Source organism: Pelodiscus sinensis, chromosome 6, assembly GCF_052426305.1.
Source record: "Pelodiscus sinensis isolate ZL-2025 chromosome 6, ASM5242630v1, whole genome shotgun sequence".
In the NCBI taxonomy this organism is placed as follows: Eukaryota; Metazoa; Chordata; order Testudines; family Trionychidae; genus Pelodiscus; species Pelodiscus sinensis.
The window spans coordinates 7,009,712-7,081,406 of record NC_143057.1 but is presented as its reverse complement, the minus strand read 5'-3'; the positions used below and the strand labels follow the sequence as shown (position 1 = coordinate 7,081,406).

The window sequence follows — 71,695 nt, the reverse complement described above, 5'->3', positions numbered from 1 at the left end:
GGGTCTGGGTCTGTATTTGTACCTGGCAAGCAGAGTTTGCACAGACCCAAGATCAGGGCAGTTTAATGTGAATTTCTCCTCCCGTCTGCTCTCTCAAGCTCAGGATTGATCTAAATCTAGGACAACCATGGATAAGCAATCAGCCTTCTCCTGCCATACATGCTCCACAGATGCAAGCCCCAGATGTGATGCCCCCAAAATGGAGAAACCACGAATCTACTTCTGACAGGCAAAATCCAGAGAGAAACCCCTGGGGTGAAATCCTGGCTTCATTGAGGTTAATGGAAAAACTCCTTTTGATTTCCATCGTGCCACGTGTTCACCCTGTAGTTCAGGGCTCTTCGTGGCCAGTGGCATCAAAAGATGGCACACACAAAGTCAGACTTGCAGTCAGCGTCAGTGTGCAATTGAAAATGTACACATAACTGGACCTCAGAGGTCTCACAGTTGACCAGAAGTCACAAATATGTGGCTTTAGACTACAAATGCAGACCCATAAAAATGGCCATACCGCATCAGACCAATGATCTAGTATCCTGACTTTCCCAGTGCTTCAGAGAGAATGAACAGAACAGGGCAATTACCAAGTGATACGTCCCCTGTCATCCATCCCCAGCTTCTGGTAATAGAGGGTAGGGACACATGTGGTCGCATCGCTGCCTATCCTGGTTAATAGCCATTAATGGACCCATTGTCCATGAACTTAACTAGTTCTTTTTTTATCCCTCCCCCTTGTAGTTTTGGCCTTTACAATATCCTCTGGCAAGGAGTTCCACAGGTTGACCCTCCATTGCATGGAGAAGTATTTCCTTTTGCTTATTTTAAACAAGCTGTGTAATAATTTCATTGGGTATCCCCCGGCTCTTGTGTGATGTGAAGGAGTAAATAGCACTTCCTTATTTACTTTCATGACACTGCCAAGTTGGAAAATCCTAGTCTTTTTAATCTCTTCTCACAGGGAAGCTATTCCGTACCCTCATAATTTTTACCTTTCTCTGTACCTTTTTCCAATTCCCAAATTATCTGACAACTCATGTACTCTGGCCCCAGTGCCCTGCGGGTATAAAATGGTTCACTTTTACAGACTTTGACAGAATTACAATGTTTTACATCAACCAGTCAGGACCCTGGACTGTATGAAAATACGGTCTGAAATGTCAGTTACACCAAAATGTGCACACGTGCTCCCTTTGGGTACACTCCAATCCCCATGTGAACCTTTCATCTGGGACTCTCATAAAGATTCACAGTGTTGGCTTGTCAGACTGTTCAGTGCTCAAACTTCCACTGAAAATCTAGCTGGTATAAAAGAGAATTCACTCTATTGTCACTCATTTGGTTGAGATCAGTCAAAGTGGGAATGTCCCTTGTTTCCAAAGAGGAGTCCTAAGGAGCTAAGCCAAACGCTCAGATGGATTACTATGAAAGATGGATTTAACACAACCCCCAATCCAAAATCCCCCAAACCTGGAGAGCATATAAAACTCGAAACCCACATTTTGAAATTGTTTACTAACTTTATAATGGACGGAGACCCTTAACTACCCCAGAACGTTGGAACATTTGAAATTGGAATCCAGATTGGAATGTAGCTTTGGGTCCCTCTCATTTCATAGTGATTCCCCTTCTTTCTCTTGATACAAATTGAACAGTATTGCAAAGATTTATGCACATTGCATGGTCCTATGTGCCATACAGTTCCTGAACTACCAATACACTCTGGCATACATTGGTCACACTTTATATTTATTAGAAGATAATAAAAATTACTGATTGTTTTGTACTGAGTAGTTAATCCGTCTATATTGTTAAAGTCCAACAGGTCAATATGTTAATTACTAAGGCTTACAATTATAGCCAACTATAATAATTTCTCCTAATAACTTTATAACCATCAATAATACATACTACTCACATCTGTTTCATACCTACGTTATTCATTTATTAGACTGTTATAAACTATTCCTAAGTGTACCGTTAATATAAAATGGGTCTCAAAATAAGGTGCGTGTGTTAAAATCCTTGAAATGAAGTTGAGACCCAAAATTTGACTAATGTGGTCTTATTTGTTTCAATGGAAGTTTTTTGGGGGCACGGGAGGGAGAGAGGAAGGTTTCAAAAAGGGATGTATCTGTTGCCTTATTTCCCGTCTACGTCAGCTGTCCCGTAACCATGTGCAGCCTTCTAATAACAAACTAGATCATCCATGCCATAGAGAAATTTTTTTAAGAAATATTTCAGATCAACCATGTGGGTTTTAATACATGGGAATCAGAGCCTGCATCATCATTAAAGCCATTTTTATTGTGAATTCCCAGGGAGTAATTTCAATGTCCAGAGTGTGATTCTGACAACTTCGCCACCACAAAACTTCCGTTGGCTCAAATCGGATGTTCGTGCAAGGAAGGGACGCAAGCACAGGCTTGTGCTCTTGCTTGATCCTAGTTTTGTGTATTTAAAAGTACATGTTGTACCTAGAACAGTGCTTCAAGTTTGGACTTCTGCTTGGCATCTGCTGCTGGCTGTGGCAGTGTGATTTTTAGCATCCCTGCCACCACCAGCGGCACCCAAGTAGGGCTGGATTTCCACCACGCTAGTTTTCAGTGTCAGTCTCCTCAGATAGCCCCCTTCCTGGTTGCTGGTGTAAACTGTCCACTACATCTGTGCAGCGTGAGTGCAACTGCTTAGCAGCTGCTTTGCACATACTTCGTGCAGGTGGTACAACAATGATAGTTCTGGCTACGTTGGCCAGGATTCTCAGCTTTGTCAACCGGGATGGGAATAGCATTGCTGTGCCCTGGGCAAGACAAGCAGGGGGCAGCGCTACATTCTTGAAGGGGTGGGGCCTTGAGTGGAAGGGGCGGGGCAAGGGGCAGCCAGCTCTCAGATCCACACACTGCCCCCTAGCGAGTCCTTAGCACCACGTGGAATGCACCACCTGGGATTCTGGCAGCAATTGAAAGGGCTGCCATTGAAGTTGTGGTGGCGGTAGTAGGGGAACCCAGGACGGTTGCCTTCTTTGCCCCCTCTGCCAGTGGGCCTGATTGGATCTGTCCCAGAAGAGTAAGGAAGCTGTCAGACCTGCCCTTTCAGCAATCAGTCCAGCAACGGTCTGCAGTAAGTCAGCTCTAGTGACTGTATAAGGCTTCGTCACAATTGCAACACTGCCGTTGCACTACTGCAGTGCTTGTGTAGCCGTTCCCTCCAGCGACGCAAGAGGCTGTGCCATCGCCACGGTAAAGCCACCTCCCGAAAAGTCGTAGCTAGGTTAACAGAAGAATTCTTCCCTCGCTCTAGCGCTGCCTAGAATTCTTCCATCCCTCTTGCTTACCTATGCCACTCATGGGTGTGGATTTTTCACCCACTGGAGTGTCATAGCTGGGTCAGCCTAGCTTTTTAGTACCTTTGGAGTAACTCTGTTAGCAAGTGCTGGAATGGTCTATGAATCCCCAACTATAAAGCATTGGAATGTCACAAGTTTGGGACCCATCACAAAGGTATGAATAAAGACATCACCTGGCTAGCACACTACCTTCCACAGCCTAATGACTTAACCAACCAAACAATGGGTACTTAAGAACAATTGCACCTTCTCTATCTCTATTTTGTAAATGTTTGAGATCATGCCTTCAAGGTCATCAAGGCATTTTGATTAATAAAGGAAAAGCGGAAATCAGAGGGGATCTCCACGGGCTTCACCCAAGTGGTGAGAAGAGGCAGGCACATCCTGGCAAATATGATCACAAAAGTTTTCAAAGGAGGCCCCCCGGATCAGGTCTCCTTCAGCCTTCCACAACCCTGATATAAAGCTTGATAGAGAAAAAGAGACCTAGATTCGTGGGAATTCAGCTCTCGTGTCTATTCTGTTCCAATGTAGATCGGGACTTGCATGGCACTGAACACCAAGAGAATTAAGGGACATTCCTATGGATTTCTTCTCATGGCATTTTGGGCTCTGGTTACTTTGATAAAAACATGGCAAGAAGGCAAGAGCCCTGAGACCATGTTGGTGGGTGACCTTGTCAAAACAGGACTAAACTGAATTTGCAGGGCTGGCAGCTAGACATGTGTATAAGCTGAGCATACTGGATCCACTGCAGGCCCTCCAAAAGGGAGCATTTGGCCCAAGGCTAGGTGATTCAAAGGCACCTGGTGCTCCATCTGTGGCCACAGTAGCAACAGTGATGGCTGAAGCCCAAGGCCCTTTAAATCACTGCTGGAGCACACCAAGGGCTGGAGGGGAGGGGTGCACCATGCTCTGGGCAGTGCTGAAGGCTGCCTGTGGTCCAGCGTGGTACACTCCAGATGGCGTAGAAGGCTGGTTGCCACCGGCCCCTCCCCTTCTGTGCTTGACCCCGCCCCTTCTGGGAGTATGGAACCACCCTCCTCCCCACCTTGCCCAGGGCCCTGTGGAGACTCCCCTGATGCAATATCCACCTTTTTACAGATTCACCTTCCAAAGAAGAGAGAACTTGTAAGAGCAATTTTTCTAAAACTATAGAAATGAACTTTTTCTGTTGTATTCTGAGGTGGCTCAACTCATTAGAATCCCACTGCTAAAGGCTAGTCCATGAAACAAAACTGAGCCCCCTTGATTTGTCCTAGTTTGAGGCTAGGACAGATAGATGTTAGTAGACCCCTTTACAGGTGGTGTGTATCAGGAATTCAGTACGGTAACATTAACGCCCTGTCGTTGGGTCTAACAATTTCCCGAGCTGAGGTTTGATCCAAAAATCATTGACGTCAATGGAAAGTTTCCCAGTGATTTCAGTGGACTTTTGGTCTTGATCTGTTGTCCCCTTGGCAAGCACACGTGGGCTGAAGATATTTTTTTCAAGTGGGACTGTTTTTTCAGCGGCTGTTATGTGACTTATCGGCTCAATTTAGCACTTGCTTTGAGCAGAGAACTAATCAGAAATGACGCTTCCTAGTCCCCAAAAGCCTCCCCGTTGCAGCAGCCACCCTGGGCACTGTAGCGTCTCTGACGCCCTGGGCACTGTAGCGTCTGACGGAAAAGGACCGTCTATATGGTTATGGGTATTGCGCAATAGCAGTGCACTGTTGTGCTATGAAAGAGAATGTTGATTGGCTGAACTAGGGTCAATAATTTTCACAGAATCGTAGAACACTAGAACTGGAAGGGACCTCAAGAGATCAAGACCAGTCCCCTGCCCTCACGGCAGAACCAAGCACCATTTAAATCATCCTTGATAGGTGTCTATCTAACCTGTGCTTAAATATTTCCAGAGATGGAGATTCTACAATCTCCCCAGGCAATTTATTCCAGTGTTTAACCACCCTGACAGGAAGTTTTTCCTAATGTCCAACCTAAACCTCCTTGCTGAAATTTAAGCCCATTGCTTCTTGTCCTATCCTCAAAGGTTAAGGAGAACAATTTTTCTCCCTCCTCCTTGCAACCTCCTTTTAGATACTTGAAAGCTGCTATTACGACCCCTCTCAGTCTTCTCTTTTCCAAATTAGGCCAACCTAATTCTTCCAGTCTTCCCTCACAGGTCAGGTTTTCTAGACCTTTAATCATTTCTGTTGCTCTTCTCTGGACCTTCTCCAATTTCTCCACATTGTTCCTGAAATGTGATGTCCAGAAAGATATTGACTTGTTCCTCGGGAATTTCCAGAGACCTTGTCTTCAATCTCCTGTAAGGTCATTTTGCAGCAAAATTTGGTCTTAAAGCTGGTCCACAAGGACGTCTGAGGTCTCCACCAATGCAGAGGAACTTATTAACACAACCTTCAGGCTACCCACCCCCCCAGCTATGGCACAGGAGGAAGTGGGGGAGGACAGAGGGGCACAGAAATCTGGCCAGTCTCTAGCTGATGGTCTGATGTATAAGGATGAATTTATGTCCTTCTCAAAGCCAGGCAAGTCCCACTTGTGGACTGAGGTCGTTGTGTAACGCAAGGCCTTCATTACTAAATAAAACTCCCTGCTATGGGTATAAAGAATGGCTTTTGCTTCTGACACAGGATTTACATCCCCATACAAAACCTCTTGGCACGCTCTTGTAGTAATTACAGTCAATGTTGTAAAATGGCATGCATGGTTATCTGCAAAAGGCTATTAGCAATTGTAGGAGATTTGCAACCTGCATTATTCTTATGCTTTTATGGTGCTAGCATGCAAAGGTCCCAGGTGAAAGCAAGGACCCATGGTGCTAGATACTGCAGAGATACAGAGTAAGAGACAGTCCCTGAGCCAGAGAGCTTGCAGGCTAAACAGAGAAGCCAAAAACTAGAAGAGGAAATGAAAGCACAAAGCAGGCGAGTGACTTGCCCAGGGCTACAGAGTAGGTTGGTGGCAGTGTCAGGACTCCTCCATCCTAGTCCAAGGAGCTGGAGTGGATCGAAAGAGAGAGAGTGGTGTTCATCCTCTGGTCAAGGGAGTGAGACCCCATCAGGAAGACACTGTTCTTTCCAGCCCTACATTTCTATGCCTCTGTGATTGCTCCTTAAATTAGGGGGCTTGCAGATTCTGAGCCTAAGCGGATCCTGCTTGTATTTGTCCTCATAACAAATAGAGATTTACTCCAGCCAGATAGTAAAGGTTCCCAGGTTGCTTCTGATCCTAAGGTTTCCACAGTGCACGGGGGATGCTGCTAAGCCACCTTAAAATTCACTTCACACGGCAGTTGCCACGGGACTTGTAGACAACTAAATGCTCTTTTTCAACTTGTTTTAATTTAAACCAACCCCCTCTGTGCTCCCGGGGCTAAGCCTTGCATTTTCCACTTCCCCCACCCAGATTTCTCTTTCAGTCTCTCTCTCACCATCTGACGCATTTGACCAGACATGGCATCAGACACCCCAGCCCGAGGGAGGAGAAGCACCATCCCCGACTGCTTCTCACAGGCGTATCCCACCCGTCTTCGGGGAAATGGAGCTGACAGATTTGGCAGGCCTCGACACTGAAGGACGACATCGCCAGTTTGCGATGGAATGTGTGCATGTGATAGAGAGAAATCAAGAAAGAGCATGCACATGTGTGTGGATACCCAGACAGACACTAGGAACCTAAAGATTTTAGCTGGCCTTCCTGTCCAAACAATGTTGTTTCAGACACCAATGTTACTTTAACAAGCTTACTGTAAAAGAGGCAGCTGTAAAAAAATGAGGAGTCCTGTGTCACCTTACAGACCAACAGACTTATTCGGACATAAACTTTCGTGGGTAAAACCCACTTCATCAGATGCACTGGAATGGAAGTTACAGAGGCAGGGGGTATGTGACGGGACGGACAGGCCCTGCACTGAAGGGTGGGAAGTAGCCCAGGCCCAGCTGGCTGAAAAGGCTCCGCCCATCCAGCCCTGCTGGGCATGCTCCCAGCAGAGCAGGGCTGGATGGGCGGGGCCTTTTCAGCCAGAGCCCGAGTATAAAAGCAGAGCGAGCCCGGCAGTGCAGGGGGCAGACGGGGAAGGTGGAGGTCAGGCCGCTGTTTCTGCAGCAGCTGATAGCCGAGCCATCACCCGCAACTGATCCCAGAACAGGACCAGCTGCCGCCACCGCCTGGGAGACAGGAGCACCCGCAGCCACAGCTGCAGCCCTGACAAGGATGGGTCCGGGAGGCCAGCAGGCTACAGGGGAACCAGGGGGTGGTAGGAATCAGCCCAGGGCACAGGACTAAAAGAGCGGCTCGGCGTGTAGCGGCCGGATTCCCCGCCGAGCGGGCAGGAGCGGGCAGGAGTCTCTACCTAAAGGGCTCTGGGCTGGGAGGGGCTTTTCTTGTGACGAGACCACAAGGGCCGTATAGACCCTGATGGAGGGACCTGAACTTTGTGACGAGGCCGCAAGGGCCGTATAGACCCTGATGGAGGGACCTGAACTTTGTGACGAGGCCGCAAGGGCCGTATAGACCCTGATAGAGGGACCTGAACTTTGTGACGAGGCCGCAAGGGCCGTATAGACCCTGATGGAGGGACCTGAACTTTGTGACGAGGCCGCAAGGGCCGTATAGACCCTGATAGAGGGACCTGAACTTTGTGACGAGGCCGCAAGGGCCGTATAGACCCTGATAGAGGGACCTGAACTTTGTGACGAGGCCGCAAGGGCCGTATAGACCCTGATAGAGGGACCTGAACTTTGTGACAAGGCCGCAAGGGCCGTATAGACCCTGATAGAGGGACCTGAACTTTGTGACGAGGCCGCAAGGGCCGTATAGACCCTGATAGAGGGACCTGAACTTTGTGACGAGGCCACAAGGACTGTATATGCCTGGATAGGGGGACATGCACTTTGGAGCTAGGCCTTAATGGACGTATGTAGCTTAACATGGGAGAAGGGTGGGTTTGGATTGGGCCACAAGGCTCGTGCATACCCTAGGGGCAGGTCATAGAGCCCGGACAGGCGGCCTCAAAGCTGAGGGGGGAGCGCCCCTCAACAGGGTATATATATTATGAAAGGAGGCTAATCAAGTCAGGGTTGAAGTGGCTCCTTCACAGCATTTGGTGTGGAGACGTGACTATCAAGCGAGGGAACATTGCCTTTGTAGTGTGGTAACCAGCTAAGAAGCTTTTTCAGTCATTTGCAAATCCAAATGCAAAAGTTGTCTATTCAGATTATTAATTCTTCAGAGCAGGGATTGTCTCCTGCTATGGAATTGTGTTCTGCTGAAGCCTCCGGATGTTACAGTCACATTACATTCCCTTTTTCTCCTGCGCTACAGACAGAGAGCTTGTGGCTTTGTTATCATCACATCTTGCTTTGTAAGTTGTTCTTTGCCCAAAACTCTGTTTAGCCCCAAAGGGTTCAACTGAGCCTCCACCACCAAATACTTTGAAGTTTGCTCATCCATCACCCTGACACGCCCATTCTTACCACCAATTTTTAACCAGTGTACCGAAGACTGTGTCAGTGGCTTCTGGAACGCGCACGGGCTCTCTTGCCAAGCACTCGGATATTGTTGAGCGAGAGGTTCACAGCCAAGAGTCGAAAATGCAGGCAGCAAAGCCTCTGTCAGTAGCAAGCGCTCTGCAAAGGAGCGGGAAGGACAAGTACACACACTCGGTTGGCTCACCGCACTTGCAAAACGAGGTGGTCAGAGGTTTTCTAAACACGAGACAGCAGCGAAAAATTGGCACAGGATCAAATGAAAAATCTGTTTGTTTTCTCTCAGCTCCATAGTCCCTAACCCTTGGAAAACCTACAAAGAAATCCTTACCCACAATGAAAAGACTTGTAGCACTAATATACAGATCAATAGGAGCCAGATTCTGTATTGAACATCTTGCAGCTATTTTAACCAGCTGAAGATCTAGGTGTTTTCCTATAATATATTCCTGGCATAGTCAGCAAAATAAAAAAATAAAAAGGCTACTTTGTGCTTGTGGACAGCCAGACACATAAGAATGGCCACACTAGGTCAGACCAAAGATCCATCTAGCCCAGTATCCTGTCTGCCGACAGTGGCCAATGACAGGTACTCCAGAGGTGGTGGACAAACAGGGAATCATCAAGTGATCCCTTTCCTGTCACCCATTCCCAACCTCTGGCAAACAGAGGCTAGGGACATCATTCCTATCCATCCTGGCTAATAAAAATTGATGGACCTAACCTCCATGAATTTACCTAGCTCTTCTTTAAACCCTATTAAAGTCCTGGTCTCCACAATATCCTCTGGCAAGGAGTTCCACAGGTTGACTGTGAGCTGCATGAAGAAAAACTTCCTGTTGTTTGGTTTAAACCTGCTACCTATTCATTTCATGTGGTGACACCCTCTTGTGCTATGTCAGGGGTGAGACATTATTTACAGCAGCCTGCAAAAAGTGCCGTTTACATCCTCCCACAAACTCGGACCACTCTGGTGCCTAGAGAGGCAGAGCCATGAATCTGCGTAATCCCAGTCTCACTACCACCACCCGCCACACCAACCTGCCCAGGGTGGGAGTAGCAGTGGTCACTCGACCTGTTCCACGCAGGATCTATATTCTGGATGCAGATAACCCATCTGGAGTGGCGGGAGTAAAAGTCTTTCCTCTTCTGCACAGCCGGGCGAGGCCTCATCCCAATCTAGTGCATTTTGCTTTGTGCACAAACGCCTAAGATGCTTCCCTTTCTTGCCTGGTTTGCATTGACCAGTTGTACTTTAGCTAACGGTTGCAGAATAGTCCAGTTTGGGGCGTGGCTTTGCTGTCAGGAGTCCAAACCCTCTCCCTCCTCATGCTATTTTGTTTTCGGCAGCAGGGGTGGGGGATGGGCTAGCCTCTCTTCCGTCCATGCACTCTGTTCTGCAGAAAACGTCTACATCCTTTCAGAACGGGGAGGGCCCTGCTTCTGCGATCCCGTGCTCATGTGAGTCATGTCAGAGGCAGTAGTCCCATTTCAACCTGTGGGCCTGACCAAAAGCCTACTGAAGACAATGAGAATCTTTCAGTTGAAGGCAATGGGGAGATTTTTGTTGACTTCTGGGGACTTTGTATAAGGCCCCCTGTAAATAAGGATGTGTGGAACAATCACTGTTCTTCAGAGAGACTGCTGGAGATGGCTTAATTGCCACATAAGAACTCGCCATGCATCATAACTGTTGAAAATAGAGCAACGTGCATCAGCAAGATAAGAACCTAGGCCAGGATCTTCAAATATGCGTAACGGAGTTGGGCACTTGGCACTATGGCACCTAACCCCTTTGGAATTTCTTTAAATTCCAGCCCAAGTCTGTGTTTGAGATTTGAAAAAGTTGACAAATCAGGATGTGGGGGTTGTAGAAAATAATAGCAATAATAAAGCTAATTTTCCCTCCAATAATGGTTACACATCCAATAATGATAAACTAAGGTTTCATAGCCTGTGTAATGCAGGAGATCAGACTACTGTAAAATCTCGAATATAATGCGTACTTTTTTTTGGAGTGTTTTTGGATCAAAGTCGGGGTGCGCGTTATATATAGGAGTTATTGTTTAAAGTTTATTGTGGCAGTTCCGTGTCAGAAGATGACAAACCTCCACTATGCCGACGCCACACTAAGACAGCAGTAAACATGAAATCAAAATCAACTGAAATGGCAAGATTCCTAGAATGCTTTAAAAGATTTTAAAACAATAAATAATATGAAATTTATGTCTCACTTGTATGAAATATTTTATAGTTAATTAATTGCTGATATTTATGAAAATAAGTTATAAACATGGACACCGGATGTGAAGTTGAATTTTATTCCCATGGACTAGCAATCATATAGACTTTCAAAAAAGTAAGTAAATTAATAGTTGGGGTGCATATTATATCGATTTTTTCATTATGATAAAATTCAAAAGTCAGGGTGCGCATTATACATCGGTGTGCATTATATTTGAGATTTTACGGTAGATGTTGATAACAGTCCCTTAGGCTTTGTTTACACTAAAAGGAAGATCGCCAATGCTGTGATCAATCTTTCAGAGTTCGATTTAGTGAGTCTAGTTAAAACTCCCTAAATCAAACTCAGAGGGTGCCCCCGCTGGTGGCCAGTACTCCTCCTTTTGCAAAGAGTAAGGAAAGCCAACTGGAGTGTTTGCTCCCATTGTCTTCCTACTGTGGGGATGCTGCCAAGCTTGATTTAACATAAGCTGACTCCAGATACATATTCTAAGTAGCTGGAGTTGCATACCTTAAGCCAGGGGTGCCCAAACTTTTTTCAAAGAGGGCCAGATTTTATGAAGTGAACAGGCATGAGGGCCGACCATTTTGCCTGACATTCTTTGAACCATTAAAATTAAACGCAAATTAACTATTTTATGCAAAGTTTATTGCAAACGGCATACTTTTCATTTCGTCACATGGATGACAAATCTAAACAGGTGTTAAATCACTCTGCCTTTCATATCTGAAGGCCAGATGAAAAAAAAATCCAGGAAGCTGAAATATATGTCAGGAACATTGTAAAGTACATTACATATTATTGGTAATAAAGGTTGTCTGTCAACTTTTAAGTTCAAAAAATATGAACAGGAACATAACACCAAGTATACATGTTGTGTCCAAAATATTTATAACTGATTTAGACCAACTGACATTAACTGAGATTTTACAATGTATTCATCTCAATACATATGGATTCGTTGGGGGCCATAAAAGATAGATATTGCCAAATTACCTGTGGGGCCGTATTAAACCGGAACACGGGCCGCAATTGGCCCGCGGGCCGGACTTTGGACATGCCTTCCTTAAGCCGAGCTGCAAGGTCTAGTGTAGACCTGGCCTTACAAACAATGACTGAATCTGTGAAGAAATATCTGTTATATATAGGGCATAAGGGCCCTTTTACAAGTACAGGCCCTGACTCAGAAACATGTCCCAATTCAGCAAAACCCATAAAGTGCATACTTAAGATTAAGGAGACAAGGCGGGTGAGGTAATATCTTTTACTGTACCAAGTTCTCGCCATCAGCTTTTGAGCTACACAAAGCTCTGCTATGGGGATGGGGAAAATAATCTGATTTCCACGCACATATTTAATTTCCAGTGAAGTCAGTAGGACTAACAAACATACTTAATGTTAAGCCCTTGCTCGAGGGCTTTTCTGAATACGGGTAGACAACGCGTGCTTGACTGAGTTTCTGAATCTGAACCACAAGAAGTTACAGCAAAAGCACTCCTTTACATTCGCAAAACATTGACATTTGGCTTCCAAAAAGTGACTCCAATAGCAGTTTCAAAAAGAACTCCTCTTATGAAGAGGCCAAAGCCTGTCGCTGTGACCACATTGGAAGACTTTGCAGGAATCTGCCTTTGGGGGAAGCAGTCTGGCTTGACCAGTGGAAGAGAGAGTTCAAACAGCAACAAAAAAAAGGAAAGAAGCAAAAAGGACAAAAGAATAAGAGAGAGAGAAGAACGAACAATGTTCACTGCTGCTTGACTCATTACAAGGCCTGGCTTGCTTTCTCACTCCCAGAAAGCCCCATAACTTTCCAGTTGTATCTTCTTATCCATCCGTAACACCCTTCCTCACAGATTGCTACAGAAGACCCACTCTGTCCTCACAGAAATGCCATTGGGCCCTTTTTAACCAATGTACAGCCCCACCCCATTAATTAACTGGGAGCACTACTTGGCCCAGGGGCACTGGTCTTATTTTAATCCAGGGATGGGGAACCTTTTTTGGGGTGGGGGCCACTGACACACAGAAAATCAGTCGGGGGCTGCACACAAGTGAAAAGCCCCTGACTGAGAAGGGAAAAAACCCCAAATCCTCACGACGTGGCCCCTGACTGAGAAGCAGAAAGACATTCCCCATATTTCCCTCACACACCAGAGCCTCGGGGTAGGGGGCCTGGCCTAGCAGATTTAGCATTCTTCAGTCCCACAGGGGGATGGCAGTGGGTCTGGAGCTTCAGCACAGGATCCCCAATGCTGGGGGGGAGGCCTGAGCCCCAGGGGCGGGATCCAAACAAGTCGAGGGTTGAATTCGACTCTGAAGTGTTAGCTTCCCCACCTCTGAAGGGCCAGCCATGGTGTGATCAAGAGAAATAGGATTAACAGGACAACAATCAGAAACAGTGAAATAACAGTGGTAGGTGAGAAAAATATATGGGAGAGAAATACCTACCAAGCTGTAAGGGGAAAAAACAGACAAGTAGGCAAGCTTTGTGGTCATGATACTGAAGAGGAGCTCAGATGATGAGTTCCATTTCTGGCTTTGCCACAGATTTTTTTCTGTAACCTAGGGCAGATCATGTAATTTCTCATCGCCTCGGTGCATCTTCTATAAAGAATAAGGGGAAATAATACTTCCCTTTTTCACCAGGCTGGTGTAAAGATAAAGCCATGACTACATAGGAGATCCTCAGATAGTGGGTGATAGCACATGGAGAGGGTGATAGAAATATGTTGGCAGATAGCTTAAAAAAAAACCTAATGACAAATCTAGGACAAAACGTTGTGGTCGTTGAGAGAGTTGTAGAAGTTTTCTGTGCCACCCGTGAACATAAGAGCAAACATTAGCTAAGGAGGTTATACAATCATTCGGAACTGAAGTGTTCCAGTATGAAAAAAAGCCTAGGTTTGTGTAACCAAACCTTTTGTGCACTTTTGTAATCATTAAAACACCCACTGATGTTTATCTTTTATTTGCAAGTAGAACCCTTAATTTCTTGGAACGTGCTCTCTTTCACAATTACTATCCATCTGGAGACCTTTAGCTTTGATTTAAATCAAAAGCTTCACTAGGTTTGTCAAAGAAATGTGTCAATCCTTATCCAAGAAACTCACAGGCTTGTAGAGGAACCTTGGAAAAAATATGTTTCATTATTTTCAACCAACATTTATTTTTACCCTTTTCTGGCCATTTTTAAAGCAATTTTTAAGCAGCAAAATTCAAGAATGTCACCAAAAATGCTCTATTTCTTATCATTTCTGGCCTGACCAGTGGGAACTCTATGATAGATAGAGCAGCCCTGAGCCTATAATTCCTACTCCCCTGGTGGAGCACCATTCATAGGACTTCCTGGGAGCACAACGGTCCTTCTGGGTAGCTCTGGTTATAGGTTCAGTGTCATCAGGGGATAAACTACCTCTTTAGAACTGGCAAACTAGAAAAATAAGAGTTGCCCTCTGCCTGGGCTGTTCCCCACTCTGGCTAAGTCTACACTGCAAAGAGTTAAATCAGAAAAAGGTACACAATTTTCCGCTTTACCGTCAAAGGACGTTTTTCCGAAATTTGGCATGTCTACACGGCGCCACATTTTGGAAAAAAATCCTCTTTCGACACATCCCTTCTTCCTCATAAAATGAGGTGTACAAAGATGTTGAAAGAGCACATCCGCTTTTTCGAAAATTTTTCCAAAAAGGCTAACATATTCCTTGAACACGGCATTGCTTTTCTGGAATAGCTCCGGGTGCTGGCCAGCACTCCTCCTATCCATCACAGTCCCAGTAGCCCAGAATTCGGGAATTGAGTGAATAAATTCTACAGCCTGGAGTTCTTGAGCATTGTGACTCTCCATACCAATTTCCCAGGTAGGGAAGGTTCTTCAAAGAGCTATTTCTTTCTATAAGCCAATCCTTTCCTCCGTAACATTTGTTCTCGAATTCCATTCAACAATGACCTGACACATAGGTGCGGTTAAAGATGAGCAAATTATTTAGCCTTTTGCTCAGCTGGTGTCTATTGTGTTCTTCAGAATCATTCTCAAATCAGTTTCAACTTCCCCTTCTTCCTCCATTTCAGAAGCAAATACTGAGCCTAGTTAGTTGTTCAGAGGCATTTTTGAGCCGCTGGAAGACCCGTTGTGGCCTCATACGCAGAGCATTGCTCTGGGATTTGGGAAGACCTAGATTTCACACCGGCAAGTCACTTCACTTCTTTGTGTTTCTCTAATCTCTTCCCACCTTGTATCTATCACATCTGTGTGTTACTCTTCAGGGTAGGAATTGTGTGTTTATATAACACCATGCACAGTTAGGCCTTGATATTGGTTAGGGCTTGTCGGTCCCTCTCTCTTGATATTTGCTCCAAGAAAGAGATAAGTCAGTAAAATAATGTTTCAGACAAGTTAGGTATATGAAGTTAGTAAAATTGGATCATTAGTAGTAGTCGTGGTGGTGTTTAAGAAATCTACAATAAGGTTATAAGAAGGCACCGGCCCATTTAAAGGCCTTAGACCAATCAACTATCTTCAATTAACCCCACCCCATGGGCCTTAAAAGGAAGAAAGTCCAGCAGTTGAGACCTGCTGTATTTAATCAACCAAATAATATTTCCCAGAATAAAGATCAATAACCATTCTCAAAAGAGCGGTGGAAAAATATTCCGTAATTATAGTAAACCTGTTGCATAGCCTCTCTTGTACCCTGTCCAAGGATGAAATATGCCCTTGGAGACAGAGTTCCCACCAGTGTTTGTTCAGAGGTATACAATAATCCAGTAGCAATAGTCAGGAACTTCACATTATAACATCACAACTATGCATGATGACACTGTGTCATTAAGTCATGAAGCAACCTCATCACACATCAACACAATGTCACAAAACAAAGCTGCGGTGTTGTCATATTGTGATGCTATGGCATTACTCTTGAAGTAAATGCAGGATAGTTTGTCCTACAAACCAATGGACAGGGATAGATCTGTGTTCAACAGAATTGTCTCAATCGTGCCAAGGAATTGGCAATTTTTTCTTTGCCGTTCTCTTTAGAGAGCGATATAATGTTGTCAGACAACTGTAGTTTATGCTTTGTGCTTGAATGTGAGACTGAATTTACAGACACACGTAATTAAGTACAGCAAATGTAATTTTAACTGTGAGCTGCATTACTGAATGCAATGATCTATAGGTGGAAATATTTGATTTTTTTTTAATTCCAGACATTTTTCTCTCAATAAACCCATTCACTTTCCTGTCGCTATGTTCATTTTAAGCCTGTTTCTGTCATAATTAGAGATGAACCCGCCTCACAAAATACAGATCCAGCTCTCGAGTTAAATTGTCCCAATTGTTCGAGGATGTGCCGTTTCAGGATTTCCCATCCCCGATAGCAAAATAGAGGCCAGACGTGATGCTTGGCTCTAGATCTAAGCACTCCAAAAGACTGTTTCGGCCCATAGTTTGTTTGGTTTACCTCAAGTAGAATGTTCGAGTGTTTGGAAACAAATGCTTGCTAAGCGATTTGAATAATTGCTAGTGAGGCAGCCAGTCAAGTCTCATGAAATCTGGTGTCTGTTTCACATGTAGAGCCTTACAACTAATTGAAAAATTGTTGCATGGAGGCATTCAAAAACTGTTGAATCTATGCTGTTCTTCCTGGTTCGTATGTTGCATTCTTTTGTGTTGCATAGAATTTCTTCTAGGACATTTTGTCCCCCAGGCTTCATTAGTTCGGGTGGTTTTTTCTTTTCCCCAGTTGCGTAACTTTGGCCAGGAAGTTAACTCTCTTTCGGTCTAGTTCCACATAATCCTGTTTGCTCTCATAATGCCTCTGCTACTCTGCAAATATGCTGCTTATCTGCATAATTTAGGTATTTTATCTTTCCTCACAGCCAAACCGTTTATTTTAGGCTTTTTAGAGGGTGATTCACTTCTTTAAAGACACTGTAGGCAGTAATGTTTTTGGATAAACTGCTAAATGCTCCACTTTAGCTGGATGTGTGCAGTAATAGCAGAAGAGTGCATTGCATAGCTGGGTTGTTTGGGTTTTTGGGTTTTTTTTTCAAAAAGTCCTGAAGGTACTTACGTGCTCCGTCCCATTGATTTTTGATGGCATTTAGGCCCCTCGCTCCCTTAGACATGTTTGATGATCCTACCCTGTGTTTTTTACAGTGTGAAGCAAACCTTAATCCACTTCCATGGACAGTAAATAGGATTGTGCAATAAAACACGTTCACTCCATGCTGCAGGGCCGGCGTGAGGCATGTGCACTCGGTTCCCCTATGTAGATCCATGGTTTATTATTGGCCCCGCTTGCCTGGGTGGCACACCCTTCCTGAGGTGTATCCCAAAGCTGCGGGCTGCGCATGGTAGCAGTGGGCCTCCTGCCCAGCGGAGCTCCCAGCCCAAGGGAGAAAAGGAGGACGCCTTGGGTGCTAGGGGTGACGGTTGTTGCCCGGCCCTTGTGCTGCCAGCTTTTCACAGCACTGGGCGTGCAGCCACCACAGCCCCACGTGGCCAGAGCTGGAGCCTCGGGCCCTGTGTGCAGCCGCCAGAGGCCCAGGCCACAGTGCCCCATTCAAAACAGGGCCCCACAAATTATCACGCTGGCTCTGGCATGCTGGTTAGCTCTGCATTCAGCAATTCACGTACTCTCCTGACATAAAAAAAAAAAAAATGCTGAGACCTCATCTACACTGGGAGTTCAGCTTCAGTGAACAGCCACCAGAGTTTGGATTAGGAAGCAAACCTCAAAAATGGGGACCAGGCATAAGCAATGGAAAGATGAAGCTGTCGAGAGCCTGGGACAATAATTCCTCTTCACTAGGGGCCAGATGAACAGGGCAGCAATCGACCCAGAGGGGATCAATTTATTGGGTCTACTATAGACACAATACATCAACTGCCGATCATTCTCTCAGTGACCCCAGAACTCCACCTCAATGAGACGCACAAGGGGAGTTGACGCGAGACAGGCTCGTGTCTGTGGTGAAGACAATGCGGTAAACAGATCTAAGTACGTCGCCTTCAGCTACGTTATTCATGGACCTGAAGTTGCGTAACTGAGGTCGATCTCCCGGGGTACTGTAGACCAGCCTTGAGAGAGGGATGAATTGCCCTAAGGGATTATTAACTCAGGGTATGTCTACACTACCCCGCTAGTTCGAACTAGCGGGGTAATGTATGCATACCGAACTTGCTAATGAAGCCCGGGATTTGAATTTCCCGGGCTTCATTAGCATAAAGCCGGCGCCGCCATTTTTAAAAGCCGGCTAGTGCGAACCCCGTGCCGCGCGGCTACGTTCCACGAGGAGTACAGATAGTTCAGAATGGCTACGTAGTTCGAACTATCTAGCCCGTGCCGCGTGTAGCCGTGCGGCACGGGGTTCGCACTAGCCGGCTTTTAAAAATGGCGGCGCCGGCTTTATGCTAATGAAGCCCGGGAAATTCAAATCCCAGGCTTCATTAGCAAGTTCGGTATGCATACATTACCCCGCTAGTTCGAACTAGCGGGGTAGTGTAGACATACCCCCCGAGGCCAGCAGATGATTCTTTAGACTTCTGCCACCTTGTTAACTATCCCACGCCTTTGGAGAGGAAAGAGAAGGAGGGTCATAAATCTGCACAGGTCATTGTGAGAGATGTCTCCCTTGATACCACAAGGGGTAACGTTTGGGAGATGCCGCTTCTTGTATCTCCCCCCAGACAAGAAGGATCCAATCCCCCAGGGACATATTCAAGCCCCAGAGTGGGGAAGTCCAGTGGAGACAAGTGGCAACATGACTATATTTTAAACATCTGGACAATCTCCTATGAGCAATTGCTCATTGTGGAGAATCACATGGATGAAACGTATTGAATGGATGTAGCTTGGAAGAGTAGCAATGCACATTTTTTCCATTCTGACCCTTGCATGATGGATGGGATGTAGCAGCTCCTTAGAGATGCTCTTCTCCATCCCCCAAAACAGCTACAACTACGCTCAAGATAGACTCCCCATAGCAAGGGGTGACTTTCATTCCCCAGAGTCCCTGGGCAGCAATGCAAGATGAGTGAGCCATGCAAGATGACTCATCATAACCCAGACAGGCATAGGAAGGATTATTAGCCTCATTTTACAGCTGGGGAACCACATACAGAGAAATTCAATGACTTGCTCAGGGTGACATAGGAAATCGTTAGCAGAGCCAAGAACTGACTCCAAATCTCCTGCCTCCCAGTCTAAAGTCTGCAAGCCATGAACCATCCTTCCTCGTGCATTTGACAAAGCTTTCCAGTCATCATCGCCATCTTAGGGTGCATTAGGAAGAGCACTGCCAGCAGATCTAGGGAAGTGATTATTCCCCTTTATTTGGCTCTAATGAGGCCACATCTGGAGTATTGTGTCCAGTTCTGGAGCCTCCACTATAGAAAGGATGTGGACACATTGGAGAGGGTCCAGTGGAGGGCAACCAAAAAAATTAGGGGGCTGGAGCACATGACCTATGAGGAGAAGATGAGGGATCTGGGTTTGTTTAGTCTGCAGAAGAGAAGCGTGAGGGGGGATTTAATAGCCGCCTTCAACTTCCTGAAGGGAGGTTCCAAAGAGGATGGAGGGAGGCTGTTCTCAGTAGTGACAGATGGCAGAACAAGGAGCAGTGGTTTCCTGTTGCAGTGGGGGAGGTCTAGGTTGGATATCAGGAAAAACTATTTCCCTAGGCGGGTGGTGAAGCACTGGGATGGGTTTTCTAGGGAGGGGGTGGAATCTCCATCCCTAGAGGTTTTAAGTCCCAGCTTGACAAAGGCCTGGCTGAGATGATTTAGTTGGGGTTGGTCCTGCTTTGGGCAGTGAATTAGACTTGATGACGTCCTGAGGTCTCTTCCCGCCCTACGATTCTATGATTCTATCTTCATCCTCATCCTCATTGTAAGTGAAAAATATATGATGGGAGGAGAAAAGAAACTTAAACAATATGTTTTAAAATGTATAAAATTCTTAGTTACCAAAGAGATGAGCGCAACATGGAAACGGTGGATAGACAGAAAAAGATTCGGGCTCCTTTGAAAATCCTAGCCAAAGCAAGAGAGGTGATCATGCTCTCTGAAATACTGGGTATGAGACTTGAACCTTTCCTGTGCGTACCATTAAGATAACCAGCACCAGGAGTCTGGGAACTGAAAAGCATGGGTCTTGAGTTTTCATCAGCTGCTCTCTCATAGACAAGAAATTCCAAGCGAGAGATGGTAATTATCAGAGGGCACTTCTGGGTAATTGAAATGTGTGACTTGATTTTCAAAGGTTTTAGTTAGATCCAGAAGCGAGCAAAAAGCCCGGGTCAAAATACTCCTCTACTTTGGGAGAGTTCAACTCCACACATTTCAAATTTGCTCTTCTCTTTCTAATGAGTGAGCCACAAAATTCAAAATATGCACGTGCCTGAATTCTGGAGTAGTATCAAAGCATTGTGTCTTCCACTTACCTGTAGTTACACTGTAGCAGAGTAGATCCTGCGTTGGTAAGAGTTCACATTGACAGAGCATGATGGTGCTTTCTAATTACAGTGAGAACCCCTCCTGTGAGGTAGATGGATAAGTATTAATAGCTGAGCACACAGAGACTGAAAGGAGCTTTTCAGAAGGCACATACTGAGTCAGCAGTGGAGCTGTGTTTAACACTCAAGCCCTCCTGGTGCCTACCCCTATAACCAGTCTTCCAGACCATACTCTCTCTCTAAGCCAGCTTAGCCATTTTCAGTCATATGAAGATTTAGCCACCAAAACCACACTGGAGTCAATGGAGCTATGGTGCCTTCCACCAGTTAAGGATCTAGCCCTGAGACTTAAATGGAATTTAAGGCATTACAATCCATGGGGTCACCAACTAGGGGTCACCAAATGAAAGTAATGTGTGGCAAGTTTAAAGCAAACAAAAGGAAGTTTTCTTTATGCGGCATACAGTCAACCTGTGGAACTCCTTGCTAGAGGATGTTGTGAAGACCAGGAATTTAACAGGGTTCCTAAAATAACTAAATACATTCACGGAGGATAGGTCCATCAAGATGGGTAGGCATGGTGTTCCTGTTTGCCAGAGGTTGGGAATGGGTGACAGGAGAGGGATTACTTGATTATTCCCTGTTCTGTTCACTCCCTCTGGGGCACCTGGTATTGGCCACTTTGGGCAGACAGGATACTGGGCTAGATGGACCTTTGGTCTGACCCAGTCTGGCCATTCTTATGTTCTTATGGAATTCTTTGAAAATTAAGGAGTAAAGTCCTTTTTTAAACATTTTAAACACTCATCACTTTGTGACCAATAAGTGCTAAGAAATAATTATGTGGGGCCTAAACAGAACCAATGCTTTTGTTTCCATATTAGTCTGGGCAAGCAAAGGCAACAGCCTTACCCATCAATATAGACATGAGCACTTTTAAATGGCTCACTTCCCTGACAAGGCAGTTGTGGAAACAAAAATGATGATCTGATGGTTTCACACACATTTTAAACAGAGGGAGGATTTGCAGTGGGGTCCATGGAGAGGAGCAACAGCCAATGCAACTAGGGAGAGGGACACAGGAGAGAAGCAACTGCTCTTCTCTTTCTCCTCTCTTGTTTTTTTTCCCTGGCAGAAAAATAATAGTGCCATAGAAGCCATTGCCAAGCCAGGAGCCAAGTCCTCAGCTAAGGCAAATCACTGCAGCTCTGCTGACTTAAATGGAGTTGTGTCTCTTTACAGAAGTTTGCAGAAAGAGAGGTTTAAGTTGGACATTAGGAAAAACTGCCTCACTGTCAGGATGGTTAAACACTGGAATAAATTGCCTAGGGAGGTTGTGGAATCTCCATCACTGGAGATATTGAAGAGCAGGTTAGACAGACACCTGTCAGGGATGGTCTAGACCAGGGGTCTCCAAACTACGGCCCGCGGGCCGGATGCGGCCCGCGAGGCCCTCTCATCCGGCCCGTGGAGACCGTCCCTGGGGCGCCGCCGAACGGGCCCTTCTTGCCGCGGGGGGGGGCCCTGTCAGGGGTGTGCGGCGTGTACTCACGCCGCGCCGGGGCAGGAGAAGCGGGCCGCTCTGCTGACAAGCGGCCGCGCGGCGGCAAACGGCGCAGGGGGCGGGGGTTAGCACGGGCGGCGTTCCCCCGCCCAGACTGACAGGGCAGCCGGCCAATCAGGGGGCAGGATGAACGGTGGTGGTAACGCCCGCCCGGCGACGTGCGGGGGAACGTGAACCCCGGCGGGAACTTTAAAAAGGTGACCCCTTCCGCCCAGGGGGGGGGAAGGAGTGAGCGGTGGCAAGCAGGAGGGGAGGACAGCGTGCAGAGGAAGGGGAGAGCAGGGGGAAAAGCCCCCCCCCCTTCCGGGAGAAACGGATTCGCAAAGCCAGAAATGTCTGCTATTTTGGCATCCAGGAAACAATTTCACCATTCACACTAATACAGGTGTTCATGTGTAGTGTATCAATGTGTTATTAAATAATAACTGAATAAAATAATATTAAATAAATAATTAAAAACAACATCCATGTTTTGATTGTTTTTTATTTGGACCTCAAGTGTGTAGTCGGCCCCCGAATTGCTGTTTGATAGTTAATGCGGCCCTCGGGCTGAAAAGTTTGGAGACCCCTGGTCTAGACGGTGCTTGGTCCTGCCGTGAGGGCAGAGGACTGGACTTGATGACCTCTCGAGGTCCCTTCCAGTTCTAGTGTTCTATGGTTCTAAGATTCTAAGTCCCAGCGATGCCATTTTGAGCCCCATTAAAAGATTGCACACTGAGACCTTTGAGGTATGACGTTCAGAGGGGACTTCCACAGAAGGACAAATGGGGGTGGCAAAAGAAAACAGTCGTACAAAGCTTGTCTGAAGTCATTTTCCACTCTTTCCTCAGCTATTGCCGGAGCATGGGGGTCTGAGTAAGATTCTCCTCTCGCATGCGGCTCGATGTTGCAGTGAAGTCATAGTGCTGGGCTTACTCCATCTGTCTATTGACCTGGAGATGATCATGAGTCACGAGTCAACATGGGGACTTGACTGCTGATGTGCTATGCTGCAAAGCTGTCTCTTTTCCCCAAGCCTCCCAGAAAGAGGTTGACTCTCATACCAATGCTTATGATACAGCGTACCTCTTTACGTACTTCACTCTTGCATCTGCTGCATGTAAATTGGCTAAAGGTTAATAGTATTATTACAGTATAGATACCCACATTACCAAAGTGCCCTGTGCTCACTGTGCAAGCCATTCCTACCATCTCCATCAAAGAACTACTTGCCTGTTCAGCAAACGATTTTCTTCTGTCTCAAACAGGTAGATCCATTAATGGTGATTGGCCAACATGGTCAGGAATACAGCCCCATGCTCTGAGAGTCCCTAAACCTCTGACTGGCAGAAGATGGGAGGGGACAGCAAGGGGTGGGTCATTCAATGATTGTTCTGTTCTGTTCGTGCCATCTGAAACACCTGGCCACTGAAACCATGGTCAGAAGGTACTACTGGAGCAGATGGACTATTGGTCTGACCCATAATGGCCGTTCTTCTGGTACATCTGACACACAGGATCCTAAAAAACTTGCTTCAGTGTTTTGGTATATTTGGTATATTTTGGTATAAAGGTTTTCTGGTATATTTTGCCATACCAGTATACCAGGAAAAAACACTTTTATTCCAGTCTATCTCTACTAGGATAGGTCGGCTGCATGACTGTTCTAAGCAATGAGCTATGCCAGTATTAGTCCCTTTTACTGATTCCTCCAGCAAAATAAGCTATCTCCCTAAAAGAACATCCAACCCAGTATAATTACGTCAACACTAGGGCTTTTGCCAGTTTGAAAATGGTGAAAAAAAATCACACCCCTCATGGACGTGACTACACTGGCAAACATTTCTGTCGTCCAACACTAAGCATTTGAATTTCTTTTTTGACCATTGTAAACCATTGAAACTATAAGTTTCCAGAGCTTTTGCCTCAGCAGGGCTCTGATACTGGCACATGTCTGGCCTTGATAACTGTTTTCAGGAGACTTTGAAATGAATGACAGAAAAATTGGAATTAATTAAGAACAACATTTACTAGATTCTGAAAGTCTTCCAGTACTCAGACTAGAACTGGGTGAAATTTTTATACACCTTTTTTTCAGTGAAAAATGTGGATTGGATGGCACCAAAATATTTCAAAATACCTAGTGATGTCATCTAATATTTTGTTTATAAAACTGAAAAAATCAAAACTTGATCATTTGGCTAGCTTAAAAGAAAAACATACTGATTTTTTCCATGTGAAACAACTTTTCATCTTGAAATTTCCTTTCAATGTATTTTTTTATTCAAAATCATTAGTGTTTGATGTTGAAACAAAATGTTTCATTCGACTTGAAACACCATTTTTGACTTTTTTTCAACATGCCAACATTTTCAGAAATAAAATGGTTTCGGTCCAGCCTGAAACTTTTTTTGGTGTTGTTTTGGCTTTTTGAAATGGGCACAAAGCAAAAAAGTCCTTTTTTTTTTTTTTTTTTTTTTTTTCCCAGCTCTGGCTGCAAACTCCATCTTTTGAATCAATTAAAGCAAGTTCTGCCTGCAGGCTCAGCCTTGAACCTGGCAGTTTAAATTCATAGAGTTTAAGGCCAGAAGGGAGTGTTATGAACGTTCAAACCGACCTCCTGCCTACCACTGACCAGAAACATGAACCAAGCAGGTCAGTGAGCCCATAACTTCTGTTTCAGCTACAGCAGCAATTTCAGAAAGACACCCCCCACCACCACCACCTTGCTTTAAAGACACCCCACCCAGTAGTCAATTGTTCCAATTGTCTCCCTGTTCAAAATGTCTTGTTTCTAGCTAGAATGTGCCTAGCTTTAGGTTCCAGCTATTGGATGTTATTAGCCCTTTGTCTGCTAGATTAAAGACTTCTCTACTATCAGAAATTTCCTTTTGTAGGGATTTAGACTGTGATCAAGTCACCTCTTAACATCCTCTTTGTTAATACATTAAGCTCCTTAATCTCTAAGGATATCTCTACACGTGCTACAGCAGTATGCATACCTATGTCTACAGTGAAAGCTAGTTCATCTTAATTCTTAGGTTTAAAACCAGGTCTTGGACAGGTTTCCTAGACTTCAAATTAGCACTCTTTCTGGATTGTGCATCACCAGTAAAGTTTCCATGATAGGAATTTAAACCATTCTGCAGATGATGCAGAGGATTGAAAAAAAAATACCCTCTCTCTCCCACAGTGGTGTTAGCTCTGCAATGCTAACAGACATAAAAAGTAATACTAACTTATTTTTGTCAAAGAAGCTCATAGATACAACACTGAATACATCCCAGGCGCAAAGCCGTGGTGTTAAGACAGGGCCGTTGTCCAATGATAAATACACTTTGAAGTTTTTCAGTCCTAGTAAAACTTTAACCATTCACGCCGACTTCTTGACCAAAATACAGGAGCTGACAATTTTGTGACACGTGGCGACGTCCTGAGAAGTTGACACATTGTGCAACACAATAGATTGTCACAGAATGCAGAAGAATTTATCTATGGAGGCATTCTTGGGCAATCTGGATTCAGTCTAAGGATAAAGTCACAGATTCAGCTGACAATGAGTGTTTTGTTTGCTCATGGGAGTCTGATTGGCTTCTGAAATTATTAACTGATGTGAGTGAAGTCTTAGTGGGTATGTCCTTGTAATGATATGTGCTACGAAGATGCGAGAGGTAACTGATACAATACTATTTTAAAAAAATATAGCAACAGATTAATACATGGTTTAAAGATCAGCTATATAGAGCTCTACAAACCCACTATATGTATTTCACACATCAAAACCTATGGTTAAAAACTATATTTGAAAGTACTCAAAAGTTCATCCTTTGTCAATGTTGCATTGCAAAAATGAAACCGTCGTGCCACCTTAATTTGGTCTCACTGTGCACGTGCACCATGCTACCATCTATAATTACATGATCACACACGATTGTTTTCAAAAAACCCTATTTCTTTTGGTGCACATGAGGAACAGTGTTCGCTGACGCAGCAGTTATCCAATGTCTTTTTTTCCCCAATGTGTGACCCCGGGGTTTTATTTACTACACGCTCTTCAAACCCACTCTGAAGACAAAATTATTAATTTCCTCATGGGTGTTTCTAGGACACTCATATTATCAGAATGCTTCACACACGTTAATGAATTTATTGACACAATGCCCACGTGAGGGTGAATTTATTTAATAGAAATTACTGTCAAAAGTATGCCTGATTCTTGGTGCAAGGCCTGATTTTTCCAGGAGCATTTCTGGTGAACGGGATTTGCATTCTCGAGTGTCCTGTTGACTAGGCATCCTGGGAGAAATTGGCTCCATAATAGTCAGTGGCAAAAATACCATAAACGTCAATTAGGCCATGGTTTCCCCCCATCATATCAAAATTCATCGTTAGCGATAATATCAAGGAATCGGTATGCAGGATCTATGTCAAGCCTCCCAACGTCGTCGTTTCCATGTTGCTCTAATTAGGAAATTATGTCCCTGCTGGAGAATGTTATCTTAGGATAATGGTCTTCCACTACTGAAGCATTTCTGAAACAAATGTTGAATTATGAAATGTATTTCCAAAGCAGAAGGCATTGATCCTCTCTCGATGTTCTAGCACCATAACTTTGTTTCTTTTCAAATGATCGGCGTGTATAGCTAATAATTTTCTCTGCTGGATGCTGGTGCAATTAAGTAACAAATGTTTCCCCACACGGTCATTGATCCACAGTGTCGTGATTCACTTAGAACATTTTGTGTCAATCAGCCAATCAGATCCGTTTATCCATAAAAGCTCATGAAGAGAAACGTGAGGACAATGATGGGGAGGGGTAGCTGAGAGGAGTAGGGCTGTTGGCGTAAGTATTTTTTATGCCTCTGCCTAATTCACACAGGTTTAATTTAGTGGGCTCCTGTTTTAAAACTGGAAAGAACTTCATTGTTTCCTCTTTCTGTTCTCTTCATGTAAATTCACGCACTGCACTGTGCTGGGGCAGCGAGCTGGCTGCTTTGTTTGTTTTCTCAAATGATTTAATCAGTACAAACTGTGTGACTTGAAAACATCCCTGGCACCGAACAAAATAAAACTGTCAAGACTGAGCCAAACAGGCAGAGTAGGAAAAGTGTGATCAGCCAGGCCCGTCTGGTGAATGGGACGCAGCCCAGGTTGGGTGTGGGGACTTAAAGCAATAATTTGCACTGATTTAAGATTAAGTTGGGCGGGGGGCTTGTATTTGGGGGAGGTCCAGGGCAGCATGGGGAGGTCGGTGGGCAGCCTAATGTTGGAAATAGTGAGTGACTGGCCCTGGTCCACCCCACTCAGCTCTGCCCAGCCCCCCACTCCACTACTTCTCCCAAGCCTCTGCCCCCCCCTTCCTGACATTGCTCTGCCCCGCCCTGCCCTCATTCCTCCCCTTCCCCCAAACTCCCCCCACACCTCTTTCCGCCCTTGCTCTGTCCTGTCCTGCCTCTCCCCACCCTTGCTCTGCCTCTGCCCTACTCACATGCCACCCCTTCCCTCAAGCCCCCACCCCAACTTTTCCTACGCCTGCCCTGCCCTCATTCCAAGCTTCCCCCCCCCCCACCTCTTTCTAGCTTCCGACCCTCCCCCAGTGACACTGGGAGCCAGCGGGGTGGGAAACCGGGGCAGGCTGGAACAGGGTTGCTCGCTACTGCTGGCACCAGGCCCCCTGCTAGCCCCCCAGCCCACACTGGAACCCGTTGCCCCAAAAGCACGGAGCCCCAGTTAGCTGCCCTGATCCATCCAAGGGATAGATCCACTTGGGCCTGTTCCAGGCACACCAAAAATTATACAGACTTGGCACCCATGGTCCATTGTTCTCCTCCCTGAGTCCACCACATACCCCATTGCCTCGCCTATTCCTCTGCCCCTCTTTGTGCTCAGATGTCAGGCTGGATGCTCAGCAGAGGGACCTGTGGCGGTCCTAGTGCATCTTCGAGAGCCCGAGTGCTGCTGCCCACTCCCACTGCAAAGTGATCTGGGGCCTTCCCCAAAAATCAAAGGGCTTCTGGTTGTGGTTTGTCAGCCCACCACGGCCAGCGAGGCAGCTGTAAATAACTCACAATCATTAGGAAAAATCAGTGCCAAGAGTCCAGCCCTCCCAATCAGACAACACTGGTTCCATTTTCAACAGATTACCTCTTCTGTTCCCCCCCTCCCCCAAAATTAGGAAGGGCCTGTGACCACAGACATTGTGAGGTACAAAGAGCAGCTCCACATCCCTTTTCTATTTGTGCCTACTCCTGCCTGCCACCTTTTCAGTTGCAGTTCTGCTATCAGCAAACTGTTTGGCACGTTTTTTGGAGGCAGAGGGAAGGGCAGGCACGCTCACACAAAGACCTGTCAAATGCACCGGGCAAAGAAATCAAAACAAGTGACAAACATAGTATTTTTGTTTCTTTTAATCCCTTTCTGCGACAGCAACCTTCGTGGCTGTTAACAATAGGAGATGCAGTGTTTTCTGGTTTGTAAGTTGTGGGTACCCCTTTAAGAACAGTAATTTGCTGGATCTGCGATCTGTGGTACAATTCCATGAAGCCTGAATTGCTCAATTACATATGATATCTTGGAATTTTTCTGGCATCCTCAGCATCACATACATCACCTACAAGACTCCTGCCATTACAAGGGGCTCTCTAGAGGGGTTTGCAATTATTAAAATGACCAAGCATTCTTCAATTGAAACAGCTCAGGACTAAGTAGAGCTCCCAGATCCAGATTACGGCCAATTTTAGTGTAACCGTGTTTTAAGATGACCTGACTTCGACTCTGGCATGTTTTAATTTAAACACGTGCAAAGATCTGGGTGCATCTACACAGTACCCCACACTTGAAATAAGATATGCAATTTGCACTATGCAAATTGCATATCTTATTTCAATTGAATTTCGAAACAGGCTATTTCAAATTTTGGCGCATCTACACAGCACCAAATTTCGAAATAACGTGCTATTCGAGACATCGCTTAACCCTCAGGGGATGAGGGTTACCAGGATGCTGAAATCATGTGCCCATTATTTTAAAAATATTTTGAAATAACAGGCGGATTGTTAAGACGTGGGGTAGCTATTTCAAGATACCTCTGGTATCCCAAAATACCCATGCAGTGTAGACATATCCTTTGTGAGCCCTAACAAATGCACGCCCGTGGCTGTAATTCTGAATACACCCCCTGTGCATCCATCTGCTAGTGCCTGAAACATGCACATGCTTCCATTGGCATGAAAACTTCGACATGAATGAACAGAGGAGGATCGTTTGAAAATGTGACCCTTTAATTATATTTCACTAGCACATTTACCTGGCATTGCTTGGGTCCTTCACTCAATTAAGTTTTTGCACTTTCCCCTCACTCCCTAATAATGACAAAGGGGAACAGCCAGTAACATCCTCATTCAAATCTGGACATAGGGGAGCTTCACCCCTCTTCTCCCCTCCCCCACACACTCCTACCCCACCTCCTTAAAGGGTGTCATAAGGGTGGGAGTAGTCTGGGGCTAAACCAATCCCGGATTTAGAGAGGCATGCCCCCAGCCATCCTTTTTTACCTGCCTGGTGCATCTGCCTCTTTTCTGTATAGGGTTGCCAGATGGTTTAACCAAAAATACCGAACACCCTCCACCCTAAAAAAAAATCCATCGGGAAAAAATTCTGTTGAGGAAAGGGGAGACCAAAGCTGCTGAGCCAAAAAAAAAAAAAAAAAAAAAAAAAAAACAGCATGGCCCCTTTAAGAAATGCCTTTGAGGCTTTTTGGTCCTAACAGGCTGCCAGCGGCCGTCTACTCTTGTCTTCCTGCACCAGGCCAGACAGTTCCCCTGCAGAACCAAGTAAACACCCAGTATTTTCGCCTCCTGGCCGGGAAAAAATCAGAAAATACTAGACATTTTGGCTGTGTCTAGACTGGCCAGTTTTTCCGGAAAATCAGCCGCTTTTCCGGAAAAACTTGCCAGCTGTCTACACTGGCCGCTTGAATTTCCGCAAAAGCACTGATGATCTCATGTAAGATTGTCAGTGTTCTAGCGGAAATACTATGCTGCTCCCGTTCAGGCAAAAATCCTTTTGCGCAAAACTTTTGCGCAAAAGGGCCAATGTAGACAGCTGAGATTTGTTTTCTGCAAAAAAGCCCCGATCGCGAAAATGGCGATCGGGGCTTTTTTGTGGAAAAGCGCGTCTAGATTGGCCACGGACACTTTTCTGCAAAAAGTGCTTTTGTGGAAAAGTGTCTGTGCCAATCTAGACGCTCTCTTCCGAAAATGCTTTTAACGGAAAACTTCTCCATTAAAAGCATTTCCGGAAAATCATGCCAGTCGAGACATAGCTTTTAGGTGTCCAGTATTTTCAGAATTCTTTTACCTGACAGGAGGTGAAAATACCGGACTGTCTGGGTCAATACCGGACACCTGGCAACCCAATTTCTGTATGGTGTTATGAGAAGCAATTCCATTCCAGGCACATCCAAACCCTGACCTGGATTTGAGTTATGATATACCGAATTTGGCAGTCCTAGCTCTTACTGTTTAGGAGTTCTCGAATAAACAGACAAACAACAGACAGACAAACTCTCTCAAATATATAGTAGCTACTCGGCAATATCATAAATCCCTGGAATCAAATAAAGAAGGGACACTATACAAATTCAGCAGCACTTTATAAAGAGAACAGGAACAAAATACACAGTAACCATAAAACGCAATAGACAAATCCAAACCCAGATTTCCCCATATGCAACCTATAACTCTAGCTATCCTCTCCTCCACTTCAACATGTAATGATCCCGTGTAAGGTATTCAGGAGACAAGGAGCTTGGGTCCCAGAGCTTTCATGTGTTCTTAAATCTCTTCCTCTGCCTTTGCTTCTGTATAGCTCATTTCATGCTGGCTCTGTAGGGTGTATGATCCCAAAAGCCACTTGTCCTTATGTAAACCTAGGCCAGCCATGTCCCTCCTCCAGCTGCCTCCTTGTGTGCTCGATTCTGTTCCACAGAAGTCAATGGGAAGCAGTCCATTGATTGATTCATTCAGAGCAAGAATGGGTCCTCCAACAAATTTCTTTCCTTCCGTAATGACTAGTAACTTGGATTATTAGAAGCAGAAGAACTGAAAACATTCACCTTACCTGTGACTAATTACGCTACTTGTTTAATTTTTTGTGTTTCTCTTTTGCATTAGACAATGAAATCATTGTGTTTCTAGACAACTTTGTTTCAAGTTCTCATTAGGTTGCAAACACTGCAGGCTGACATTCTTTAAAAAAAATTTTTTTAATTTGTTTTAATTCGTGGAAAATCCACCCTTAGACTTTAGGGACGGCATTTTCAAAATTGATGTCAACGGCAGCTTTAGGCCAGTAATGAGTCCTTTTGAAACTTGAACTCTTAGACCTTATCTACACTAGGAGATTATTTTGAACTAAGTTTGAATTCTGGGCATCTGATTGTACAAATTCAAACTTGTGTGTCCTCACTACAGGGAAAGATCAAATGTGATCCTAATGTGGATGCACTACCTTAGACTCAGAGCCCCAGGAAGCACACTGGGGATCTGCAGGAGGCCTCCCAGAGGCCAATTAGTTTGAATTAGCAGCACCGGAGCATCCACTCTATCATTATTTCAGACTTACAAGTTCAAGAATAGCATTATTCCTCATGAAAAGCATGAGGACAGAGTTTGAATTCTGCAGCCCCTTATTCCAGAATAAGGAATAGTGTGGACACATTGCTTAAAAATTTAACCTTGGTGAGGCGGGGGGATTTATTTTGCAGCAAATTTAAAATGGGTCAGAGAATCTATTTTTATTTCAAACTGCTCTATTTCTGGGCCCAGTCCTGCTGCTCCTGAAATCCACAGAGTTTTGCCACAGACTTCATCAACGGGAGAGGAAGCGTTCTTGATGCTGTACTTCTAATAAAGGGTTGATTCTAAATTTTGCTTGGAGTGACTCTGAATTTCAAATTATATTTAAATATGGGAATTTATGGAATGGTTTAGAAATAAAAATTAACGGATACAGAAATATGATTTAAAAAACAAATATGATCATTTCACTGCTCCACATGGGAAAAACCCACACTGAGTATTTAATCTCATGAACTTTTCCTTGCAGACTATATTATGGGGGGAGGGCGGAGGAAGGGTTTCTGTAAATTCTTTTAAAACATGGATGAAAAAAATCTAACATGACAGGTAGAGAGAGAACCCTGAGCCATGAACATAAATAAGTTTTCATAAGAATCTAAAGAATCAGAGTCGCTAAACAACAGAGGCCACTGATCCTGGAGCTAGTATTCTAAGTAGACATGTACCTCTCGATGTGAAATATTTAGATGACATCCTTAATGCTTCATTATTCTTCCTGTCTCCACATTAATCCTTTTTATACTGATAGTTTTCAACACATCCTCTGCCAAGAAATGGACAGTGTGCAAAGAAAAATCCATTTTCTAGCGCCACAGATATTAATAATTAACATTTCTATCATGAAACTTGTAATACCAGTTTGCTAAAATAAAGGTAAGCTTTTTATTGTCATTTTAGAATTTAATTTAGTCATCAAAGGTTACTCAGCTTCATGTTTATAAATTATACAGGGCAGGGATGTATCGCCTCTTGATCAACCTGTTTTAGAATTATGACTGTACAAGTAAGGAGGTTCATAACCTTGTTTGAATATCTGACCCAGCCTTGAAAGAACGTGATTTACGGGATTGACAAACCCTCCTCATTTTAAGAATCCGCATCTGAAAACAAGATTTTCCTCTGTAACACAAAGAGCAGTACAACTCTTCAAGAAGTTACAACTTTGTTTATGCAAGAGTCATACAAGGTTACAAGGTTTGAGAATAGTCTGCCAAAAAAAGAGTGTGGATGTTAGAACAAACAAATAGCTACATACTGCATAAAATGCTGCAAGTTTTGAAACTATGTGTTTCATAATTTAGCACTAGTTATGCTATAGTATGCTCTAATTTACCATTTGATAATTGCTGTTTGGGAAATACTAAAATATTACCAGAAGTCACCTAAATCATACAAAGGTCAAGCTCTATTTTCCATGCTGGATGAGATACTAAAATCTGCATGACTTAACCATGCCAGTCCCATTAAAAGTTAACGAGACTCAGATACTCTCTTCTGAAAATCTCACCCATTTTCTTTTCTAGGACTGCTGGTGCCAATCATCAATATTTTTACAACAGTATTGTAACTATCTGGCATTATAAAAGTAGCAAAATTGTTTCCTGGAGAAGAACGAATACAAAACTCCAAAATACTGCCACACTTCTGTTTAATTTTCTGTACAAATGATGAGAAGATTCTGTGAAGGCAGACTTTTTTATAGGGTCTGCAAAATGTCTATTGTAATCAAACATCTGCCCATATTAAGCACTGTAGAATGCCAAATTCCAGAGAAGTAGGGGGGAAAACACTCTATAGTTGTGCATAGAATCACTTTTATGTGTTCGTTCCACTGCCCTTTCTACAATTTTTGTGATGATCTGCAGGGGAAAGAATTCTGAAGGCAAAAGTAAATTCCAGTGCCATTTCTATGATTGCAGAATCATGAAAAGCAAAGGGATTGGACTATATCACAGTATTTATATTATTGTTATAAATCCAAATGTTTATGGGCACTCATCATCACCTATTTTCTACAAACACAAAATGAACAGGTGACCTATCGCCAGGTGACCTCTGGCAAACAGAGGCTAGAGACACCATCCTCGCCCATTCCAGCAAATAGCTATTGATGGACCTGTCCTCCATGAATGTATCTAGTTCTCTTTGGAACACTGTTATAGTTTTCAACATCACAGTATTGTATGGCAAGGCGTTCCACATGTTGACAGTGTGTTGTGTGAAGAAAAACTTCCTTTTGTTTGTTTTAAACCTGCTGTCCATTAATTTCATGTAGTGACTCCTAGCTCTTGTGTAAATAGCACTTCCTTATCTCCTGTCTCTACACCCGTTATGATTTTATAGACCTCAATCATACCCCCTTTTCTCCTTTCTTTTCTAAGCTGAAAAGTCCCAGTCTTCCTCATATGGCAGCTGTTTCACACCCCTAATCATTTTTGTTGCCCTTTTCTGCATCTTTCCCAATATATCATTTTGTGAGATGAGGTGACCACATCTGCACACAGTACTCAGGCATAACATGGATTTATACAGAGGCAATATGGTATTGCGCACCTTATCTGCCCCCTTTCTTATAGAAACCCAAACTTCTTTGTTTGTTTGACTGTGACTGCGCACTGAGGGGATGTTTTCAGAGAACTATCCATAGTAACTCCCAGATCTCCCGCTTGACCGGTAACAGGTGTACATTGATGGTGTCTAAATTTGCTATCATTGGGATCTCTCTCCCTCCCCCACTTCCTTACATCCCTCCCCCTCCCTGCCCCTTCTGCCCTCCCCTGCATCCCCCCACCCCTTTTCCCTTCATCCCTCCCCCTCCCTGCCCCTTCTGCCCTCCCCTGCACCCCCCCCCCCTTTTCCCTTCATCCCTCCCCCTCCCTGCCCCTTCTGCCCTCCCCTGCACCCCCCACCTCTTTTCCCTTCATCCCTCCCCCTCCCTGCCCCTTCTGCCCTCCCCTGCATCCCCCCACCCCTTTTCCCTTCATCCCTCCCCCTCCCTGCCCCTTCTGCCCTCCCCTGCATCCCCCCACCCCTTTTCCCTTCATCCCTCCCCCTCCCTGCCCCTTCTGCCCTCCCCTGCATCCCCCCACCCCTTTTCCCTTCATCCCTCCCCCTCCCTGCCCCTTCTGCCCTCCCCTGCATCCCCCCACCCCTTTTCCCTTCATCCCTCCCCCTCCCTGCCCCTTCTGCCCTCCCCTGCATCCCCCCACCCCTTTTCCCTTCATCCCTCCCCCTCCCTGCCCCTTCTGCCCTCCCCTGCATCCCCCCACCCCTTTTCCCTTCATCCCTCCCCCTCCCTGCCCCTTCTGCCCTCCCCTGCATCCCCCCACCCCTTTTCCCTTCATCCCTTCCCTGCATCCCCCCACCCCTTTTCCCTTCATCCCTCCCCCTCCCTGCCCCTTCTGCCCTCCCCTGCATCCCCCCACCCCTTTTCCCTTCATCCCTCCCCCTCCCTGCCCCTTCTGCCCTCCCCTGCATCCCCCCCACCCCTTTTCCCTTCATCCCTCCCCCTCCCTGCCCCCTTCCCCTGCATCCCCCCACCCCTCCCTTCATCCCTTCCCTGCATCCCCCCACCCCTTTTCCCTTCATCCCTCCCCCTCCCTGCCCCTTCTGCCCTCCCCTGCATCCCCCCACCCCTTTTCCCTTCATCCCTTCCCTGCATCCCCCCACCCCTTTTGCTTCCCCTGCATCCCCCCCACCCAGTTTCCCTTCCTCCCTGCACCCTTCTCCTTGCACCCCCTTCACCCTGCCCCCTCCCACATCCTCCCCCCCAGCCCCTCCCCTGCCAGGTGCGCGAGGCCCGCGGCGCTGGCCCCCGGGGCAGCCGCTGCCTGGCGGACACCTCCTTGCTGGCGTCAACGCCGCGCGCTGCCAGCCAGCTGCTTTGCTTGCGTCACGGCCCATCCCTTCCCCCTCCTCCCCCCCCCTCCCCTTCCACTCCCCCACGTGTTCCCAGTCCGTTTGTTTTCCTGGTTGCCGCGGCGACGGGGAGGGGGCGGAGCCGGGCGGCAGGAGGGAGCCGCGCGCGGGTGGGGCGGGGGGCGGGGAGCCCGCGGGAGGATGAAGTTATAAGTGGGGCGGCCGGGCCGCGCGCCGTGACAGTTCCGAACGGCGCGAGTGCCCAGCGCTCTGGGGCGCGAGCTCACCCCACCCTCCCCCCGCCCGCGAGGACACGGCGGCGGCGGCTCCTGCAACCCTCCCCTCCTCCCCCCTCCCGCGGATCCCCCATGGCAGCGGCGCGAGCAGGGAATCCCCGGGAACCGTCTCGCGCCGCCTCGCGCCTGCTGCTGCTGCTGCTGCTGCCGCGCTGCTCCTGCTGCCGGGCGGCGGCGGCGGCTGCTGCTGCTGAGCCGCGGCGGGACCGCTGCTAGCCGGGGGTCGCCGGGGGGGGGCAGCCCGGCCCCCCGCTGCCGTTGACGGATCCCGGCCTTGCAGCGGCTGCGTGGCTCTGGTTTTTTGGGGGCGCCACTTTTTTTTTTCTTCCCTGTTTTGCTCCCCCGACACCCGCCGTTGACGCCGCTCCCGGAGCTGGACCCACTTCATGAGGTGCGTTGCTGCCGCCTCGCTCCCCCCCCCCCCCGTGCCCGGGCGGGCTGCGCCCCGCCGCTCCGCGCCCCTCACCGCTGTCCGCTTCTCTTCCCCCCTCCCAGGCAGCCCCCCGGCGAGTTTGACATGGCGCTCAGCGGCACGCTGCTCCCCTCCATCGCCACCTTCGCCGCCGGCCCGGGCCGGGAGAAAGCCCTGCGGCAGGCCGGGGCCAGCAATGTGAGTAGCCCCCTTTGCACGCCCCGTGCACGGGCGCCGCTGTGGTGCAAGTGCCGGGCACGGCGCGTGGCCGCGGGGACGGGCCAGCTGCACGCCCTGCCCGCCGCGCGGGGAGCGGGGCAGCGGCTGCGGGTGGAGGAGACGCGCCTCGCCGGGGCGCCCCCTGCTCTCGGGCAGGCACCGATCCGCCCCCCCCCCCCCCACGCTGGAGTTGCCTAATCGTGGGGTGGCCCCACTCGCGTGTCCGAGCCGTGCTGTGACCCTGCTGGGAGTGGGGGGGTCTCGCGAGGGGGGTGACGCGTGGGGGCCCGTGCAGTGGCTGGGGGGGGGGCCCGTGCAGTGGCTGGGGGGGGCCCGTGCAGTGGCTGGGGGGGCCGTGCAGTGGCTGGGGGGGCCGTGCAATGACTGGGGGGGGGCCCGTGCAGTGGCTGGGGGGGCCGTGCAGTGGCTGGGGGGGGCCCGTGCAATGACTGGGGGGGGCCGTGCAGTGGCTGGGGGGCCGTGCAATGACTGGGGGGGGGCCCGTGCAGTGGCTGGGGGGGGGCCCGTGCAGTGGCTGGGGGTGCTGCCCGGCGGTGCTGATCGGTGCGTGTCTGTTCCTGCCCGCAGCGCTGGAGGGAGGAGCTGTCCCAGCTCAAGCGGCTCCCGCCCGTGACGGGGCGGCCCTACGAGCTGCCGGCCGAGCTGGAGAGCCCCGCGGGCGGCCCGCCGCTCATGGCCCGCCGGGAGACGGACGAGCTCCACGAGCTGCTGGACTTCGACTTCATCCTCTCCAACTCGCTCATCCACCAGGAGTCGGCGGCCGCCGCGGCCGTCGTGGTGTCGGCCGCCTCGCCCCCAGCCAGCGCCTGCCCCCCGGCCACCGCTGGCCCCTTCCCCTACCCGCTGCCCCGGGGGGAGACCGGCCTCCTGTACGGCGGCGCCCGGGAGCCCGCCCCGGCCGCCCCCTTCAACCTGGCCGACATCACCGACGTGTCGCCGTCGGGGGGCTTCGTGGCCGAGCTGATGCGGCCGGACTTGGACCCGGTCTACATGCAGCAGCCGCCGCCGCCGCTGGGCAGCCTGCACGGGAAATTCGTTGTCAAGGCCACGGTGAACGTGGGGGACTATAACCACGTCGGGGGAGGCAAGAACAACCCGTCCGCCTCGCCCGCCTGCACGGACAGCCCCGGGGCCCCCTACGGCTCCCTGCCCAGGGGGTGCCCCAAAATCAAGCAGGAGGCGCCTCCCTCGTGCACCATCGCCACGCCACAGCACGAGTTCCCCTTGGGGAGGCCGCTGCCCTCTAGGACTAACCCTTCCTTGGCGCCAGAGGAGATGCTGAACAGCAGGGACTGCCATCCTTCCGCCCAGGGGCTCAGTCACCTGCAGCTGCCCCCCGGCTACCACCCTGCTCCAAACTACCCTCCTTTCCTGCCCGAGCAGCTCCCGCCTAGTGCACTACAGTATCAAGGTCAGTCTCGGTATCTCAGTGGGTCGGGGGACCCCTTACTCCAGCCTCCCTTACTAGCAGGGGGGATGATGCTGACTCCGCCCTCTTCACCTTTAGAGCTGATGCCACCGGGGAGCTGCCTGCCTGAAGAAACCAAGCCAAAGAGGGGACGCCGGTCGTGGCCCAGGAAAAGGACCGCCACGCACACCTGCGACTATGCCGGCTGTGGGAAAACCTACACCAAAAGCTCTCATCTCAAGGCACATCTTAGGACCCACACGGGTAAGGCCCATTCAGGCAGGCTTTGATGGCATGGCCAGCTAAGTCTTAGCAAAGGGTGGGAAAGAGAGGAATCCCTTTCTGGGGTCTTATTAGGGAGGTAAGGGTGTATCCTCCAACTTTTTGTCCAAATGGATGTGTTGGGGGGGGGGGGGGGAAGGGATATAATCTCGCTTTTTAACACAGTTTTAAAACCCAGGTGATTTATGGTTTACCTACTGGATTGGAGGTTATTTCACAGCACAAAATGGCTCACCCATGCTGGGTGTCCGGGTAGTCACAGGGTTTGTTTGCATGTCTATTGCTATACGGCTAATTAATTGGCAGGTAGATGGAAGTTGAGCTGAATTGTGTTGATCTAGATAGCACTGGTGCAGCTATGTGACCGGAGTCTGTGTGCAGGCATCTCTTTAGATTCTACTTCCTTTTCTCCTGACTTAAAACGTTTCCCCTGGTTTTCACTTCCAACTCCAGAGAGTCTATTAACGTGGCTAGGGACATGCCCATTCCAGTGAAATCAATGAAAGATATAGTGCAGTTGCTTGCGAGGGAAACGAGATACTCCCAGAATATTGTTATAATTCCGTGTCGATGACAAGATTGTTAGTCTCCTTTTAAGTTATTTTTCTGATTAATTAGCACTGCGAGAAATCTAGTTTAAGGTTCTTCGACTACCATAGGAATTGAAGTAAAATAATCAATCCATTAACATTCATATTTGAGCTTGATCTCAAAGGTCTGGTTTAATGTGGCCACTAATGAGCCTTTACTGCTGTAGTGGAATTGGTGAAAGTGTTTCTGTTAAATAATTGTTACTTTAGACATGCTCTAAAAGCAGCATATCACGTAGATTTGAATTGAATTATTCAGAATCCCTGAATGAGATACAGCAGTAGGAATTGAATTGAAATGTATTTTGCGAGCTGGGGAGGTAGGGAAGAACCAAGGGATGTCTCAGAGTTTAGAGTGTGAGCTATGGTGCTTATCAAGTCCCAGCTAATGTCATTTTCTCCAGAGATAAATGGTTAAAAGGTTGGGGTTTTTTTTTCCTGGTGTTTTCAGAGTTGGTGGATGCTTTCCAGATTGCTAATGTGCTGAGTCTATAATCTTTAAAATTCCCACTGAAGTCAATATGAGCTTTGCTTTAAAAGGCCATGGGACTGAGCCCTCTAATTTCTTAACATTGCTATTACGAAGTTTCCAGCAGGTTCTTTATTCCTGAAATCTATCATCTAAATCCATTTCATCTGAGCAGTTTCTGGTAGAAATTTGTTTAACACTGTCCTCAAATAGCAAAATGCGCATATATATATATATATATATTCAGGATACTGTTATTTGAGCTTTGTATTCTAAATTCCTGCATGAAAGTCTGGAAATTGTGAGTGTAGTAGTTAAAAGGTTTCAATAAAATGAGCCATATAATCATACTGTCATGCAAAGAATAGATTCTTTGCCCTTTGTCTGATTTTAGCATTTTTGTTGATAGATATCAATAAGGCTTTTTCCAGTAACTTTTATATCTTATTTTCTTTAACAAAAACATTAATTTTTCCATAAGTTACCAAATGTAAATTAAACATTGAAGGAAGATGTTACTAGAAGGCTGGAATGTTAAACGTACTGGAACATACTAACGTACATGTCTGCAGAGAAACATGTACTTAATTGATGTGGTTTGTTTTTGGTTTTTTTAAGGAGAAAAACCATACCACTGTGACTGGGAGGGCTGTGGATGGAAATTTGCCCGCTCTGATGAACTTACCCGTCACTACAGGAAACACACGGGCCACCGCCCTTTCCAGTGTCAGAGATGTGACAGAGCATTTTCCAGGTCAGATCACCTAGCCTTACATATGAAGAGGCACTTTTAATCAGAAGTAGTGGATCTTTCCCGTACTGCCATAAGAGATTCAGTATTCACAGCACAGACTGTCTTCCACAAGAGGGAGGAGCCCAGTTAAAGCACTACAAGGAATCATGGTGAAGTCTTCCAAAGAGTGGAAATAATCAAATGCAAATGTTGGAACTCTTCTTCTTCTTCTTTTTTTTTTTAATTATAAATTAAAGAAAAACATTGGGGTCAATGACTGGATCTTCTATCATTCCATTTCTAAATCCAACTTGAATATTTCTGGACTACAAAATGCCAAGGAGTGACTGGAAGTCAAGGATATCAGGGTTAAATAGACTGCTTGTCGGGTGGGGAGGGGAGATTTACATTCCCTTAAATCTTGTTTCAATGCAATATGAGATGTAAAAGTCATCTTGTCTTTTTTTTCCTTCTAAAAGCCATTATTATGTTAAAAGAGGAGGAAGAAATTCAGGTACAGAATTATGTTTAAAAGCCTATTTCATGGTGCTTAGTGACTGTTGGTTCTAAAGGTACCAAAAACAGGAAGCCAAAGTTCTCAAACTGCTGCATATCTGACAAGGAAATACTTTTGTCTTCCGATCTACGATTATGACCTAAGTCAGGTAATTAAACCTGATTTATTTCTTTTCTTTTTTCTTAAGAAAAAAATTTATGCAGACAGTCTATAATGCACTGTGGTTTCGATGTGCAATAAATTGTACAATGGTTTATTCCCAAATATGCCTTAAGCAGAACAAATGTTTTCTATATAGTTCTTTACATAATAAATATGTAATATAAATTTAAACAAACTTCTATTTTGTATATTTGTAAACTACGAAGTAAAAATGAACATTTTGTTGGAGTTTGTATTTTGCATATTCAAGTTGAAAATAAGTTTTAAATAAACCTATAATATTTTATCTGAATGGCTTTTCCACTTTTTTTCTTCTATGCATTTGTGTCTAAAGACACCTTGCTTTTAAATGTGCATGAATGGCTCCGTGCTGCAATACCTTACTTGTACAAAAGTGTATAGGGCCAGACCACAAGATTAGGCTCATGCATTTCCAGTACCATTATGAAGCTTTGTCTTAAAAAAAATGCACTGAAAACTGCTTGTTCTGAATATCGAGTCCTTGTTCACCTCTCTCCTCTGCACATGGGAAGCACACGTCTCAGTTTTAAACTATGGTTCTTTGAATTACTCATGGTTAGAGCATAACCAACTAAAGTGTCTCAGATTGGTGGATTACAATCAAAACCCCTTAATCTTCAGCTACCAGATGTCTTTCCGTGTTTTGGTACTGAGCAAATACATAGTATTTATGTCTTGAGTGCAACACCCATATGAATACCTGATCTGCGATTTTTACAGTTTATTTCAGCTTCTGTTCCTGTAAAGTTATGTAGAGAAGCTGGTATGCTAACTTTTTCATACTGCTGAAAAATCAGCCATATGTTAGTAATAAACTTGGGGCATTGTGTATGTAGTTTTTTGGCATTACATGGAGTAGTGTAATTTCACATGCATGGAAAACTCATGATTTGAGAACTTTGAGTGTTCAGGGAACACAGGTGTGCATGGCTCAAGTCAGTTCCCAAAAGCTCAGTTAAGCCATATTGATTCTTCTGCACTGAACTCAATGAGCTGTGAATGCTAGGCATTAATATTAAACTCCACTTCAGAATCTACAAGGTCAGTGGTTACAACTAAAGTGCTTAACCCTGAAAATACTTTAACATCCCTTTTTCACTGCTATTGCAGTAAATAGAACTAGTTGCATGAATAAGCTATTTTTATTGCAGGGCGAAGGCCCCCTTTGTGGTTGGTGCCATATAAATACATAACAATAAGACGCACTTGTGATCGGTGTTGGCAAGACCAGGCCCAAAATTGGGACTTTCTGCAAAAAGAAGAAACAATGTCTTACTCTGGTTTTAAAATGTAATTTAGGTATAAAGTAGGACATGGAAAATAAGTACAGGCTGAACCTCTCTAGTCTGGCATTCTCTGGTCTGGCAACATCCGTGATCCGGCATGATTTTAGTTAGCAGGATGTTCACTTACCATGGGTGTGGTCAAGTTGCCTATAGTCTCATACAGTTTGTTTACAGCCATCAGTCTCGGCGCTCAGTGTTCTGTGCTGTTATTTAGCTCTAATTTACCTTTTAAGAGCCCAGGAAGTAGTGGAAGTGTTGGTAATGCTGCTAGACAATATTGACCTCCTGTGGTTCAGCAAATTCTCTGGTTCAGCCCCAGTCAGGTCCCGAGGGTGCCGGACTAGAGAGGTTCAATCTGTATTAGTGTTAATGTCAGTTTATATTTTGTAGTTTGTCTAAACTAGTAATATCAACTTGGTTTTTTTTCTTTCCAGTCTGTCTCAAGAATGCTATTGGATTTCACATTTGGAGGTGTTCTTTCTTTGTGTGACTGCTCACATCTTTTACTAAGTCTGTACTTTATTGATTATGTGCATTCTTGTTCAATTGAAAGGTGCCTGGACTGATTTGGCTTACAGGTAAAAGGGCAGTGAAAGGACGAGTGTGTCCTCTTTGATTTGCAAATTACCAAATAGACCAAGGTAAACTAAAGCTTGGAGTTGCATTTTGGTCTGCAGGATTTTTAAAGTTTAAAATACTTAACATAGTAATTGTTTCTGATCTCAAATATTCATGCTGCCGTGGGGGGATTATCAAATGTCAAACTGTTCAACATGTATGAACCTGGGAAGTGTTCCTGCATTGTTCATGTGCACTTACCAATGTAGCCTCTTGCAACTCTGTAGATAACATGGATGTACAGATAACTTGACTGTGAATCAGAATGTTCCACTTCTGAATCAAGTACATCTACCTTCAGTCGCTCTCAAAATCAAACTCCAGGAAAACATTCATAGATAAGTCTTAAGTGTTTTGAATGTTATGAACACTTTCTTGAAAAAGTCTATGCACTTCATAAAAATAGTAAAGGTGCCCTATCATTTGGAGACACGGAGTTCTTAAAGTGAACTTTATTTTTCCTTTGCTTTGAACTTTATAGTTGCTCAAAAAATAACATTCCAAAAATGGGGCTTTGTTCTCTCCCTCCCCCATGCAAACATTTTCCCTATAGGGCCCTGCTTCTCGCATCTATTATGACTTTCTCTCAAAAGCTAAATGCAAATGAAAGCTGCTCACTGAAATATTCTTAAATACCTTTTTAAACTGCTCCAAAACAGTACTGCGTATATGTCTGGGGATGCTGCCAACTCGCAAGTTTTCGCTGGATGTGACACAGCCTGTGCTTCTCATCCTTGGTTTTTGGGGGGGTTTGTTGGGGTTTTTTGGGGGGAGGTTGTTTATTTTGGAGAGCTCCAGGGAAATACTGAACTAGCAATTCTGCCAGTTGTATTTTGATAGACAGGTGTAGCTCAAAATAGCATGCGGAGTTAGCCACCTTCCTGCCTGAAGGTGCATTTCACTGAGAACACAAAGGGATCTGGAGGAATAATCAGGCCTACAATAAATACCTCACATAAGGGCTATGCTAAAAGCTCCAAATAATTTTACTGTACAGTACCTTGGAAATAAATCGTATTTAGTCTCCTCTTCAATGTACATCTCTAAGGCTGTAAACAGGGTACTTATGTGGTTAGGCACCTTAAATGTAGGCATCTTAAAAATTGGCCTTTTTTTTTTCTGACGGGAGCTGAGTACCCCATAGCTACCATTCAGTCAAGGCAATTCTTATAAATGCCTAGAGAAAGCACCCAAGTAAAAATTGTGCATAGTCAAATACCAATACAGCTCCTATCAATCCTTGCAGCCCATTGCCCTAAGTGTTCCCTGTACGTCCGTTTGGGGTGTGAAGATGGCAAGATGGCATGTGTGTGTGTCTTAAAGGTGCCATGTGTTCAGAAGTGTCATTTGCATACGAATCTATTCAAGGCGATAGACAGCATTATTTCTCGTGCATCCTGTGTGTGTGTCTCTGTTATGGAGTTCAGTGTGGAAATTTGACGACTTCAAACTACTTCATTACTTGTAATCCAGTGTGAGTGCTTCCAGCTCTTCCCATTCACGCTTCCTTAGGCTTTGGCTACGCTTAAAAGTGTAAAGCGCAGCCGTTGCAGCGCTTTAAACTAAAAGCATGGCTATGGCATACATGATGGGAGAGAGCTCTCCTGGCGCTCCATGTAAACCACCTCCATGATGGGAGTAGTTCACGGCATGATAGCCTGGTTCACACTGGAGCTTTACAGTGATTCAGCTTGCACATTCCTGGGCCAGAAAGTTACAGCGCTATAAAGTGCCCATATAAATTTAGCCTTACTCTAACAAGAGTGTCATTCTTAATGCTGCTGTGTAGACGTACCCTGTTTCGGAATAATTGATGTTATTCTGAAATAACATGGCTTTCTGTGTAGACGCACACTGTTATTTCAAAATAACGTTGAGCTGGAGGACTTCTCACTCCCCTCATTTCACAAGGAGTAAGGGAAGTCAAAGGAAGAGTGTTCTTCCTTCGACTTCTTGCAGTGTAGACAGCTTAATTAGGCTTTTGGCGCTAGTTCAACTTCAGCTACACATAACTTCAGCTATTGCATCTTAATTTGACTTCTGCCCTGCACTATAGATGTGCCCTTAGTGGATTTACTAGTCCTCTTGGGACCAAATTCTGTTTCCACTAAAGTCAGTCAACTCTGAGACTAATTAAAATCATCCAACGAATCTCTTCCGCCTTTGCTTTAAGAAGGTGAGGGCAGAGAGAACTGTAGATTATCACCTCTAGGGTGTGTCTAGCCTACAGGGTTTTTTCGAAAAAAAGTGGCCTTTTTTCAAAATAAACTTCCCCTGTGTCTAGACTGCTGCTGTGTTCTTTCGAAAGTAAATCGAAAGAACGCGGCAGTTTTTTCGACTGTGGAAAACCTCGTTTTACAAGGAACGCCTCTTTTCGAAAGTGCTCTTTCGAAAAAAGGCGCTATGTAATGCAAACTCTGCTTTTTCAAAAGAGAGCATCCAGACTGCCTGGGTTCATTTGATAAAACAAACCGCTTTTTCGAAAAGTACTGGTTGTAGTCTAGACGCTCTTTTTTGAAAGAGGCTTTTTCAAAAGTATCTTTTTTCAAAAGCCTCTTTTGAAAGAGCTTGCAGTCTAGATGTAGACCTAGTGTTTCAAGGATCCATTGACTACATTTACCTCACATTCCTATAAGTGTATCTAAGCCCTTGGAGGGGTTCCTTTTAATGGTGTAAGGAAGAAAGCTCCTACTGGCAACAATGGGATCAAGAACATGTACTTATGCATTTATGCCTTTAACAGGAATTTCAGATAAAGAGGCTAAAACAGGCAAATAACTTGAGGTAAATTATATTCGTGAGGGGCCTTACCTCTCCTTGTTCTGCATCGCTGCAGCTGCTGTTGCACAACAAGGGAACTCGAATGCATTGTACCATGGTAACTTTTGCTGGGGTGCTCTCCAGAAAGTCCAAGCACTATGAGCCTCTGTCTGAGACAGCCTTGGGGGGTGCGAAACACCCACAAAACTGAATGATCCTTTGATCTGGGGACTTTCAAGGCTTGGCTTCATCTGGGAACATTTCCTCCTTTGCAGTGCCTAGATGGGGAGGGGAAAGTGGGACTTGAGGTTTAAGATTGAGATCTCATTCACTCTCATGGGGGATTATAGCGGGAAAATTTATTATAGTCAAGGCCCTAGAAGCTAACTGCAGAGGTATTTTCTGGGGTATGCATGCAGCGTGTGCTGTTTCCAGTGCTTTTGTTCTCCCTATACTTTGGATAAACGTTTTCTGAGTTGCAAACAGAAAACCTATGTATGAATCATGCTTATTGCAAAGGGGAGGAGGGGACAACCTTGTTTTACTAATGTCCCCTCTATGTTTGGAGTAAGTGGTCCAGAAGACTAGTAGCTGATCACAGCAGATGTACCCCAGGAGGTAGATTTTCGGTGGTGATACCCTCCCTGGCTCGTGGATGCGGCTGCATCCCCTGCCTTGAAGTAATTTCCATCCCCTACAGGGTTTCCTGGCTCAACACCCTTCCTATACAAATTGCCCCCTAGCCGTTCCTCTGATTTTCCCCATAGTAGAACTTGTACAGGATTCTGTGCTGAGGTTCACAATGTGAATGGTTCCTAATCAAGTCAAGTGCAAATGAGAAGCTCGTGTCTCTGCTGCACTTGTCGCCGCTTCAGAGGCGGGTTCTCACCGCCTTCGCCACGCAGCTGTCTAGCTGCAACTTGAAACAGGTTTGCATAATTTTGTTTTGGGTACAGTCGGCTTATTTACGTGGTGCAAGCCATGTCTTGCTAAATCTTGTCTGTCAAGTTCTGGGCTATGAAGACACCCACCTTCTTCAACCAAAACGACGCCATGTCTTCTTATTGGCTGATTGCAGCACTTGAACAATCACAGCAAACAGGTATCAGGCCGCTCTTCAAAGCAACCTCCACCACAGTTTGGGACTGATAAGATAGGTGGGTTGATATTTAAGCTCTCTGCCACCAGAAATGGTGGCATCTACTTGAAATTAATTATGTATCACTTGATGGCTCATCCTGCACTCGGTACAGTCAATAGGGCTCTGTCTTGACTGGCAAGTTTTTCCGCAAAAAAACTTGCCAGCTGTCTACACTGGCCGCTTGAATTTCCGCAAGAACACTGACGATCTCATGTAAGAAATCAGTGCTTCTTGCGGAAACACTATGCTGCTCCCGTTCGGGCAAAAGTCCTTTTGCGCAAAAGCTTTTGTGCAAAAGGGCCAGTGTAAACAGCTCAGATTTGTTTTGTGCAAAAAAGCCCCAATGGCAAAAATGGCAATCGGGGCTTTCTTGCGCAAAACCGCATCTAGATTGGCACGGATGCTTTTCCGCAACAAGTGCTTTTGCGGAAAAGCATCTGTGCCAATCTAGACGCTCTTTTCCGCAAATGCTTTTAACGGAAAACTTTTCCGTTAAAAGCAGCTGCGGAAAATCATGCCAATCTAGACGTAGCCTAGGAGTTTTGCCATTGTCCTTAGCATGAGCAGGAGTAGGTCTTAATATCTGATCTCTTACTCATTGGAAAGACTACCATTGACTTCAGATCAGGCCCACAGGGACCCACAGTAAAAACCTAGTATCAGAGGGAGTTGGGCTCTTGACTTAAATGGGTCTAGGATTTAACTCCTACCATTGGTGCTTGTGGAAACACCGAGGGAGGTTTTGCCCCAGTAAGCCCCATATTATAGATGTCTGTTGGTCATCTTCCTTTCCAAGTGCTAACTAATGGTTCTTATCAGCCTCTTTTAACTATTTAGCCTTTGAGATGTTACTAGACTAATTACTGTTTTTAAAATTTTTCCTGTTACAGAATCACTCAACTATCCCTCTGAAGCTTATCTACTCACTGTCTTTTTTTCTTCCTCCCCTTCAATTTTTTTTCCTTCTCTTCCCCTTCCATTCCCCACCCTCTCCTGTCCTTATTTTTTCTTGAATCTGGACTTCCAGCACTCCTGTCATCTGAAGAAGTGGGTTGTGCTCATGAAAGCTCATTTTATTAGTCTTTAAAGTGTTACTGGACTATTTGTTGTTTTTTAAGTTTTTTAAGTTTTTCCTGTTATGGCTACCCCTCTGAAGACGTTATAGACTTTGTTAGTCAAAGCTGCCTTGACGTATGAGTCTGATTTGCAATGTGAGGCTTTGTGAAGGGATTAGCAGGTCTCTCTTGTTTGATGCCTGGGTCTCAAATTTGCATCTGGTGAAAAGCATGATTTCATCTAGCCTTATGTAATGCATCCCCTTTATGTTCCCAGTCTGGTTGAATTGATATTGTATGTTAATAAATTGCTAAACTATTATGCTGCATGTTTGCATTGAGTAAAGAAGTGTAACGGGGGGTTAGTTTCTAAACTGTCAAGATTTTATACCAGACTTATGCTCCTAACATATTGAATCGGTGATCATTGCCTGTCAAAAGTTTTAAAAAATTCCATATTCTCCTTGCACTGGAGTGGACAGTTCTCTCAGCCAATCTAAATCCCTGCATTTGCATATGTTAAGAGCAGACGTTTCCACTGCTCAGTAAAGACTAGCTGGAAGGACCAGCTAAGAAATAATTTATTGTAGAGTGCAATATCAAAAAGTTTGCTCCCCTGCGTAGCAAAGAGAGTCTTCTCAATCATTGTTCATGCCTGGGTGTTCACAGCTGCCTTTCCACAGTATTGCCATATGCTATTGATCTCTATCACAATGTGATGTTTAACTACCTTGCCTTTGGTAAACACTTTTCACTAACATTTGCTTTGACAAAGCTCCCACATAGGTAATGTAAAACCGACTAAAGAAGCTTTGTATGCAAAGAAGCTGCCTAATTGGTAGTTATAGTTCAGATAATTGGGCTTCCTTTTAACTCTTCTGTTTTGGAACATAAGAATACAGATCAGCCATGTAGTTCACTACTCTTGTCTTTGACAGTGGCACCTCTCAGCTGCTTTAAAGGACAACACAGATCCCCAGTTGACTTTAATGGCTGTTGGATGAAAACCACAGCTACTCAAGGGCTACGTCTACACTGGCCCCTTTTCCGGAAGGGGCATGTTAATTTCAGCTATCGTAGTAGGGAAATCTGCGAGGGATTTAAATATCCCCCGCGGCATTTAAATAAAAATGTCCGCCGCTTTTTTCCGGCTTTTAGAAAAGCCGGAAAAGAGCGTCTACACTGGCCCCGATCCTCCGGAAAAAGCGCCCTTTGAAGTAGGAATAAGAGCCTCCGGAAAAGGGCGCTTTTTCCGGAGGATCGGGGCCAGTGTAGACGCTCTTTTCCGGCTTTTCTAAAAGCTGGAAAAAGCGGCGGACATTTTTATTTAAATGTCGCGGGGGGATATTTAAATCCCCCGCAGATTTCCCTACTACGATAGCTGAAATTAACATGCCCCTTCCGGAAAAGGGGCCAGTGTAGACGAGCCCAAGCAGTGATAGATAATTCTGGGGTAATCTCCCCTCCTCCCTCCCCCCGAGAAAGTTTCCTTCCAATTTCCCAGGAATTGAAGGTTCACTGAGGTGCTGAAATTTGAAGATTTATATCGTTTCCAAAATTCTTGTTTATTTTATAATATTTACTATTATCATTCTGGGTAGTTCCTTTGTCCAACAAATATTTGATCTCCTTTGAAACCCTGCTAAACTTCTGGCTCCCAATATATCCAGTGGCAATGAGTTCCGCATGTTAATCTTGTGCTATGTTTAGATTAAAAAATCAAAGTTTAATTTGGCACCTTTCTGCTTCATTGAATGTCCTCCCTTTTTTATTGTATTATGGATGGATAGACGGTCCCAATCTATCTTCTCTAAATGATTCCATTTTTTTTCTGTTTTAGCGCCAGGATTAGAAGAAGTCGACTCTGATTATTTTTAAGTTGATTTGGATAGAATCCACATCTCAAAAGTTTGTACACATAAACATCATTTTTACTGATGTGGCTGCCGCTGCATCCTGCTCTCATGGATAAGTCCAGCAGGATTTGGGATAATGTACATTTTAGAAGGCATTTTACAAATGCTTTATCTTGAGTTTTGAAATTGCCAGACCTTTTTAAAAGGGCACATATTAATTGCTATTGGTTCAAAATTCTATGACTGTACACAGATTAATAACGAATTCCAAGACAGAAGTGTTTGAAAATTATATCGTATAACCCTTTATTTAGGTTCATCAGGCATTGTAAAATACTGAATTATTGACTAGAACCATTAATTTGCCAGCTACACAAAATGATCCTTACAATTTGTCAAGCAATATAGTCTACGTGGTTTAAATAAGTGATTGAATATTTACCTGGCTATTTGATTACATCATTAGAAAACCATATTGGCTGTGTCTAGCCTACAAAGTTCTATCAGAAAAAGATACACAAATTGCAAACCGCAATATGCATATCTTTTCCCACTTTTCTTCTGAAAGGGGCTTTTCCAACACTTGGCCCATCTATCCTGGGCCAAATGTTGGAGAAAAAAGCCTCTTTCAGAACATCCCTTCCTCGTAGAATGAGGTTTACAAGGATGCCGAAAAAACACGTCTGCTTTTCTGAATTTTTTTTCGGAAAAGCAGACACATTCCTTGGACATGGCAGAGCTTTTCCAGGTATCCCAGAAAAACTCTGCAGGCTAGACGTACCCATTACGGTGGTCCCAGGTAAAGTCCTTTTCTGAAATGAATTATGCTGATTTGGGACTGAGCCAATGAGCCATGTGGAGCAAGTCCAAACTCTCAGAACAATCGATTGAGTTTGAAAAATCTAAATTCTGAAGCTTCCAGATCCAAATTTGGAAGCTGTGTGTGTATGGGAGCAGGAAGAGGAAGCTGCAGGGGCCAGGTGATGGAGTACGATAGGATGGTAGTCAGGGAAAATTATTCAGAGAACTGTGCACAGCTGACAATTTCTGTTCCCAGCTTTGCCCAGCATTTTACCCTTTACTAAAACAAGATGCCAGAGTTTACGTCCATTGTTCTGCCATAGTTAGTTATTAAAAATAGTGACTGTCCAAAGATGCAACTCCTTGAGAAGAAAATGAACAGAAAACAGAAAAAAACCCTCTGTTTTTCAGAGCTGTGCTTTATACAACTAGATAGTTAAATTTGCTGTAAGCCAAGAAAGGCACTTTAATGATTTGTGCTTTGGCTTTGTGAACAAAAGAAATGGCATTAAAAAGTCACGTCTACTAGGCTAAAGGCAGTGACGTTACATACAGGATTCCCGTCTTTCTTTTCCAAGACAGGAGTAATGATGAACAATGATCCAACACGGTTACTTGGAACAGTAATTTGAAACAGTATGTTCAACATTAGTGAGGTACAAGTTACCATGGGTGCATTCTGTTGACTTGAACATGAACTTTTTTTTCAAAGACGGGGACTGAAAAAGCTGGGACGACATTTTTAGCAGCGGCTGTACAGTCAAAGTTGATTAAAAAATGAGACAGCAATAACACACTGACAGTTGTTCTGATTTTAATTCCTCTTAATAAACAAATAAAAAACTAAGTAGGTCTGAGTGAAATCAGATTATCGACTCGTTCAGTGTATTTGCTGCTTTGTTGCCGTTCCAGCCTTTTTCTCTCTGATATGCTGCCTATACACAGTCATAAATATGGAATCACACCAGGGTGCAGTTGCGTACTAGTGAGCCTTGCAGTAGGGTGAGCTCAGATTCAACCCAAAGGCTTGTCTGCATTAAGGAAATTTGCCAGGAAAAATCACATTGAAACACTTCCCTCTTGCACCCGTTCAGCACGTCTAGATGCGGGGTTTGTGTCAGTCAGCCCGGGGTAAAAGTCTGGTAAATGTAGTTACACTAAGCCACGCTCATGCAGACCTGCACTAGTGCAGTGTTTGCCCCAATAAGAATCCCCTAATGTGGTCCTATCTATACTGGGTTTCAGCCTCTGGCAGAATTGCACCGTGCCAACCCATAATCAGGTGCTATTCAGAAAACGGCAGCACAATAAGACTCCATGATGCGAGGCAGTGGAATAACCCACATCTGCCCTCTCACGTTGTCAGGCCAACCAATTCATAATTTTATCAGGAGTCTTGGGACAGTGTTTTTCTTCGAGTCCCAGCTCCTGGAGTCATGTGATTGAGTGACACGTCTCAGCTTTCATTTACTTTAAAACTGTGTTGCTAGCCTCCATGCTCAGAACAAGCCGCTTGACAATCTTTAGCATGGGGCTCTAAGGGCTCAGAGGCTAGAAGACTGCTTGATTGAAAAGGATGAAAATGCATTGGTGCTTTCTCTGAGGGTGTGCCACTGAACAGCCACCAGCAACCTCCCAATGCTTCCCCCTCCGTTCCAGTGCCTCCTGCCTGCCACGGCTCAGCTTTTCCATCACATGCAGGGGAAGAAAGAAGGAGGCGGCGGGGGTGGGGGGGAGCATGCTCGGGGGAAATAGGGGGTTGGAAGAGACAGAGCAGGTGTGATGGGGTGGAATTAGGCAGAAAATGGGTGGGAACTGGGGGCAAAACAGGAGGGGAGCAGTCCTGGCACAATAGAATGTGCCTATGAGAAACTATAGTCCAGGTTGAATCTCTCTCGTGCGGTACCCTCAAGCCCTGACCAGTGCTGAACCAGAGAATTTACCAGACCAGGGGGTGATCAAAATTGTCCAGCAGCCTTACCCACACTTCCATTGCTTCCCAGACCTTGCCAGACCAGAGAGGTTTGTATTTTAAAAGCCAATGTCATTATTGGGGAGTGGGAGGGACAGTAGCATATGACTTGTGAACCGTGAGGTTGACAACACCGCACTCTGCCAGTGGCTGAAATCCCTGCTCTGAGCGCTTATGTGTCTCCTTGAGGAGGGACCCTGGAGGCCATGCCAAGCCGTGATTATTAGTGCTGTTCATACATCGACAACGTCTGGTGCTGTGCTGTGTATTTATTTATATACAGGCATTTCTATGGCATTCATCACCATAGTGTCTGGGCGATCCTCCTCGCCTTGCTCACAGCATGTAATTAAATCTATGCAAAATACATACATTCTTGGCAAGAGGGGCAAAAGCAAGCACTCCTTTTGCAAGGAATGTACTCCCTGCGATTAACTGTTTGCTGGTATCGCTTGCGTGTGTGGCATCACAGTTCATTTCACATTTATTTGGGAGGAAAAAAATATTTTTAGTCTACTTAGCATTTCACACACACACACACACACTCATGCTCCTCCCCATCCCCACGGGAGCTGACAGTTGCCAAACCACTGGCCAAAGTAGGGGGCTGGGTTCTGCACTCCCAAAGGGGCGTGGCATTGGAGGAAGGGGCAGGGCCAGGCAAGTGCCTCCTTTGTTTCCCCCTTCAGCGGGCCTGCCCCCATCTCCCATAATGTCTGGCCCAATGCTGAGGCTGTTGCTATCCATGGGTGTTTGGAAATTGACTCCCATGGTGGCCCTGAGTTTTATTTTTCAAGGCTGGTATGTGATGTGCATTGGAGAAAGATGGAATGCTGCCCTATCCACACTTGCTCATAGCAAAGCTAAGGTTTTGTGTGATGTGCAGGTGCCCAGTTTAACCTGCCTTAAAAGGTCCGGATTTTCAGACAGTTGCAAGCACCTGCCCGGCCTCTGAAAAAAGGCCCCTTGGAAAGTGTCAAACGGGGCGCCCTCAAAACGGAAGCCACCAAATTCCTTAGTCCAGCTGGAAAAGTGTGCGGCGCGCTTGCATTCCTTCTGGGCACGCATTTGTGTGATCGAAGAGCTCTTTGTGCAAATCCTCACGAAGCCAGGGGTTTCGATCTCGTGCTCAATCAGGGTAGCCAGGTGCACCGCCCTCCCTGCTTGCCAACGGCTCCGAGAAGAGAATTGGGCTTTGTAGAAGGCCCAACATGCCAGTGATACTTAGCCTGAGTCTCAGTTCAAGCTGCTCTTCAATGCATCCCCTGACACTAGTAGCCGCGCATGATATTAAACCACTAGGTGACGTAATTATTCACCATTCTAAGCTAGTAGCCAATCGGGATGCTTTTCCTCTGGCTATTATATATTAGTCTCACAGCAACATGACTGCTCAGGCATTATTTTATCAACTACAACTGGTTAATAGCAAAGAAACAGTGAATGCTCATGGTTGTGGCTTTTGGGGGGAATGGTGAGCACCAAGGGAGCTGACAGCTTCCACGGGCCTCTGGGCAAGATGTGCAGGGGCAGCGCCATGCTCCCAGAAGGGGCGGGGCCTCAGGCACAATGGGAGGAGCCTGAGAACTCCTTTCCCCCATATACACACAGTAGCAACAGCTGGGAATCCTGGGCCCCTTTGAATCGCCAGATGCTGGGACAACTTCGTCCTTTGCCCCCTCCTCTGTCAGTGGGCCTGGGGATTGCTTATTTGGTTCCCCTGAAGCATGAAGGTCTGAGTACCCCTGGTCCCAACTTACAGACAAACCATTGTGCCAGCCAGCTGACTGTGAAAAGCAACATATGGATTTATAAGCATAATCGACCCCCAAAAAATAACAGACAGGGGGGTTTTGTGAGGCTTCTCCTTTCCTTCTTACACCAGCACTTACATACAGAAAATAATATTGAGTCATGCCGGTTGAATGGGCAAAAAGGTATTATTAGTGTAATTGAAATAGAACTCCACCAACCTTTTAATAAGGCCTTTAATGAACATGAACAGATTAGAAAGCTCTGTGTGTGTAATGAACGTGAACAGATTAGAGAGCTGTGTGTGTGTGTGTAATGAACATGAACAGATTAGAGAGCTGTGTGTGTGTGTGTGTGTGTGTGTAATGAACATGAACAGATTAGAGAGCTGTGTGTGTGTGTGTAATGAACATGAACAATTAGAGCTGTGTGTGTGTGTGTGTGTGTGTAATGAACGTGAACAGATTAGAAAGCTGTGAGTGTGTGTGTGTGTGTGTGTGTGTGTGTAATGAACATGAACAGATTAGAGAGCTGTGTGTGTGTGTGTGTAATGAACATGAACAATTAGAGCTGTGTGTGTGTGTGTGTGTAATGAACGTGAACAGATTAGAAAGCTGTGTGTGTGTGTGTGTAATGAACATGAACAGATTAGAGAGCTCTGTGTGTGTGTGTGTGTAATGAACATGAACAGATTAGAGAGCTGTGTGTGTGTGTGTGTAATGAACATGAACAATTAGAGCTGTGTGTGTGTGTGTGTAATGAACGTGAACAGATTAGAAAGCTGTGAGTGTGTGTGTGTGTGTGTGTGTGTGTGTGTGTGTGTAATGAACGTGAACAGATTAGAAAGCTGTGTGTGTGTGTGTGTGTGTGTGTGTGTGTGTGTGTGTCCACAGCTGCCTGGGTTTAGAAGGAATATGAGCTGATATTTGTGAGCGGGGCATTTGGATGGTCTTTGCTAGCCCAGCTTTTTATTCCCTTAATTAGATTACCAGCCAGACATGATCCACCATGGTTGCCCTCCTGCAAATCTATTCGCAATCATGTTGACTATTGGTGGCACAGCCCTGAAAAGGAGGCACCCACCTGATGAGCACAGGCTGACAGAGATGGAATCAGACATGACTTGGCACTATCCCTGCACGACAGTCCGGTCCCTGCAGTTGCATCACTGTGGTGTGGCTACTCGTTCTATCGCCAGAAGGGGGGTTCCCCATTGATAGTGTTTATTCATCTCGCTGAGCAGTGCAATGTTTTCCACAGCCCTGAGCAATGGAGCTCAGTCCATCTCGGATTGAGTTGTAGTCCAGACCTGGGGCCGTGTGTGGGCGGAAACAGTGGGGGTAACATGCACTTTAAGATTTCAGGCAGAGAGAGCAATAAAAAGTGACCCCCACAGTAAAGGAGACTGAGCTGGGTGTTCGCACTAAAGAGCTACGCCGCTCCAGTTTTAAAGGGTGCAGTGGTGTGCGCTCAGCCAAGGATGAATTGTTGTGCAGTGCCCCCCTGAGGACTAACAGCTGCCATGCAGCGTAGTGCCTGCAGGGGACTGGCCAACGTTTTGCTTTCGTAAGCACACAACATAACTGGCCGGGCAGGAGCTTTGGGCAGGGAGAGACTCCTTTGCAGAGACCCTTTCAGATGAACCCAGGGAGGTTGAGGGTTCCGTTTAGTTTAACTCAACGGCAGTACAGCAAATGCCAGAGGGAGGAGGAGGGAGCAGCCGCAGAGCCTCCGGCTCGCGGAGGGGGAACCTGTTGGTGATTTTGATGCCTCTTCAGCAAAGCACAGGATTAGCCGGGGGAGAGGGGTGAAATCCTGGGCCACACCCCGCAGGCAGTGGGTGAAAATATCGTTTGGGGTGGCTACCCACAGGCGGTTGGAGAGCAAGGCTGCCCGGGATTCACGTGTGTAAATACTGGCTACAGCTCTGCAGAAGAGCGGGGACTGTTTTTGCTTTTGAGAGGAGGGGCGCCCGGCCGTACTACCAAGCCTAGCAGGGCAAGGCACAAGGGAAAGGGCCCTTCCCACCAGCACTCCAAAAGGACGACGGGGTCAGACTTACAGGGGGCTGCCCAATGGCCCTTTGGCCCTGTTAGTGCCCCTGGGACAGCCTCTGTGATGAGTCTGGTGGTCCCCGTTCTCTTCCTGCTGGGTAAACGTCGAGGCCTGATACAAACATTGCCAGGGTTACTCCACAGCCGCTCAACCCCGGGAACGAAGGCGCGTGTCCAAGGAGATAAATGGCGTTCTTAGCCGCGAGGCCAAACGCTGTGCGAGGCGGGATATGGCCTGTCAGCCAGAGCTCAAGGAGAAGGCCCCGAGCCAGCAGTGGCTTCATCCCCCAGAGCTAGGCCCGGCTCTGTTGCAGCCCAGTGCTGAGGGGAGACAAGCCCAGCTGGACAAATGGCTCTGGACTTACAGCAGAGGGTTGGGCGCAGCACTCATCCTGCACAGCTAATGGCCGCTGCCCCCTGTGGTTGGGCTAGGCCCAACTCTGGCCTACTTCATCGGCTCTCACGCATTGGGGGAGGCTAGCATAGCCACATACGGCTTCCGTTGGCGTTTTCCCTCCTGCTGGTCATGCGCATGGGTGAGGGCATCTGGTAAGTGGGGTTGATAGATTCATGAGTGGGGCCGAGGCCTGTCTCCCCTTACTCACTTGAGACCCCGTGGGAGTTTTGCCGATGACTTCGGCAGAGCCAAGATTTCATCCAATGATTTCAGCAGGACGGGTACCGTTCTTCAACCGGTACATGCATATAAGCATCTCGCCGGAGCCCCATCATAATCTCTCAGCCCTAGTCTACACTAGGACCTAAGTCTGAAATAACCGCCCACGTTCGAATGAGTAAGTGATGCAGCCACACTACCAAGCCTGCTATTCCAGAATAAGGGGCCGCGGAATTCAACCTCTGGACTCCTGCTTTTCATCAGGCATAAGGCGATTCCCAAACTTGTAAATTCAAAATAACGTTAGCGTGGATGCTCCAGTGCCGCTAATTCGAACTAATTGGCCTCTGGGAGGCCTCCCGCAGCTCCTTAGAGTGCTTCCTGGGACTATGAATCTGAGGTAGCGCATGTATATTCACGGAGATAACATTCGCTGCTTCCTCGTAGTGAGGACACGCAAGTTCAAATTTGTAAAATTGGGCATTCTTAAGTAATTTCAAAATAATTTCCTGGTGTAGACATGGCCTCGGAGTTTAGCTTCCTAGGGGTATGCTACACTGCCTTGCTCCCTCCCTGATTTGCCTATTTAGACGGTTAGCGTGTTTGCATAGGAACTGTGTGTCGAGGCCAGCCTGCTTTTCCTAGCCAGTGACTTGAGCCGCTTTCCTGCAAAAACCAACCTGTGTTTATAAAAAGACATCCGGCTGATACCACATTCATTTGCTCTTCCAAGGTGTCACCTTTCTGCAGCATACAGATGCTGTTTAAGTTGCCAGTGCTTAAGGGATAAGAAAGATTTTGCCCCTCGCATGACTAGGGTGAATACAACAACCAGAAGCAGGTTTAGAAAATGTGCCCCCCTACTTGTGTTTCAAAACTGGGGGCTCTTTTGATATTAAAATGCGGCATTGCTAGAAATCGCTTTTGATTATCTGTAGAGTCTCCTGATATGGCAACACAGTGTTTGGTTAGCTGGCACCTTGTAAAAGAAAGCTTCCCCTAAACAGGATATTCCTGTTGGCAAAGAGGCACCATATTTGTTCAACACAACATTTGTATGTTGCGGCAACCCTTGACAAGTACAAACAAGGAAACATACTGATAGTTGAAGGGGGGGATCTATATTGAATAGGCATTTACCCAGATCTCTTGGAGCTACACGTGTGATACGCAAGCATGTTTTGATAGTACAAGAGCTTGCTCATTCTCTTTAGGCGCATGTTTTTCAGCTCAACAAGAAGTCTGTAATGTACTGTCTCAGTTTTGTTTAGTAATTTGATTAGTTACGTTCCAGCTGCCACAAGCCAAAATGGTTTCTCTGTTTTTCTTTTCTTTTCTTTTTTAAATTGTCTTTCATGTTTTTGAGAATTGTTTGAGGTGATTGATAATAGGGCCTGATTCTCATTTATACTAAAGGTTGTATATACCACTCTGACAACGTATATGATACTCAGAGGCCAAGGCAAAGGTATAAGTGAAAAATCAGGCCCTTTAAATCTAAAGTGTATATGCACTTATTCTTAGGTCAGGTCTACACTAATGGGAAAGGTCCAATTATTATATGCAACTCCAGCTACATTAATTAGATAGCTACAGTTGGCGTACCTTGATTTGAGTTTCCCCACTGTCCCCACAATGGGAGAGAGATGGGAGCAAATGCTCCTGTCAGCTTCCCTGCCCCCTTGCAGGAGCAGGAGTAGCGGCCCCAAAGGGGGCACCCTCTGAGTTTGATTTAGCGGGTCTTTACTAGACCTGCTAAATCAAACTCCGGAAGATCAAGCGCAGCAGCATTGATCTTCCCCATAGTGAAGACATGGCCTTAGGCCAGGTCTATACTGCACTCATAAGGTCAGCTTAAAGTACACAATTCCAGCTATGTAAATAATGAGGTGACATACCTTTAGTGGAGCTTGATGCTGTCTCCACAGTAGGAGGTCAACAGGAGCAAACACTCCTGTCAACTTCCCTTATTCCTCAGGAATCAAGGAATACTGGTGGCAACCAGGGCAACCCTCAGTGTTTGATTCAGTGGGTCCTTACCAGACCCACTAAATCGAACACCAGAAGATTGGTCTCTGGTGCAGTAACTATAGATTTAGCCTTAGGGTATGTCTACACTTAGAATGCTACAGCTCCAGTGCCGCACCTGGAATGCTGTAGTGATTCAGGCTATGTCAACGCTACAGCTTATGTCGGCATAATGTACGTGACTCACAGCTGTGAATAGTCCACTTTCCTGAGCAATATAAGTTACACCAACAGAAGCACTGGTGTGGACTGCAATACGTCAGCAGAAGCACGGCTTCTGCCGACATCACTAATTACCACCACCCACAGAGGTGTACTGGGGGTGGAGTGTTGCTGCCCCCTAGTGCCTGCCCTCCCTCTGGCTTGACTCCTGTGTCCTGAATAGCAGGAGCTAGGCCTCAGGAATTCTTCCATGAACCTGGCACTGTCTACGCAAGCATGGTGATGGCTCTCAAGAGTGCAGATTTTTCACACGCCTGAGACAAGTGACTTTGCTAATGTAAATTCCTAATGTTGACCAGCTCTTACAGTCAGCATTAAAACTAAGGGCACACACAACCCAGTCCCCTCACTTACTGCTCAGTCCTAAGAAAGCCATAACAAGGACACTTATTCTCTATGCAGGTTGGACCTCCCTGATCCGGCATCCTTGAAGATCTGACCAGTCCCGAACAAGGGAATTTGCCAGTCCAGGGAGGTCAGGGCTCTCCCGGGGGAGAGAACACTAGCTTCCTGGCCAGGGTCCCCTTCTGGCCATCAGCCCTGCTGCTGGCACCAGCCACTGGACTCCACTACCAGCCCTGGCCATTGGGCTCCCTTCTTCAGGGCTGACAACCAGACTCTGCTCCTGGCCTGACAGCTGAGCTCTTGGGCACCAGGCCCCTGGACCAGCTCGTCTCTGCTCCGTCAGTCCCTCTGCCATCAGCTGACCCCTGTTCCCAGCTCCCAGGGCTCTCTGCTGGGCCATGGATATTGCCGGACCAGAGAGTCCTGGACCAGAGAGGTTCAACCTGTAGTAGGTTGAATATTTACTGACGAAAGGAGAAAACTGAAGCTGTTTGTTATTTTTTCTGTGGAGAGAGTGAAAATGCTCACAGAGGAGGTAAAAAGCAATTCAGGCCTTGTCTCCACTTACCAGAGGTTCAACATTCGAGCGATGGATCTTCCAGGGTTCAATTTAGTGGGTCTAGCAAAGTCCTGGTAAATCGAATGCTGAGGGTTCCCCCATTGACTGCGGTACTCCTTGTTGTCCTGAGGAATAAGAGAAGTTAACGAGAGAGTTTCTCCCATCGGCTTCATGCTGCCCCAGAAAATGGATGAGAGGTTATATATCTTGCATTGATGTTCTCCGCCTGTGTAGGCCTGGCCTCAGTTAAATGAGCTTCCATGATGTGAATGTTTACGAGAAAGAAAGGCAAGTGAGATGTCAGCAGTTCCTAAATTTCATCCCTTTGACTGGTAAGTGATCATTGTTGGTTTTCTAGGCAATTTGAACAAATTGGTTTCACTTACATGATGATCTGCAGCAAAGTAAGTAGCAGTGCATACAGTATAAATAGCTGTGGTAAAATAACTTCAAGCCAAGACTGGAGCCAGGAGACTAGCTTGAAACTAATCATTTAACAAATTTACCTCTTTTTCTCTTGATGAAGTGTCCAGAAACTGTCTGCCAAATTTTTATATGAATTGATGATTTCAAATTATTTGTGAATTTCTTTACTGAAAGAGGTTTGGGCTGGAGCTCTTATGTGAATTGTGAAGAATCCAGATTTGACATGCACTCGTTACATAGTACCGCTTCTGTTTCTTGAGCGGCTAGCTTACATAACTTACCATGGAGAGCACCACTTGCGAATTGCAGGTTTGCATGTAAAATCTGAAAAATTGCAAGTTGACATTTGCACCCGTTTTCGTTTGTTGTGCAATTTGAAATTTTACTGGCTAATATTCAAGCAGGATAGTGGGGGAAGGGGAATGACTTGTTTGCAAGTACTTATGCTAGTAAAGCATGACAGCTCAGATATGCATGTGCAACGTACACAACACGATCACAGCTACATGTGAACTTGAAATTCACTTTCAGATAAGGGTCTGCACTGACATCCCAAGTTCAGTCTCGACACAAACCAGCAAGGCGTGAGAGACTCTGCTACAGCTGTAAGAAACAGAACACAACTTGTAGCCCAGAGAAGGGCAGGTGGGGGCTAATCTGGTATAAGCCATCCTTATACCTTAATGACCCTGCGTTGTTCTGGGGGCTGGTGAGACTCCCAGCAGAAAAGTTAGGCCAGGTCTACACTGGGGCAACGTTGAACTAAGGTACACAACTCCAGCTACATGACTAGCATAGCTGGAGTCGACTTACCTTAGATTGAGTTACCACAGCATCTCCGTTGCAGCGGATCGATGGGAGAAAGTCTCCCGTCGACTCCCCGTATGTTTCTCCAGCTAGTGGAGTACTGAAGTCAACAAGCTCATGATCAGTGGTCGATTTAGTGGGTCTTTACTAGACCCACTAAATCAACCTCTGAGGGATTTGATCCCTGCAACGCTGATCTCCTGGTAAGTGTAGACAAGGCCTTAGATCTCTCCAGGGGCCTTTCTAAATTACAGCAGCCTCTGCTGCCAGATCCTCAGAATGACCCAATGCTGGGACTTAGCAAGACATGGCAGAAGACAACCATATGGCTGCCAAGGGAATCCTGGCTTGACTGGATGCAGACCTTTTAGATCTCTTTAACATAAGCAGCAATATAAATGGGAGGCAGAGCGAGTTAGGAGCTCAGATTGGTTGTCTAAAGGCTATTCTAACCACCTTGAACCACCAAAATGAGTAGCCTGGTTTCCAGATACACGGAGCACCATAAAAGTAAAGGGGAATTACTGGGTGTGCAGAAAGTTTGAAAAATGAGGCCATCAGAACATAAGCTCTTCAGGGAAAGACTGTATGGGTCACAATGGGGACCCAGTTCTTGGTTGGTTCCTCTCAGCACTATCCTAATATAAATAAGAAACAAATATTTCAGAGCCTTGCAAAGCATGTAACTTGAGATCAGTTCTAGGAACGGGCGAAGAGGTTGGGTGCGGTAGTTCCCCATGTTTTTGGAACCAGTTTATCTGTCTCTGATTACGTCTCTTGGCAGGAAGATCTCATGGGTGATACTTGAAATGGCTCAGACAGCGATGTCATTTTTAATTCATTGCTTCTTGAGCAGTTGTTGTCAATATTGTCTCCCCTCTGAATCTATTTCTTTGATGGACCCTTGATCGTCCAGCAAGAGCAAAGCCATCGGGGTGAGAGGAGAGCTGGGGTTCCCACCCAGTGGCCTTTCGGCCTAAGCATGATGCATTTTTAAAACTATTTTTCATCACTGCCAGGTCTCCTTAGTTACAAAACTTGGCTATGTGACTACAGGCCACATCCTAAGATGTATTTAGGCATCTACCTCCTATTGATTTCAATGAGAGGGCAGAATTTTAAATCTCTTTGAGGATCTGGGCAGGCCAACTTTAAGTTTATTCTCACATTGGATCAATGTATTTGCTTACCAACATGCGGTTGGTAGTATGTTTCAGTTCCAGTGTATCTGGAAAGCTAAGCTGAACCAATTTTTTTCCCGTGTTTATGTGTGTGTGTTTTCTTTTGATCAAAGTGACAAAGCGACATTAGATTATCCTTTCATTGAAACCTTTCTAGTGCTGGGAAAATAGTAACAAAATATGAATGCCCATCTGTGCATATTAGGAACTAAATTTCAACTTACAATAGACTAAGATTTTCATAAGCAACTAAGGAGCCTTGGTATTTAGTGCTCGGCACGAGACACATTAAAAGGATCAGATTTGCAAAGGCATGCAATGGTCCTTTCAGAAAATAAAGCCGCCTTTTAGGTACATCAAGACCAGCAGCCCAAAATTGGGCCATGCAAAACCACTAGTCATTGCTGAAAGGGGGAATCCACCATGCTTTTGTGCATGTCATCTGTGTGAGCAATGATTGCTTTATAAAAACATCAGTAGAACAATAATTTTAGTCCATTAGCAAAACATCATTCATATCTAAATGAAAGTTGATTGAGATGGAAGCAGAATTAGATTTCCTACTTTTCTCAGTTGGTGTATCTTTAAAAATATAGCTGTTCATTTACAACCAGCTGTCCAGCAGGCACCTGCCAAAGGTATGCTGGTGGTAACCAAATTATCACCCACCCATGAAATCTGCAGTGAACTTTTTTTCTTTTCCCCACACGCAACAATTGCCTCTTTCGACCTTCTAGGAGTTAATGTCTGTAGGCCAAAAAAAGACCTGTACTGGTGCAGTATTGCCAAACAGCTTTGTTTTCCCAGCCTAATTGTATGTTAATATAGAAATAAGCTAGAATGCACATGGAAGTTAAAAGTGAACCATTTACTTCTATTACTTCAAAATCTATACTGCAGTGCCCCCTGGAGGAATAAGAGTTCTGTTGAAACGGCCAATCTGTGTCATTTTTCCTATTGTTTCATGTGGATCGATGACTAACGTGACAGAAGCATATTCAGATACATAGTACAACATTTATAATGACTGTGCCACTTAAAAGAAAGAAGGTTTTTTCCCACTGAAAAATAAAAGCTGGGTAAAGGTTTTTCTAAAAAAAAATTATTGTTAATATTGACCCATATGGCGTACAGAGCACTCCTCGGAGAGATTATTCTTAATAAACCACAAGGGCAACAATTCTGTAGAAAGCATTGTTTAGTCAATAAAACAGAGGTACTGAGTTATATGAAACACCAGCTTCTCGTCATCACGGCTATCCCAGAAATTAAAGCCAGAGACGATTTCCATGGTTAGATTATTGTTCTGGCCAGACCAAGAACATAATCCTCATGCTAGCAAGACATTCACTTAGATCCGGATCTTCAAAGTTATGTAGGCTCCTAATGTCCTCTGATTTCAGTACAATACAGGATCCTAAACTCCTCTGAGCATCAGAGCCTTAACGTCGAGGCAGCTCGGATTTTCCTTGCTCCCCAGAGGCGTAAGGAATGCTATTTGTTTATCCCAGGTTTTTATAAGACACCCCTCATATCAGCATTATGCCGGAGGTCACATTGGAGATGCTCATAATGGTCCGGGATGGTTTTAAAAAGCTATGAAATTATATCTGGACACCTATGAAGCTACAGCTGAAGGACAGTCCTTAAAAAGATATTGAATAAACACTAGAAGACTCACTAATAGAAAGAGCATTGACAGCAGATCTAGAGAAGTGATTATTCCCCTATTTAGCTCTGATGAGGACACAACTGGAGTACTGTGTCCAGTTCTGGGCCCCCACTATAGAAAGGATGTGGACGCATTGGAGAGGATCCAAAGGAGGGCAACCAAAACGATTAGGGGGCTGGAGTGCATGACCTATGAGGAGAGACTAAAGGATTTGTGTCTGTTTAGTCTTCAGAAGCGAAGAGTGAGGGGGGATTTGATAGCAGCCTTCAACTTCCTGAAGGGAGGTTCCAAAGAGGATGGAGAGAGGCTGTTCTCAGTAGTGATGGATGGCAGAACAAGGAGCAATGGTCTCAAGTTACAGTGGGGGAGACCTAGGTTGGATATTAGGAAAGGCTATTTCTTTAGGAGGGTGGTGAAGCACTGGGATGGGTTTCCTAGGGAGGTGGTGGAATCTCCATCCTTAAAGGTTTTTAAGCCTCGGCTTGACAAAGACCAGGCTGGGTTGATTGAGTTGGGATTGGTCCTGCATAGAGCAGGGGGCTGGACTTGATGACTCCTGAGGTCTCTTCCAGTTCTAGGATTCTATGACCTCCCACTGGAACCTTGCAACCTGCCACAACTTTTCGGGCCAGGACCCCCAATTTGAGTAACGCCAGTCTCCTTTATTATTACAACACTGGGAAATTTCTGATTTCAGTCACTGACATGATGCAACTTATGATTTTTATAATCCTATGTCTGTGAAATGGACCGAAATGGACAGTGAATTTAGTAGGGCTCCACTCCTGGGCAGGCCCTTGCTGCTGACAAACTGTGTGTGGGTCAGCAAGTATGGGGTGAAGCCTAAAGCCTTCCTATTCCTTACACACATGCACTGGAGGAGATGGCAAGCAAGCACACAGCACCTAATTATTAGTGTACACCTGGACTGAATGTCCACCTAGACCTCCCTGCCCCACGAGCCATGGGAGCGGATGTTCTTAGTCATCCTCTCACTTGCATTGATATATAGACTCAGGCCACGTCTATACTTACCATTCTGGAGATCGATCTTCTGGAGTTTGATTCAGTGGGTCTTGTAAAGACCTGCTAAATCAAATGCTGAGGGTGCCCCCTGCAGTCACAAGGAATAAGGGAAACTAACAGGAGCATTTGCTGCCGTCAACCTCCCACTGTGAAGATGGCACCAAGCTCAGCTTACGGTATGTCGACTCCAGCTATGTTATTTACCTTAACCCAACCTTCTGGGTCTAGTATAGACCAGGCCTCACTTTCTCCACTGTGTTTATTGGCAGCAGTTTCTGTTCCTGAAGAATAAGTGGCTCCTGCCTCATTTGCCTCCTCTCTTTCATCGCGCACATACACAGAAGAGCCCATGACTGGAAAGTCGGCCTTCCTCCCGCTTTTTTAAATAAAATCCACTCTCCTCTTGGAAATGTGCAGAACACACCACTTAAAGTTGAAAGAGACTTCAGTCTCTCTAGACTGCAGCCAAACTGAGAACAAAGCGCAGCCTCACGGCCCTGACTAAAGGTATCATTAGCTTTTTATTTCCCCCAAATTTATGAGGAAATTTTTGTCTTGTGCTGTATGTAACATATTTTAATGCCCATCGTAAACCTTTGGTCACACACAGAAACCGACATTAAACAACTGCTGAAGCTGTGACACAGACTGATGAAAGCCAGTAAATGTATGTTTAATGGGGCATTGTGCGTACCATATGGCCGCCGAGGCTGAAACAAACGCAGGCCATTAAAAACAGTTATGGGGGGGATGGGCGAGAGCTGCGTTTAGAAAGCAGCGAGGACGTTTGCGGGGGTGTCTCTGGCATGAGCACTGCGGTTCAGTGTGCTCCTGTCCACTGCCGCGTGATGGCAGGGCTGGGAATGAGCCCCAAAAGCCTGTTGAAATCAATGGGCGTTTGGCGTCTCACTACCTTTGCCTTTCCAAGCCAAAGTTCCCACTCTGCCACACAACCTTGGCGGCCCCGTGTCCTTACTGAATAAGAGTGTTTTATTCTGGTGCTGAGAGAGGCTAGAAGAAGGGCTGTCACCTCTGAGGGGATGGGGGGGAATGCCCCCGAGACAAAAATGGGACTTGGCTGTAATATTTTTGTGAGCACTGTATGCAGCAGCGATTCCTTCGACTTGGTTTTGCTCTGCAGGGGGTGGCAAAGAGTTAACTTGTTCCAGGAGACAGGAGGTGTTTGCCGGGATGGGCATGAGGGAGTCTTCAAGACGTGAGAGAGCCGTCCTACCTTGCTCCATGGCAGATCCAGGAGGACATTGGGAACACCTAAGGCTGCCCCCTCACAGCGGCTGGCTCCAGCAGGCCGAACATGTGACTTCAGGACCAAAAGGTGGCGGGTCTCTCTGTTCACAGCCAGGTTCACCGATACCCAGGAAGCGGTCCCCTGAGATGGACAGCCAAAGGGACAGAACCCGGGGGAAAAAATTGGCTCCCACAGGGCCATGGCTTACGGGAGTTCACACGTTGGTCAATACGGCTTCTCTGTGGTCAGTGAAAGCCTTCCCGGAGCTGTATTCCCATTGACTCAGAAATCCTGCTCTGCTTTGAAGGAGCTGGCCGGTCTCACTGTCAGTGCATTGCTGAGCTACACTGAGGTCTGGAGAGGGTGACAGACTTTGCTTAGGAGTCTCTCTCAGTTGGCTTCCCCAGGAAGCACCCACAGCGAACAGCAGGAAGGCTGGAACCTAGGAGGCGTTAACATTGCGCGGCCTTGCCTTGCGGGCAAGTAGGTTTCTTTGGCAGGTCTGGCACATTGATGGGCCTGTTTAAAAGCTGCAGCTTAGCCCACAGCCGATGTGTTTGTGACAGCCCCTGCACCAGAGACCTTTGGGGTCCGTGTGTGTCACACTGTGTCCCAAGCCTGGGCTTTGGCAAGTAGAGACATGTGCCTCAGACTATTTTCAACTGTGCTGCCATAAAGTCTTTCAGCTCCAGGGCTCTGGTGTCCTGTTCTGTGTGTGTTGTAAGAAAACAGGCAAACACAAGGATACACAAACTGAACATATCGGTCGCCCTGCAAGGGCACAAAAAGCCAAGTGTGACCAAGGGGGAACATTCCCTGTCTGGACACTATTGTAGTTACACAGCATTGAGTGTACACAGAAGTGGCCCGTCCATATAGGCGAACTAGGCGGTCATCTAGGGTGCCAAGTTAAATGGGGCACCAAATGGTGGCTCAATATCAAGGGGTTTGGAGGTGGGGGCATTGATTGCATGGTTCGCCTAAGGCGCCAGTTGCTGGCAGCTAGTCAAGGGCCGCCCCCGAGTGTACAGAATTGGTGCACTATTGTTTTATCCAGGGAGATGCATGGGGCATAATTATAATAATTACGGTAGCACCTACAAGACTCAGCGTAGATTGGGAGTCCACAGATACAAAGCCCTTGCCTCAAACAGCTTGCCGACTCCACACATACAAAGCCCTTGCCTCAAACAGCTTGCCGACTCCACACATACAAAGGCCTTGCCTCAAACAGCTTGCTGATTCCACAGATACAAAGCCCCTGCCTCAAACAACTTGCCGACTCCACAGATACAAAGCCCTTGCCTCAAACAGCTTGTCGATTCCACACATACAAAGCTCCTGCCTCAAACAGCTTGCCGATTCCACACATACAAAGCCCCTGCCTCAAACAGCTGCCAATGAAACAGACAAGGGGCACAAAGGGTGGGAGGAAAAACAGGTGAAGTGATAGCCTCACCTAATCCCCAGCCAGTACCTTAGTCTCTTGCCCACAATGACTCCCTAAAGCTAAGGCAAAACACTCTGAATTTGATGAAATGGCTTTTTTTTTCCCATAGGCTTTGCAAAATGTTGATTTGGCATTTGGCCAAACCGCCTCCAGAGATCCCGTATAAAGCAGAACGCCTCATTTTTAATGCAGACAAGATCCATATTTGATTTGGCACCAAACTCCTCTCTGTTGGTACATTGGGCCGCTGAGTCGTAACAGATCTCAACAGGCTATTCAATACCCGGCAAACACAACAGATCAGGTGTCTTGTTAACACTTAGCTGAACTTGGCAATTAAGCACGTATAAATGTGAAAACCAGCTCCATGATTAAATAGTGCACATTTTCATGGGAGCCCAGGATCATAATACTGCAGGGACTGCCAGACTTGTTTCATCAGCACGAGGCGGAGAATAAAACGCGTGCAGAAACAAGTGTATGTTCAAGTCATGAATGTAAATGAACAGAGAAACGGCAAATACTGATCAGTGCAAACCAGCTATTGGTCACTATTCCATTCTCATTCTCATTCTGATTAATTAGTATAGGTTGAACCTCCCACATCCGGCACTCTTTAGTCCAGCTTGTTCTCCTTTGTCCCCAAGGAGCTCAGGCCTGGGCCTTTATTATCTTTTCCACCGAGCTCACTTCTTCCGGCATATTCGACTAGAGCGGCTGCTGCCAGGAGGGGGTTTGCTGTCCTGGACTGAGGGGAACACAAAGGGTAAGGCCATCGACAAAGCACAGGGAAGCCATCGAGTCTTGGCTTCCCAGAAAGCTCTGGGAACCCAGGGGGTTGGTGAGGCTCAGGCCTAGAGCCTATTCACAGGACCGGGGAACACACTGGACCTTCTGGAAGAATGAACTTGATGAGAAAATCCTCACAGACCATTCCTTTTCCGCAGCCCCTACCCATAGCTTAACCCAGCCTCAGTTTTCATCGGCCTCGCACTGAGCTTTATAGCCAAGCTGGCTTCAAAACGAAACTGAAGGGAGCGGGAAGAGGGGGAGGGTTGAGGAGGGCCATCACTGACATTTTCTGACAGAAGAATTTTCATTTACCGTCATTGCTCGTCTTTTAACCTCTCTGCAGCCACCATGCGATACGGTTGTATTTGAAGCTTCCAGGGGCAGCCGAGTTAGTCTGTACAGGAGAAACTTAAAAAAGATCAAATGATAGGCTAGCAAAACACGTAGAGACATGCTTTTCAGTAGCCATCTGTCCCCAAATTCAGCAGTGCTATTATTGACTGTTTGTATTATCCCAGCAGTGAGAGGCCTCAACCAAACTCAGGGTCCCAGTGCGCCAGGAGCTGTACATACATACAGCAAGAGACAGCTCCTGCCCCAGACACAAAAGCGCTTCTTGGCATTTGAGCCTAGGTACATACGTATGGCATCCACAGGCAGACCAACACTCAAGTACATGCGTAGAGCTTGTGGCTTACAGGTTTCACACAATAAACACTGATCACACACAAAGTGGTGTTTATCTGACCCACACTGGGCAACCCTTAGAACTGGGTACTTGGATGTGTGAGTTTGTCTACACATTAATTGCCCACAGGTGCACTTTACTTCACAATGGTTGTACCTGGACTACATTAAAGGGCACATCACAAAGAGATTACTCATTACTCTATACACTAGCTGCCGTGAATAACAGGCATTGTTTAATACAGGACAAAGAGAAACCCACCCACCCCAAATCCCCAGGTTTTTGGATATCTTTATAAAATTAAAAAACTGCTAAAAACCAAATCCCCCCAAAGTCATACGCCCCCCAGAACAGAAGCCCTACGCATGCTTTACTTAGGCATGTGCTTACAATCAATGGGTTTCAATGGGACTTATACATGCTTAAGCCGGGACTGGTGGAGGAGTGCCTTTCTGAACTTGGGCCTCAATAGATCTGAGACAGAACGGAAGAGGAAACCAAGGACGGTCAGTCCCCTTTTATAGCTGGGACTGGAGGGCCAGGTAGATTAAGGGAGCTGTTTCAAAGGCCTAACTCTGAGCCCTCAAAAGCCAATGACTTACTTGATTTCAGTGGCAACTGCTTTAGAAAATCCCATTGTCGGGGACTAGTCTAAGCCCCAACAGAAAACCTTTGGCCAAGCTGGCGTCACACTCAGCTCTCCTGTGTTCCAAGCTAAGGCCTTAAGCCATCACCTGCTTCTCCTGCTAAGGGAAAAGCCATGCTGTCGCTGCAAGCCATCCTACCGCTAGGTGGCTTACGCTGCTGGAGCTCATTCATTCTTATCTCTGGCTGTAAGGGGTCTAAGTGCCACCACATGAGACAGTGAACCACACCCGGTAGGCATGTGGGTTCCAGAGGCAAGTGTTTCTGTGACCAGTTTTACCGATGTGAGGCTAAGGCAGAGACCACACTGGGGGAGGGGGAGAGGAGGGAGAGAAAAAAAAAAGACTGAAGAAGCATAGGTCAGCCATAGGCGGCAGGTGAAGGCCGAGCTGGGGATGGCAGCCGAAGTCCTGCCCATTCTTCCCAAAGCCCCACTCCTTCCCTCAAGACCATGCCCCTTCGCAACCTTCCCCCACCCCAGTTAAGCCTTGTCCAACCCCAGATGAGGGTCGGAGGCTGCTGTGCCTTCCTTTGCCTACGTTACCCACCGCCCATGCACCTAGCTTCTCTCCCCCAGTGGTTTCCACCTCACATGGTGAATTATGAAATAACTTACGCATAGAGACGGCTTCTTCCAAACTCCCAACAACCAGCATGATAGTTTACATCCCTGCCACGTTTCCATAGGGTTTGGGGTATTTTTATAATCACCATTGATGAAACTGTGGGTGTCTTGTTATCTATAGGAGTGGCAAGCGTATATGAATTTTACTAAATTCTAGTCCTCAACGGCAGCTTGTAGCAGAGTCCGAAAGGTTAATTATGTATCATGTGAGCTACCTGAAGCGGAGCCTTTTTCTTACAGTGTGTTTGTACGGCACTTAGCACAATGCCCTAATCTTGGCAGACCCTCTAGTCTAGATGCTACCATCATAGCAATGTGGTAATGCCTGCATATGACCTAATTCTAATTTCTCTATTTAGAGACCTAAGCGCATTCAGATTAGCACTCTGGTGGTTTATTTTTGGGAACGGGGATAAGCTGGTGTTAGATTTACAAGCAGCATGTGAGAGACTCAGCATTTAATTGCCTTCCAGCTTTTGGATGGTCACAGGAGCACGATTCCAGCTCTCCTGCCTGAGACCAATCAGCCGACACGCTTCAGATAACGCTCCCAGTTACTAGCACTAGCAAATATTCCCCGACCACCGTCGAAATGCCTCCCCTTGCTTCCAACGCTGAGTTATTCCTGAAGGGTGAAGAGTGGTGCTCGGAACGTTGCACATGAATAGACAAAGGTACTGTCCCAAAGCAATGGCAAGATATTTTGGGCAAGATAGATCAAACGGAGAGAAGCCAACTCAAATTAATGTGTTGGATAGCAGGACCGAAGCCATAATGGACTCATTATACGCTGCAACATGAAAGCTAAGAGCTTAGCAGGGCTTTTTAAAAGCCAGACTTTACACAGTTGGATAACAGGAATATCGGGCGTTGCAATATTTTTTAGTCCTTACTCTTATGAATTTTAGAAGGTTTATAAACTCTCGAGCATCAAGGGATCAGACGTTTCCTGGGAGTAGGTTATCTGATCACAACCTGCTGCAGGGGTTCTTGTATCTTCTTCGGAAACAGCTGCTAGAGACAGGATACACTGGTACCACCGACCCCTGCTCCAGCCAGAGTCTGACCCGTCCTGTGTGTAACGAGTTTCTACAGCCAGACGACAGGTGCCGGAGATAGTTGTGATACAGTGCTAATATCGGACTGTCACTTCATCAACTTTCACACAGCACATTAGTACCAGGGAACAGAAAGCACTCCTGTCCCCTAATCCCTCCTCTCGTCCCTCACTATAGAAAACACAGCTGGTTTGCGGTTTTATGCAGGCGCACAGATCCTCCATTTGAAGGCCATGGGCGTAGCCATAATTACAGAGATGTAACTGAGAAGAAACAAGTCTCCCCGAGTTCAACGAT

At 46.1% G+C, this 71,695-nt stretch overlaps 1 protein-coding gene and 1 long non-coding RNA gene across 3 annotated transcripts; one reads left to right on the top strand and one right to left on the bottom strand.

Moving 5' to 3' along the window:
* Window positions 1–35,730: 35,730 nt before the first annotated feature.
* KLF4 (KLF transcription factor 4) lies at window positions 35,731–40,985 on the top strand. 2 transcript variants are annotated; one of them, XM_075931377.2, is made up of 5 exons: window positions 35,735–36,271; window positions 36,376–36,490; window positions 37,100–37,943; window positions 38,040–38,204; window positions 39,900–40,985. In XM_075931377.2, the coding sequence occupies exons 1-5, from the start codon at window positions 36,267–36,269 to the stop codon at window positions 40,073–40,075; spliced, it is 1,305 nt and encodes a 434-aa protein (XP_075787492.2). In that variant the 5' UTR covers window positions 35,735–36,266; the 3' UTR covers window positions 40,076–40,985. The 2 variants fall into 2 exon arrangements, with proteins under 2 accessions (XP_075787490.2, XP_075787492.2); XM_075931375.2 differs by having other exon boundaries at window positions 35,731–36,271; window positions 37,100–38,204.
* A 22,570-nt stretch (window positions 40,986–63,555) lies between these two features.
* Window positions 63,556–69,264, bottom strand: LOC112545326 (uncharacterized). The gene is made up of 3 exons (XR_003088796.3): window positions 69,024–69,264; window positions 68,695–68,790; window positions 63,556–68,338 (listed from the first exon to the last, which is right to left on the bottom strand). It is a non-coding gene; the product is annotated as an uncharacterized LOC112545326 (long non-coding RNA).
* Window positions 69,265–71,695: the final 2,431 nt, after the last annotated feature.

What these genes read in the sequence shown, in the direction of transcription:
- KLF4 (XM_075931375.2), top strand. An exon ending in GGCAGGCCGGGGCCAGCAAT is followed by an intron (nt 36,491 to 37,099) that starts GTGAGTAGCCCC and finishes TCCTGCCCGCAG; the next exon opens with CGCTGGAGGGAGGAGCTGTC. An exon ending in ACATCTTAGGACCCACACGG is followed by an intron (nt 38,205 to 39,899) that starts GTAAGGCCCATT and finishes GGTTTTTTTAAG; the next exon opens with GAGAAAAACCATACCACTGT.